Here is a 72,089-nt window from a genome sequence, read left to right as displayed (position 1 = left end):
TGTATCTAAAATAGAGAAAAGAAAAAGATACATGTAATCCTTACAACATCCCTCAGATATCAACACTCCCCCTAACAAAATGTCCTATACTAACTCTCCCCTTAAGAAAGACTACTCTCATATCCAAAACTACTCCCATTTTTTGTCACAAGCGACAAAGGGTAAGAGTGTCAAGTAGACATCTCATCACCATCGTCAAAGCATCATCGTCATCACCATCATCATCGTCATCATCCGAAGCATCATCGTCATCACCATCATCATCATCATCCTCAGACTCAGAAGCCACTGGAGGAGGTGGTGGAGGAGAAGCCTCAGGAGCAAAACCACCCATGGTTGCCTGTCGTCGTGCAATACGACCGACACGAACGTTCACCTGATACAACTCCGTTGAGAGTGTATTAAGTCGAGCATCCATGCGCTGCAGCTACGTCATGATGTCTCCTAGAGTCACATCGCCTGAAGAAGAAGAGGGAGCGGATGTGGATGGCGCAGAACGAGACGGAGCAGAATGGGAGGAAGGAGTTACTGATTCTAACTGCCGATACCGAAACTACGCCTTGCTACGTTTAATGGTAGCGTAGTTTATGGCACACATGACAAGAAAATGGTTGGAAGAGGGAAAATGAACAGAAAAATGGCATAAAATCCGCGTGATAGCCAAAGAGAAAATGAGCTTATCACGGGTAGCCGTATCCTTATACACATATAAGATAGAAAGAATGAAATGTGAAGGAAAATCTATAGTGAGGTGCTTTAATAGAGAAAGCAAAAATCAAGCACGAGGCTTTGTGATAGAGTTATAGTGAGATAGTGGGTGCAAAACAAAAGTTATCACCATCTTCATGAATCTAGAACCTTTAGCAAAAGGCCGACATGGTGTAAACTGACGATCACCCTAATCTGCGAGACGCTCACAGAAAGCAGAAATCATCTTGTCTTTGGACACAGTCTGCAAACGCTCATAACTGGGGTAGTCAGGATGCTTTACCCTTGGAACATGAAGCACATCTGCAACAAGCTGCAGTGTGACTACAATGCGCGTACCTCGAATGCGAGTAGAAAAGAGAGGTACTAAAAAATCGAAACCATGCATGTTGGAGTAAAACTCCTGGATCAGCATGGTCAGACAAGTGACCGGGACGTCACACAGTGACTCCCATCCCCGACTGTGAATGATAGTGGGAAGGTCAATGTCGGCGAAGTCTGCCAAAATGACTCGACGTTCCGAATGAACACCTCGTCGAGAAAATTTCTCCAAGAAGTCCTTTCGGGCATCCTCATCACGGAACCGAATATAAGAAGGAGTAGGATCAGAAGAAGACGATGTCCTATAATGCAAAGGGTTCTGGGACGGAGCTAACTTACGCTTAGGTGCCATAAACATGACTAACATAAATAGAAAGAGAGGGAGAGAAAGAGAGACAATCAGAAAAGTCCCAAAGCAGTTCAAATATAACAAGTATATTGAAAAGAGAGTACGTATGCATAGGGAATGCATGAACATGTGATATGCAACAAAAATTGCATCATGGGCTCAGCCTAATCCAATCCTACCAGCACACAATCAATTGCACACATCTAAGATGCATGATAATACTGTTATTATGCTAATGTAATGCAATGCATGAGATTTTAAACTCATTTAATCAAAAACTCATCCCAAAATTTTAACAATAACTCATCAATTTTGAAAAACCCCAAAAAATTTCAAAAACCCCAAAACCTAGGTCTAATTGCATGAAATGCATGAAGAATGAGAGAAAAAGAACATATACCAAGTGATTTGAAGCAAGGAAAGACCGAAAATCACGTGGGCTGAAGGTTTAGAGGGAGAAGAAAGTGTTTGGGAGGAGAATAGGAGCGGATAGATCGAGAAAATGAGAATTGGATCATGACAACCCAATATATAGAGCTTCAGTAATTCTCAACAGATAGAGATGTCAAGAGGTGTCGAGCCAGGTGTTGAGGATTTTGCCGTCGACAGATATAGGTGTTGAGAAAGTGTCGAGGTACAAAAACATTAGACACAGGAGATGAGGCTCGATCGATCCACCAGGTGTCAAGAAGCTATTGAGGATCCAGGAACTTTCTCGTTTGATCCACCAGCTGTTAAGGATTTGTTGAGATTGCGATAAGAAAAGACCTTAAGAGCTCGACAGATAGCCAAGTATCGAGGAGGTGTCGAGATTGCTTAAAAATCGTTTTTCAAGAAGGAAAAAACACAGATATGAATGCAATCAAACATACAACTCAACCAAAGATCCAAGCAACATTTTAAGCTCTCAAAATCATCTCTCAACAAAAATTTTAAGCACAATGATCCCAAAAACACACACACACTAAAACAAGTCTAACCAATTTTATATTTCAAAAATAAATTAAGACAGTTAGTGAGCATACATTAACATATGTAAAACCTTGTGATGGCCAAATCATATTGTACCTACACATGTATCAAAAGTTGCAAAGAATGTTGTGTGTTGTGTGTGAAAAATATCGCAAGATTGCATAAGTGTATACATGTTATGACGATTCGAGATATGAGAAAATCACTTTAACTTACACACAATCATAACTGTTTAATGGGGACTATCACCTTTGAGGTATATCCTATAACTCTCACATCTCCTAGAATACACGCTTGCAACCATATTTAAAGCATTTTGATCTTTTTGCTTTTCATTTTCTTTGCATATTTTATTTAAGTACATCATGCATAGGCATACAAGAGAGAGAAAAGAAATAACCAATGATGGTAAGCATTTGACATTCCAATTTTGTTATGCCGAAGCACACAAATGTCATTGACACTGCACTTTTGCTATGCTGAAACATACAAGTGTCATATTATGATTGGCGGGCAACAGTGGTAAGATGATTATTTATGCATTTCTCTTAGGATTTTCTAGTCCTTTCCGTCAAAAAGAGTGATACAAGTGTTAAGTACAAGAGATAACTTAATCTTACTCATCACAAATAAGAGTCACAAAGCTCACTTGCTTAGTTGTGCATAGAGATGCTCACTGAGCTACAAAGGATACAAAGTTTAGAAAACTTTATTTCAATGGCCATCCAAGGTACACAAGTACCAATGTACACATAACACACACTGTTTTTGTATTTTTCTGATTTTTCAAATTTTTTTTTATTTTTATATTAAAAACAAAATAATCAAAACTGAAAACAAATAAAAACATGTTAAACAATGCAAAGTATAAAAACTAGACTGACTCAAAACTTGAAAGCAAAACACACAAGTAATACACACACAAAAACAAGAAGAGAGAGAAAAAAAATGATAGAATTACTTGGAGCCCTTTTCCTTCTACACTCTGGAAGAACCTTTCTTTTGATTAAACCCTTGAACTGGCGGTGAGGGAGAAGAATTAAAACCATTCAAATTCGAAATAACATAAGGGCTTTGAGAAGATCTCCAAGGGGAGCAAGAAAGGATTGAAGCCGATTTTGGCTTTTAGATGCTATCATGCCGTTGCTTTATTGAGTGGCAAGCCACTTATAGCAATTTGGTTAAGTATGACCGGCAACTCCACAATGATGACAGAGATGTTGCTTCTATTGTTTAGGCTTTTGAGAGTTAGCGTTCTTAGCCCTAGGGTTCTTAACTTTCTTCTTATCTTACTTAGGGGGTGCTCCTAAGATAGATTTTCCCTTGTCTAAGTTCTCACTAGCTAAAACAGTTTTAACATTATTGTTCTCAATTTCAACATTATTTAGGAGGAACAAAAACAGTAGTACTAGTAGAAGTAGTATTAGAGGAAGAGAAACCATACCCTAAACCTATTCGACCAGAAGCAGATTTCTGAAGACTGAGCATCTCATCAAGCTTTGCACTTGAAGTCCTCTCCAATTGAGCTCTGACTTGAAACAGCTCACTTCAAGCTTCTTGGTCTTCTCAGCCAAGAAATTGTTCTCATACCTTAGTGCTCCAATAGTCTGATTAGCCTTATCAAACTTTATGGACAGCTTTTCACGATCAAGTTCCACATCACTGAACTTCTTGGTGGTTAGCCTGTAAAGTTTCTCATGTTTCTCAGAAAGCTTGTATAATTTCTCATAGGCTGTATGGATATCATCTTGGTCATCCATCTTCTCAAACTAGGATTCCACCAATTCCTCTTCTTCAACTACATCTTCAGCAATCCCATCAGTAGGATTAACAGTGGCAGCGAAGGCATTCAAGATTCCATCATCCTCATTGTTGGAATCATCCTCAGGCTCGGTGTCGCTCAAGGTAGCAGCAAGTGCCTTGCTCTTCCTAATTCTCTTGAGATATGTAGGACACTCTTGTTTCATGTGACCGAAGCCTTGACACCCAAAGCACTTAGGTCTTGCGGGAATAGTGTACTAACTGCCATCCCTTGCATCATTGTTCCCTTTGTCTTGGATCTTGAATTGAGAAGAACTGGATTGCCTACGGTCCTTGTTGAAGCCCTTTCCATTGGTATTCTTCATAAACTTCTTGAACTGCCTGGTGATGTAGGACTTCATCTTAGAATCTTCATCATCTGAAGACTCATCTGTCTCACTACTCTTGGCCTTCAGTGCCATGCTCTTGCCTTTACTCGTCTTGCTAATCCTAGTCAACCCTAGCTCGTAAGTCTGTAGATTTCCAACCAACTCTGTCAAAGGAATCTTGTCAATGTCCTTTGATTCCTCGATTGCCGTAATCTTAGCATGGAATCTCTCAGGTAAAGATCTGAGCACCTTTCTCACAATCTTGGGTTCAGGAATGGTTTCCCCAAGATTGAAAACTGAGTTCACTATGTCTTTGAGCTTGGCATAAAACTTATCGAACGACTCATCCTCTTCCATCTTAATCTCTTTAAAGCTTGTAGTGAGCCTCTGAAACTTTGAATCCTTAACAGCCTTTATTCCCTCATAGGTTGTCTGGAGGATGGTCCATGCTTCCTTAGCAGTTTTAGTGGAAGATATCTTCTTGAACTCCTCATTGGTGACCGCATTGAATAAGGCATTCAACGCTCTGCTGTTGAAGTTTTCCGCCTTGATCTTGGCATCATCCTAGTCGGCCGGTGCTTCCTTTAGCTTGGTCCAGCCTATCTCAACAGCTTGCCACACTTTCTCATCTAACGACTGCAAGAAAGCTCTCATGCATACTTTCCAGTATGCATAGTTAGTGCCATCAAATAAAGGAAGTATGATTAACGACTGTCCTCTATCCATGACAAACAGGGGTCAATGGATCAACACAGCAAAGGTTAAACCCTAATTAGAGTGTGTCCGCTTTGATACCACTTGATAGGCCAAAAACGAATTGACCCCTTGTGATAAATTAATTGATTAATTAGCCAAGTTTATTAATTAATCAAATTAACATGCAAAACGCGTGGTAGCACAAACAAATCACCAAAAAAACTAATTATGCAACGGAAAATAAATAACACGGTGATTTGTTTATGAATGGGGAAAATCTAACGGCAAAAACCCCACCGAGTGATTTTCAGGTTACCACTCCCGAAATTCCACTATTATTAAAACAAGTGGTTACAAGTAAAGGAATCCTATTACCTTATACCAACCTACAATTGAACCCTTATCCTAATACCCAATTGGACTTGTTTTATAGTGACAATTTTCTCTTTTGATGCACGGCTCCCAAGTACGTGACTAACCAATGCATGAATCCCAGTACGCGACTTCAATCACCAACTAAAGAAGGTTGCTGGCTACAAAGTTCTTCAGTTCATCCCAATAATGAAGATCAAGAAAATGCTTAGTCACAAAACCCTACGGTGCACATACACAGTAACTTCTTCACAAGAATGATGAACTAGGGAAAAACTTTGTCTCCGGTTACAAATTGCTTGAACAAACTTTGTTCAACACTTGTGCAACTTGTGTACACTTTGACGACCCTTAAAATAATCTTTTTATATGTCTAGGGTTAGAAGAAAAGAAGGCCCAAACACATAATCACGGATTAGAGTCAAAACAGAACTAAAATTCTGTTTTTCATAAAGCTCGACAGATAGCTGTCTGTCGAGGTGCTGTCGAACAGTTGTCGAGTCTTGGGGCTGGAACAGCTTCTTAAGCTTGATGGATAGCTAGCGAGCAAGCTTTAATGAACAACACTTCTTCAACTTGAATCTAGACAGACTTGCATGTCTTCAACATTTGATCTTGAAACACAGTTTCTTGAAGTATTAAACACTTCCTAAATCTACCCAAATACAAGTAAAGTGCGTTTTGTCAAAGGATAAGCCAATTACATAAAATAGCGACATATGTTCCTAACAAGTGAATTACATATTTTTAAACTCGATTTTCTAGAAATTGAGTTTCAATGAAAAACTTGATTTTTAGAAAATTGAGTTATAGCCAGAAAACTTAAAAAAAAAAAAAAAAAAAAAAAAAAAAAAAAAAAAAAAACCTCAAGTTCATGGAACTCGAGTTCCATGTAACATTTTGCAAGTAACTTGATTTTCATTAAATTGAGTTTTTCATTGAAACTTGATTTTTTAAAAATTGAGTTTCAAAATAGGGACAATTTGGTAAATAGTTTCAGAACAGGGGCATTTTGCTACTTGTTTTGGGTGAAAGGGGCAAATGCCCATTTTGGCTCAATTCCCATATCATTCATATATATATATATATATATTGAACTTCGCTTTTGAATTTTGAGATAAAAATGTTAGTTGAAATAACCAAATTAACGTGGGAGAGTTAGCAAGAAATGCTAATGGGTGCTTTAAGACAATTGTTAATAGTCATAAGTCATTTTAGGAAAATTACTTTTTCCTTTTCTCATAAAAAGTTTCTAAAAATATATCCTAAATGACTTATACCAATACCCTTAGGGCATTTGTTTTTTTTTCCATTCTCGCTATTGATTCTAGGCTTCTATGTATGTTGATGGAAATTCGTTGTGGTTGCATATACAAATTAATTGATTCTATTTGGATGGAAAGCATGAATGCATGATTGGCACGGTTAATGTTTCGTTGATTTTAGGCTTATATGCATATTGACACAAATCAGTGGCGGAGTCAGAATTTTAGTTTAGGGGGGGCAAGATTAAAAGATAGTATTAAAAAAATTAATACATTAATTGATTATAGTAACAAAATAAATAAACAATTGTAAACAAATTTAATAAAAAGTAAATGTTGCATATTGTTAAAAAAAAAAATATTAAATGGCATTTCACTGTTTATTTATGGGACAAGTCATTTATGAGATATGAACAAGAAAGACAAATGCCATGAATAATGTAATAGGTAAAAAATAAGAAAAATGCTATGTATACAACATTTTCTTAACGGTTTCTCAAAAAAAAAAAAACTAATTTTAGTGGTAAGTTCAAATTAAAACCAATTACATTTTATAAATATAATTTGTTATAAAAATATTGTAAATATATTACTTCTTTATATTTTTATCATTTTTTTTAACTTTAGCTTTTGAGGAAAACTTTTTTCCTTACTTTCCGGTCTGCTTCTTTAAGGGTGGAGTGGACCAGCTTTTTCTCCTTTTCATGTCAAAAGAGTGGGTCAAAGTGTCAAGCATCATAAATAAACAGTGTAATACCCCTCCCTACAAAACTAGTAGTTTGGGGAATTTTTTTACAAAGTCAAGGGGGGCAATTGCCCCCCCTCGCCCCATGCTGGCTCCGCCAGTGACACAAATTCATTATCGTATAGTAAAGTATAGTAAAGCATGATGGGGAGCTTAATAATTTGGGGGCATAGTTAATATTTCATTGATTTTAGGCCTTGTAGTTGTATATTGAATCATTGACACAAATTCATTGTCGTACAAGAATTTAAGGCATGATGGGCAAGTTAATAATTTGGTGATTCTAATGGATTGGCTTCCATGCATATATGTTGATACAAATTAACTGCCGAATCATATACATATATAATCATTTATAATTTATGTTCACCAAAAACCTTATAACTCAATTGGTATACTTTCTAGTGTTTTTAACGGAATTTATGGAAACGTCCGGTATTCAAATCCTTCACCCCTAATTATAATTTTTTTTTTAAAAAAAAAAAAATCTATAATATTAGAAAATTGGAAAATAAAATCCTTCGACTTTTACGTTCTATTTGTTTCAATGGAAAATCTTATATAAATATAGTTTTCTACATTTTCCTGTGTTTGGTAGTGTAGGGACACGATTTGCGTTGGACCACGGTAGGGTTGGGTTCGCACGTAAATGGACCCGTGCAATATCATTTGTAGAGAGTGGGGTCGAAAGGCTAAGTCATGTTTACTCGGCTGTGGTTTTGTTAAGTTTTTCCTGCATGATTTAGAGGTGTTCACCCCTTTTGTCCTCTCCTTTCTGGAAAAGCCCCCTTTTTAGGTTGCAAATTTTCCTTTTATATTAGCATGCATTCGATTTCCTTCGTCCACGTGTAGGGTCGAACTTTCCTAGCCTGACACTTGTCCCATCAGTTTAAGACCTGAGTTGTTGGGAGTGGTTGAGTAGGCTAAAGAGACACGACTCTGTGAGAGGCAAAGCTCCGTCTAGGGCAGGTAGTTTGGGCAGCCTTTCCTAGATATTTTAGATTTCTTACAAGATTATCCCTATGCCGCTTTTGCTCCTTTCCTTAGTGTAGCTTTGGGCTAGCCGAGGGCTGTACCCTCCTCGGCGGTTTCTATGGCCCATTGGTGCTTTGCGTTTATTGGGCTGGGACTATTATCCTCTTCGGCCTGGGCCTTAAGTATTCCTGTGAATAGGTGGATCTGGCCCATCTGTTGTCGGGCCCCACAATAGCCCCTCAAAACCCTGCTATCCAAATCCTCGGTTGGAAAGGTGGGTTTTGATGATACCGAGACTCTATTGCGGCTCATTAAGTTCGGCCCTTAATCAACGTCTGCGACTTTTCACCTCCCCAAGGAATGCGCCAGTCTACGAGGTATTTCCCTTGACTTACGCGTGATGCGTTTATTCCGTTTGGTTAGCCGTAGTGCGCTTTTAATGTCTTCCTTTTACGAGACCTCTTAAATCTAGAGGTTATGGATAGCTTGGAGAAACGAAACGGTTTTGCATTTACTAGCAGATTTCTTAGAGGATCGGAGCGTGTCACGTACCCTCGTCTTTTTCCCTATATAAAGAGAGAAGATAAGAAGGTGATTCTCTCATATGCGAATCCCTTAGACCCTTCTCAGAATCCACTTCTTCCCCCTGGTTATTCCTCAGTCGATAACACGTCCCCCATAGTGATCAACCATGAATGAATCCCTCCTTTCCAAGAAACACCATACCTTAACGAAACTTGAGATGGCTCGGTCGGGGCAAGGGTGGTGGAGACTCAAGGTTTGTCTCCCCATTCTTTTAGCCAAAATCCGAAGCAGGGGCTCGTCACACCCTATTTCCGGTGTGGCCGAGTCAAAAACCTCCCTTGTCATCTCCATCTGCTCTCTCATGAGCATACCTAATATGGCTCCCCTTTTCCCTCTTTTGCTCCTTTTACTTTCTTTTCATTGCTTCCCTCTTCTTCTCCTCCTTCCCGCTCATGTCTTCCATCTTCTTTTTCCCTTACTTTTTTCAGCAAGAAGAGCTTGCTGCAGTGCTTCCATGTGTTCCAATTCTTCTTCCTTGTCCTTCATTATTTTTGTATAAGGATCTTCTCCTGATGTGAACAGTACTGAGGCATAGATTTCAGAAAGACTTTGAAGGCGAATTCAGAAGACACCTGATGGTTTAATTATTTGTGTTATGGATGTTGTTACTGTTTTAGCAGTTCATTTTTTGTATTGGCTCATTTAAGCCCTTCCTTGTAGGTTGTAACAATTTTTCATATTAATAAAAGTGATTGTTACTCTATTTCGTATGTCTTGTTTATATACTTTAACAAATGTGAATGCGCTGCTCGGCATAATAGTATAGCATTTCAATTAATAATAAATAAGGCCAAAGTAATCGTTGATAAAAAGATGCCACGATGACTTTAATAAAATAATCATTCAACGTAGCAATCCGACCAATGTGGAATGAGACTTATCTTAAAATTAGCCGTGATGGGTATTAAATGCTCCGATTAGATATAAGAAGTAGATATCCGAGGACGTGTTACCCACCGGATGAATGGCCTCTTTAAGTTGACGATCATTAGGTTGTTCTGCCATCTCGATGATACGCGAGCCTTAACCTTTTCCAGTATTTAAGCCGAGAAGTTTCTTCATTTGGGCAGTTGATTTCCCGGGCAGCCTGAGTCCGAGGACTTTGCAAAACCTGGGTTTTGTTCAGGATTTATGCGTTTTACCTTATGTATTTGATTTTTCCTTTTAGTTTGAGCCCGAGGACCATGCAAGCCTTTAGTTCTGTCCGAGACCAATGTCCGCATTAGTACTTGGTTTTCCCTTTTAGCTTGAGTCCGAGGACCATGCAAGCCTTAGGTTCTGTCCGAGACCAATGTCCGCATTAGCACTTGGTTTTCCCTTTTAGCTTGAGTCCGAGGACCATGCAAGCCTTAGGTTCTGTCCGAGACCTTGAGTTCAAATTTTTCCTTCCTTTGAGCATTTCCCGAGGTGCTTAACAGTGGTTGTTCTCGGCCATGGTCATTGCTCGGCGTCGGCCAAAGTACTTGGGCCCTTACCCAAAGCGGGCCCGGGGCCACGAATCCACCTAGCCCCTGATTTAAGAGATATTTCTGCAACTTCTGGCCACGTGGTACTCTCTGATGTCATGGGGACCGAGGTGCACCTTTACGAGGCTCTTTAATCTTGTGGTTGCAGTTGATGTTGGAAGTTGAGCCAAGACTGTTTTGTCTGTAGCGTTTCTTGGGAAGCCACACGAATTGACTGCCATCACCTTGTCTTTTCCAATAAATGGGAAGGAGAGAAAGTTGCTTTATATACGCACAAATCCTTCAGATTTTCTCCCACACCACAGCTTCCATATTCGGAGTTCTCCCTTCTTGGCATTACATGTTGAAAGTGAGGGTTGGGAAGAAAGAAATGTCTCCGCCGCAGAAGCGCCGTGTCTTCATGAAGCTTATAACAGTAAGGTATGGACACAGGAAGCACAAGTTCAGGAGAGTTTTCCATCTCCACCGAGGGAGAACGGCGTCTCTCCCTCTTTTAGCCAAAATCCGAAGCAGTCTCTGTTCATGCCAACACTTTGGTATGGCAGAAGAAGGGTTTTCCTCCATCAGCGCCTCTGCTTTGCGGCAGGTGTATATTTAGAGAAAGCCCCATCACCTTCAACTCCCTGCACCTTTTCTTCAACGGTGTCAGGTTCAAGTTGGGTCTTTTTGGCTGCCTGAGTTATGGGCAGGTAAGGGTGCGGGGGAAGAATAAGGTCTTGGAGCTGTAGCCAACCTTTCCTCCGACATACCTCCTCGGCTTTCTACAGCTTTCTTGTATTTTTCTTTTTCTTGCTTATGTAGTACTCATGTAGTAAGCTTTGACGTAGGCTGATTCCAGCTTTTCATTGCACGATGTACTATTTCTTCATCGTAATAAAAATAGCAGTTCATATACTTGTTTTTGGGTATGGTTCTTTTGGCACATCACCTCGCGAATGAGTGTACTCCCCGTATGTGCTTTCTCTCAGCGCTACTTAGGGCAGGAGCCCCTTGAAACACGATTCAACTCGTTCTAATTCGTTCTAACTTACCTATACTACCAGGCATAATAATAATTGACAATAAGTTAAATTCAGGAAACTAACCTAAGTATCGGTTGAACGTCCCGTGATATGTGCGGGAATGCTGTCCGAGAAACGATGAACTCCAAATAATTCATTGAAGGGGGTGGCTGAGCATCGAGCGACTTTGATTATGTTTTTAGAAACATGTTACTCCATTTCATATCGGCCCTTTTGGTGTTGAGGGTCCGAGACTTGTATGCTTCCCTTTAAGTAGTTGGTTTCCCCAGAGGCTTGGGTCCGAGGACCATGCAAGGCCTTGGTTCTGTCCAAAACTTGTATTCTTCTTTTTAAGTAGTTGGTTTCCCCAGAGGCTTGAGTCCGAGGACCATGCAAGGCCTTGGTTCTGTCCAAAACTTGTACTCTTCTTTTTAAGTAGTTGGTTTCACCAGAGGCTTGAGTCCGAGGACCATGCAAGGCCTTGGTTCTGTCCAAAACTTGTATTCTTCTTTTTAAGTAGTTGGTTTCCCCAGAGGCTTGAGTCCGAGGACCATGCAAGGCCTTGGTTCTGTCCAAAACTTGTATTCTTCTTTTTAAGTAGTTGGTTTCCCCAGAGGCTTGAGTCCGAGGACCATGCAAGGCCTTGGTTCTGTCCAAAACTTGTATTCTTCTTTTTAAGTAGTTGGTTTCCCCAGAGGCTTGAGTCCGAGGACCATGCAAGGCCTTGGTTCTGTCCAAAACTTGTATTCTTCTTTTTAAGTAGTTGGTTTCCCCAGAGGCTTGAGTCCGAGGACCATGCAAGGCCTTGGTTCTGTCCAAAACTTGTATTCTTCTTTTTAAGTAGTTGGTTTCCCCAGAGGCTTGAGTCCGAGGACCATGCAAGGCCTTGGTTCTGTCCAAAACTTGTATTCTTCTTTTTAAGTAGTTGGTTTCCCCAGAGGCTTGAGTCCGAGGACCATGCAAGGCCTTGGTTCTGTCCAAAACTTGTATTCTTCTTTTTAAGTAGTTGGTTTCCCCAGAGGCTTGAGTCCGAGGACCATGCAAGGCCTTGGTTCTGTCCAAAACTTGTATTCTTCTTTTTAAGTAGTTGGTTTCCCCAGAGGCTTGAGTCCGAGGACCATGCAAGGCCTTGGTTCTGTCCAAAACTTGTATTCTTCTTTTTAAGTAGTTGGTTTCCCCAGAGGCTTGAGTCCGAGGACCATGCAAGGCCTTGGTTCTGTCCAAAACTTATATTCTTCTTTTTAAGTAGTTGGTTTCCTGAAGGTTTAGCTCCTTAAATAAGGTGGGGGGAGCTGGCTTGGTGTTTGAAGCCCCTAGGCTTGTCCATGTCGTTGACAACGTGGAACGTAGCCCCTAGCAAGAGCTTATGTTGGAGTATCAGCAATATGTCGCCGGTGATATAGGCACCTTCATAGCCCCTTGTTCGAGAGAAGCTCAACTTCGCCACCGCTCGAGCTAACATGCAAGCCTTCCCCACAGACGGCGCCAATTGTAGGGACATGATTTGCGTTGGACCACGGTAGGGTTGGGTTCGCACGTAAATGGACCCGTGCAATATCATTTGTAGAGAGTGGGGTCGAAAGGCTAAGTCATGTTTACTCGGCTGTGGTTTTGTTAAGTTTTTCCTGCATGATTTAGAGGTGTTCACCCCTTTTGTCCTCTCCTTTCTGGAAAAGCCCCCTTTTTAGGTTGCAAATTTTCCTTTTATATTAGCATGCATTCGATTTCCTTCGTCCACGTGTAGGGTCGAACTTTCCTAGCCTGACACTTGTCCCATCAGTTTAAGACCTGAGTTGTTGGGAGTGGTTGAGTAGGCTAAAGAGACACGACTCAATGAGAGGCAAAGCTCCGTCTAGGGCAGGTAGTTTGGGCAGCCTTTCCTAGGTATTTTAGATTTCTTACAAGATTATCCCTATGCCGCTTTTGCCCCTTTCCTTAGTGTAGCTTTGGGCTAGCCGAGGGCTGTACCCTCCTCGGCGGTTTCTATGGCCCATTGGTGCTTTGCGTTTATTGGGCTGGGACTATTATCCTCTTCGGCCTGGGCCTTAAGTATTCCTGTGAATAGGTGGATCTGGCCCATCTATTGTCGGGCCCCACAGGTAGTATTGGAGAAAAATTGATTAAAAGAAAACTATCTCTTAACTTTCCTTATTTAGCTTGGCACAAAATAGAATTGTTTCCCACTAAAATTTTCTAGAAAACAATTCTATCTCACGCAAATTTAATCAAAGGAAGTCAGATTTTAAGGTCACTACTAAATATAAGAAAGTAAGATAGTTTTCTAAAATTGCTCTTTGGAAAATGATTCATTTATTTTTGGTTATGTTTGGTAAATGTTTTTTATTTTTGTTTTCAAAAACTTATTTTTACAAATAAAATAAAAAAATAATTTTCATGTGTTTTCAAAATAAAAAACACATTTGGTTATTTTAAAAAATAAAACATATTTTCAACATAAAAAAAAAAAAAAAAATTGTTCGACAAATATGGTTCTATACTTTCATTAAAAAAAAAAAAAAGCCTCATGCAAATAAATTATTTGGTAGGAGTATGGTAATGTGGTTGTCACTTGCCAGCTATTAGCAAATGTTCAACTTAGATAAATGATAAGCCACAAATTAGATAAATCACAACCATTGATCAGATAAAATGATAAACTATAGGCCGCAGTTCATCCTTTAGGGTATATTTGGTTGGGGAGAAAATAGGGAGGATGGAAAATAAGGGGAGGAAAATAAAGTGGAAAATGATATTTTCCACTGTTTGGTTGAAAGGGGGAAGGGGAGAGAAAAGTGGTGGGGTCCATAAGTTTTCTCTCATCCCCCTTCAAAATAAAATCTCTCCAAATTGGAGTGAAAAGTGAGAAAAATATTTGGACAAAACTGCCCCCACCTCTAATTAACGTATTTTTTTTTTACTTTTCCTTTGTAACAGCGGCTTGCTCTTTCTTTTTCTTTTTTCTTTTGACTTTTCCTTTGTAACGTTGGTTTTTTGTTTTTGTTTTTGTTTTTTTCCTTTCTTTTGGTTTTGTCAAGTGGTGGGTTCTTCTTCTTTTCCTTCTTTTTCTTTCTTAATTTTTATTTTTATTATTATTTTTTTAAGAAAACACTTTTGGATGATTTCTTATGCTATTTTTTGAAATATCTACTTTTATCTATACACATTTTTTTTTTGAAAGTATAATGTAGAAGCATGTCTTCATTTTTCTTTGTATTTTGAGAATTGAAAACTTTTTTTTTTCTACTTGTTTTAGGTTACCAAACAAGTTTTTTGAGTTAGAAAATAGAAAATTGTTCTCAAAAACATAAAATTAACGCTCCGTTTGTTTCGATGGAAAATATTGTGTAAAGATAGTTTTCCATATTTTCCAGTGTTTGGTAGTATTAGAAAAAATGAGTCAAAGGAAAACTATTTTTAGTCAACATAAAAAGTATGGCTTATTTTTAGAGATTGTTTTCCACTAATTGTTTTTGCAAAATAACTTTATCTCACAATAAACTAATTAAGGGAAGTTAAAATATTGTTTTTTAACTTATTTAAGGTTACTACCAAACATAGGAAAATAAGATAGTTTTATAGAAAACAGTTTTTGGAAAATGACTCATTTTCTAGAAATCATTATTGTCAAAACAAATTCATATCGTCGTGTTCTTTATTTTCCGCATTGTTTACATGATATGATTTACTTGTGTTAACCTAGAATTGAATAATTTACCTAAGTAATCACTTGGCTAAATAACTAGATTAATCAACTTGTGTTTTAAGGGGTCTAAAAACGTACAACTCCCACTCTAATAGTCTGATGTTAACAAAAAAACACCATTTCTATTAACTTTACTCCGGTCCTTGGAAGGAGGAGGTCTAGGTGAGGAAATGATCAAAAGAATTGTCTAGTAGAGATGTTAATCTAATTTTGAAACAATCCTCGATAGTCCACCACGGATTATAGTATGCAAGCCAAATATTGAGTGCCTAGCTATAACCTATAGATATATCATCTCTAGCATCAGCAGTTCAGCACCAAATTTTTTATAAACCAATTCGTACTAGCCCGATCATGTTGGGCTAGAATCATAGAATGACATCGCTCAGCTTTAATTTTCTCCTAGGTTGCCTAACAAACCCTCTCTCCAAGTCCAACAGACCTCTCATTTGCAATTTGGGTAGATGGTATGATTCTCACTCTACAAAAGTTTTTGATTGAAACTCTAAAGAAGTACACTGATAGAACTATTGGGCCCGTATAAATGGGAACATCATGTTGGGTATGTTTTAAAACTAATTGGGTATGTTCAAAGCTTAAACTCATAATATTTTGTTGTAAAGCCCAAGCCCATGCTCTAGAATTTTCCTTGGCTGGCGTGGGAATTTTTGGTAGCAAACAAAACCCTCAATCATCTCATATTTCCTCAGAAAACTAGTCAGCCACATCTTCCCCTCTTTTGTAGAAAATACATAGCAATTTGCGGCATCAATGGGAGAGGAAACACTTTAATCATCTTTAGCTACTTCCTTTTTAAGAGCCTTAAGACTATTAAATTTTGCAGATATGAGATTAGTTGAAAATAATAAAAATAGATATTACTTTGATACTTTTGCTCCTCTGTCTTTTACTGAAATTTTTCTCTTGGGCATTTGTGACGAGTTCAAAACTCTGTTTGTGAATGCACATTAATAGAGTTGCCGTTATATACTGGAGAGCGACTGCTTGAGCCATTTGCATCGACAGATTCATTCTAGTGGGGGCAAAATCGCTTCTTAAGGACAGCAAATTTAGTTCCGTGCCTCGGCAATAAGTTTTACTCAATCCTTAATTTTATACGCTTTTACACTTGTCTATTTTGCTTATAAGTTATTCTAAGCATATCTTGTTTTACTGATATATTATTGATATTGCTTTGTAACTTTGTTAATCAATCTAAACAATTTTCAAACTATACTTCCAACACATCAATCAAGTCTCGTAACGTAATAAATAACGTTTGTTACACACATTGTGTATGTTTTTAGACCCCTTAAAACACAAGAAAATTAATCTAATTAATTAGCCAAGTGATTACTTAGTCAAATCATTCAGATCTAGGTTAACACAAAAATATCATATCATGTAAAGCAGTAGAAAATAAATAACACAAAGATATGATGACCCAGGAAAACCAAACCGGTAAAAAACTTGGGGAGGATTTAACCTAGCTATCCTCAAGGTAAAAAAGATCCACTATGAAAGAATTGAAGTTTACATAATAGTGATTTAGACCACTAACATCCTATTGCTATATCGAGTATGAAACTTATTACCACGACCACGTGACAGCTCCGAGTCCACAGATTACTTTTTTCTTGGATTCACAGCAACCACAAGTACTCCTACTTGTGTTTCTCTTTAAACTCTTTAAGCAGCAACTGAACCGATCATCAAGCTCTTAACATAATCTTGATTCTTGATAACCCTAAGTATATGTGAAGGCAAGCACCTTGAGATCTCACGAGAGATTCACATACATAGCATAAACAACAACCTAATAAACGTGGTTAGGGTTTTCCCTTTTATACTTAAGGTAAAACATAAAACCCTACACGTCAAACAAGTTTGGGCTGAGTTGGAAAATTCTGTAGAAAAACAATCTGCATGAGCTTCGACTGATCGAGTCTAATTCTTAATCAATCGAGCCAAGCAAATTTACACAATAACTCCTACAGTACACTCGATTCCAACTGTACACATAAACATACTTTGAGCAAGTCTAAAACAAGACTAAATGTTTTGATCATGGTTTGCCAACATTACAAAATAAAGTTCTAATACATTTAAACCTAAAGTCTTAGAACCCAACAAACTCCCCCTTTGACAATCTGTGACAAAACACAAATTGGACAAAGTGCTCAAAGTTACAAAAATAGCCCATTACAAAAACATTGCCCAACAAAAACAAATTCAACCTAACTACTATCTATAGTTGCAAGTGTAGACAGCAGTACGACTGAATCAACCTGTATATTCCTGAAACACTCAGCAAACACGTAAACGCATGTGTGAAAAATACAAGTAAAACAAAATATCTTCTTGATTTCACATAACATAAAATAAAGACATATATCATGAATAACCGCATACATATAAATCAATAGACAATGTAACACAATGTGAAACAAGAAATAAATATAAAAATCAGTGTATCTCCCCTTATCATAGACAACTCAAATAAAACAAAATACATCATGAGCCAAAAAAATAAAAACAAGATGAGGCATCTAGATACAATCTAAAGCTCCACAGCAGCTCCAAAACATAAAAATCTCCCCCTATCAACAAACTCTCCATCCATATGTACTCCCCCTTTTTGTGATGAATTGCCAAAGGGCAATCATGACTCATCATCAAAAGGAGGTGGTAGAGGTGATTGTCTAATACTCGCCAAATATGCTCTCAAGACTTGAAGCTCGGTAAGCACGTCCACCAAAAGCCAGTCATGAGCTGCCTGAACGGTCATGACAGTGTCCAACATAAGACGAATGCTTGAATCATCTGAAGTAGAAGGTGAAGGAGCAGCATCAGTAGTCGGATCAACGTACACCTCAGCTGTAGGATCACCTGGAGAAGAGGGAAGAGGAGGTGTGACACCAGAAGACGACTTAACTCTAGGGCATTTAGAGCTTGCTCTCATCTGAATAGCCTTCTGCCTAAGGTAGGTGGTACCTATAGGAGCTATAATATGAACAGGCTCAGACACAGGAAACTCATCTAATCCTAGATGTAACAAAATCCTATGTATGAAAACAGGGAAAAACAACCCATGCCCAGTAGAACTACTCCTATGAACCTCTACCAAGGATAGAATAAAAAGATGAGGAAAACTCAAAGGAGCATCCGTCATAAGAGCATACAAAAATGTACATCTATCCAAATGAATGGTGTGCAAGTGAGAAATGGGCCAGATAGAGTGGCACGAAATCTGAAAAAAGAGATAATGAATCTCAGTCAACTCGTGAGAGGTGATCCAAGGATTAGAACCCCACTGGATAGAAGACCCAGTAAGAAATGACATAATGTCATCTAAAGGAGGGGTCTTATCATAGGGATAAACAGACTGTCATACCAAAGGTACTCCTAGAGTAGAGGCCACTACTGAAGGAGTAATGGTGTACTTTACACCCCTTATCCAACTCATCACATACTGTGTGTTGGAATCATCGGAGTGGATTGAGAGGTTCGAGTAGAACTCTCTGATCAAGGCAGCTAGAGCGGGATGAGAAATGTCCATCAAAGGAAGCCAACCCCTATGCTCAAAGTTTCTCTGAATCTCACCATCTAACACTACCTTCCTCTCAGCCCAAACAGACCTAAATACATTCAGCTTATCATAGGTCTCTTGGTTTTTATCAAACCGAAACCAATCACTATCAAAGGTAAGGGCAGAAAAGGAGGCGGGTTTCCTATTGGCTCTAGTCTTCCTAGTCATGATGCTAAGGTTGGAAAGGATAGACAAAAAAGAACCAAAGAAAAAAAACAAGAAAACCCAATGGCAGACTGCATCAGACATAGTTAGAGAAAAAAAAAAAAAAAAAAAAACAATTTATATGATGCATGAACATTTTCAACACATGATGCATGCTCTAATGCAGTGAGAAAAGTTCAATTATACTTTAAAAATCACAGAATTGGCTTGAGCATAGAGTTTATATCAAAAACCCAAAATTTTGAAAACCCACTTTCAAAAATCCCAACAAATTGACCAATTGATCATTACACAAGTTAGATAATAGAATATAATGACCAAATCAATCAATCAAACAAGCCAATTTCATCAATTAATGCTCAATTGAACAAAAAATCCCAATTCGAGTAGTTTCAAGCCCTAGAAAATCCAATTTTTCCTAATTTATCAAATTGATCAAATTAAACCACAAAGATCAGTGTACGATCATCCAACAACAAAAACCCATTGATCAATTTTGAAAGAAATGATTGAAAACAACAAAAAAACAAAATTCTCATAGGTTCGAATTTCTCCCTAAAATGCATGAAAAATGAAAATAATTGAAAAATGAAGGGTAAAAGGGTCTTACTGGTGTATGAAGACAAAAACCCTTGAAAAAATTGAGGGAAAATGACAAAAATCTTGACTTTGAATCTGGATCGGTCGAAGAGAGAGAGAAAAGCTTTTTGAAAAAGTTGAAATAGTGATGAACACATGAAAAGCTTATGTTTTTAAAAAACTCTTTGAACGATTTTCGATTGATCGAAAAATAGATTCGATAGATCGAAAATTACATTCGTTTGATCCAGCAGCGATCGAGCATCAATCGAACCAGGCATATTCAAACCAAAATTTTAATCACAATTTCGATCAGTCGAGCAACAAGTTCGATCAATCGAAAATTTGGAAAAATCGAATTTTTGAAAAACCGAGCAATTTTATGCAGAAACTCTTTAAAGCATGGTATTTTATGAATAGAATGCATGAGAATGATATGAAATGTTTTTCAAAAACACTTGTATTGAACCCAGATCTCCCAAAAATAAGATTTTCAATCAATTTTTCCTTAAATCTCAAACTTCAAACACATTTAACATTAAAATCGAGGAATTTTCAATCTTAGATGACCACAACAAAATCACACACAATAACATGTACAAAGTTTAGCAAATAGTAACTTGGGTAGTGTGTGCAACTAGCAAAAACTTGAGATACATGTGAGGTGATATATGAATAGTAATCAAGCACAATTTCTACAAAATTCATCACATAAATTTGAAAGAGACTATCACCTAAAGAGTTACATTATATAGCTCTCACATCTCCTAGAAAACAAGCTTGCAATCATGTAAGTTTCTTGATTTGCCTCATAATGTACACACCAATTTTATTTGATCAGAAACTTATTAAAATAGCCAAGATAATGTACACACCAATTTTATTTGATTGAATTAATCATAGTCTAATAATGTACACACCAATTTTAGCAATTAAACTGAGGCTATACCTTATGTTCTTTTTGTGCATGTGCTACACCTTTTTGAGCACAAAATCTTATAATATGTATTAAAGTGTTTATGATTGGCTAGTAAACAGTGGTGATGTGGTTATTTATGCATTGCTCAATAAGTTCAAGTCCAACAAACAAAAGCATGTGACTTCAAAATCAAGACAAAGTGATCAAAAACTATAAACATCTTCCCACATAACATGCACTACAAAGCTCAAACTAGTAAAATGCAATAAATAAGCTCATCCAAGTTAAAAAAGGTACATAGACATGTTATTTAAATATAATATGGCCAACCTTGACTTCAAATCCGAGAAAAATAATGCAAAACACATTTTACTTCCCTTTTCCTCTTTTTTTGTTTTTTTTTTTGTTTTTTGTTTTGTTTTTTGTTTTTTTTTTTATTTTTTTTTATTTTTGAAAAGAAATAACAAAAAAAACCTAGACTGAAATGCATGAATGTTATGTAATGCAAATCCTAGAAAAATAAAGAGAACACAAACAACAAAGAAGAATGGTCACAAAGAGTAGAACGATGAAACATAAGGACCATGTCAGAAGGACTTAATTAGATCGAGCTTTTTGCATCCAAAACTTTTTAGATGCAATTCTAGCATTGGAGTTATTATTCACATTAGAATGATAACCAACTCCAGGATTGGAATAACGGTTTAAAGCATTTACCAACTCATTAATAAGTACCATAGGATCTTGTGCTTGAGACACAAGTACTTTTGGTTTATTTGCTCTCTTAGCAGCTTGCAACTTGAAACAGTTTGACGAATGTGCCCAGAATTTTCACAAAAATAACAAACCCAAGTAGGCCTATCATGCAACTTGTCCTTAGAAAGGATAGAATTCTTAGGCTTAGGCTCTTTAAGATCGACCCTAATCTTCCTAGGAGGTGTAACTTCTACAGGTCTGATAGCCTTATTTACGGGGGGCTCAGAAGAAGGAACAAAATTTGTGGAATGAGTTTCAGGCACAAAGATGCTTTCTACGAAACCTAAACCAGTTTTTTCTGAGGGAGACTTTTGAAAACTCAGCATGTGATCAAGTTTGGAATTAGCAGACCTATTTGTTTGTTCTCTAGCAACAAATAATTCAAGTTCCAAATTCTTAACTTTATCAAGCAAAAACATGTTGTGTGGTTGTTGGTAGTGGTATTGATGGTTGAAAACTTTTTCTTTTTGTGGGTGTACTGATGGTTGGATTTTTCTTTTGGTTGTTGAAATTTTTCTTTTCGTTGTGTGGCCGTTGGTGGTGTTGACGGTGGTGGGTTCTGAGTTTGGCATTGATGGTGGTGATGGACTTGGGTTTGGGTTTGTTGGGTTTCCTAGAATGTTTTACCGTTGGTGTGTGGGTTTTGCCTTCTTCATCCTCTAGGTTTCATTTCTATGAAGCGTGAGGGAGTGGGTTCCGGTCTATCACACAGGTTTTTAAGAGAAAGGCAATGACAGTTCTAACTTGAGGGCTCCACAAAATTGAGTTAAAATTGTTTTTTTCAAACTGAAAAGTGAAAACTAAGTAGAGTTTTGATGCCAAACACATTATAGAGTGAGTTAAGAGAAAATTGGGAATTAGAAATGAGATATGAGAATCAGATTTGAATTATGAGTATTTAGATATAAGAAGTGAGATATGAGTGATGTGAGAACCAAACAGACCCCAAATCTTTCAAAATTTCATTCAATATCGTTCAATATCGGATGTTATTGCACTGACCATCATTTCTTTATTTGGTTAAATTCTTCTTCTCTTTAGGATCTGACCGAAACTTTTTTTTCCTTTCATTTTCTAATTTTTTTGATAAGGCAAAAAACACACTTAAGAGCAAAAACACTTTTATTGGTTGTCAATAGGGGGAAAATCCAATATAGAGGAAAATGTTTTTCAAAAAATTACACACCAAATAAACTACCACATAAAATACATTTAGTGATAACTTCTCTCTCTTCACCCGGTCTCTCCACATATTGATCGTTGATATATTAATATTGACCAACAATCAAATTTTTTCCTAATGACATTTCTTGCTCATATCAGTCGTTTCCCACCTGTATTTTTACTTGGATTACGAATTTGGGATATATTTTCCGGTTTAATGCTCTTGAATGATAAAAAAATGTTATTTTTTTTTATATCATTATTTGTTAAGTAGGAAAAGGCAAGAATCATGCAGCTGAGGAACTTAGTATATTTTACAATAGCGGGTTGTCTAGAATGACTAATTAATAGTGTTATGTTTAATAGACTTTTGTTTTGTATTCAATTTAACAACGTGTGAGGTTGAGACGAAGTAACGGTAGTTTAGTTCACCCATGATTTAAGGTAACGTGCTCAGTGGCGGTTCCAATATTTTTTTTCTAGGCGGGTCAGTAAAAACTAAGAAGATGAATCTTGAGTAAGAGATTGATTTTACAGTTTATGTGATTTTCTTATTACAAATTTGTCCATAGTTTTGGAAAGAGAACAAAAGATAAACTATAAATTCATTTAATATATTGTTTCTTAATACAATAAAAATGTTAATTATTGTTACTAAGATTAAATGTTGAAAGATGATAAGCAAGTTTGGGTCTCATTCAAGTACGAGCGTTTGCCAAACATCTGTTATTGGTGTGGTCGACTTACGCATGATGACAGGGATTGCGAGCTTTGGATAGAAAGCGAGGGGACTTTAAGGAATGATCAAAAGGAGTTTGGTCCCAGCCTACGTGCTCCTCCATTCATGGTCTCCAAGAAGAATACTATTGTGGTGCCGGGTTATTATTCTACGAGGAAGGCGAGTGCGACGGCTGGACAAACATCACAGCCGATGGAAGAGGAGCAACCTGCCATGCAGAACCAGTCCGGTGGTAGCTCTGAAACGGAGTATGACTCAAATGGCAGTGACCGTTTCAAACAAGGAACCGTTACGCATTCAATGGAAATAATCCCACTGATCATGCAGGTCCGGTTTCTTCGCTGCCTTTTAATTCTAATTTAAATGGGCTGCCTAGCTATTTAAATGGAATTGATTCTGCCTTAAAAGAGACAATTAAGGAGTCATCTAAGTCAGAGAGGTCTGGGAAGAGTCCGGATACAGTTGAGCTTTCCATGTCACGTGCCTCTTTAAGTGGAACAACTCCAGGTCAGCCAAGTGAAGCACTTCTCCCTCACGTGCCAAGGCAGCCAAGTGCAGAAACACATCCTCACGTGCCTGATAGGGTTTCACAAAATACTGTTCAGGGACGTGTTCTTCCTTCTTGGACCCGTAGGAGCAGACCACAAACAACAAAGGAAATCACACCCACTCAATTTACCACAGGAAGAAAAAGGCCTATTCATCTTCAAGACTCAAGTGTTTTTTCTGAACTTCCATCAAAGCGGTTTCAGGCGTCTCAGATAGATGATGAAGGGTTACTTATATTGGCGGAGGCTGATTATCAGCCCTGCTAGGAGCAATGAGTTGCTTAGCATGGAACTGTCGTGGGCTTGGGAACCTACGTACAGGTAGAGAGCTTGTGGAAATTACGCGGGCAAAAGATCCCTCTATAGTGTTTTTGGCCGAGACACTCACAGATGATGCAAGGCTAGAAATTGTACAAAGAAGTATTGAGTTTGACCATCGATGGGTTGTCCCAAGGGAAGGGAGAGGTGGAGGATTGGCTTTATTTTGGAAGTCTTCAATCAATCTGACCGTAGTAGATTCTTCGAAGTATTATATTCATGCAGTCATCAATAAGGATTCAGAAAATGAATGGCGGTTGACAGGTTTTTATAGTGAACCAGAGAGAGCAAGGAGAATTGAAGCATGGGATCAACTTAGGTACCTCAACTCTCATTCTAATACTCCATGGTTGTGTGTTGGGGATTTTAATGAGATCATTAGGCAAGATGAGAAGGTGGGAGGTGGAATTAGGCCTCACAATCAAATGCAACTTTTTAGAGAAGTAATAGATGAGTGTGGGTTTATGGATTTGGGATATGTGGGTTCTAAATTCACTTGGGCTAGGCATTTTGAGAATGGAAGCTCGATATGGGAAAGATTAGATAGAGGTTTAGCCACAAACAGTTGGTTTTTGAAATTTCCCGGGACTAAGGTTCATCACTTGCGTTGTGATTCTTCTGATCATATCCCCCTTCACATTATTTTCTCGGGTTTGGAATCACACAGTAGAAAGAAGCCGTTTAGATTTGAGGAAATGTGGCTTTCCAATCCGGGTTGTAATGATATTGTTGAAGCAGTATGGCATAACTCTAGTACCATTGAGTCTAGTGTGGGTATTTTACATAGGGTGGAGAAGTGTGGTAGGGATCTAAGTTGGTGGAATAAGAATGTATTTGGGAATGTGCGGAGGGAGTTGGATAAATTGAGGAAATTACTCCTCAAGGCCGAAGGTGTGGCTGTCCTTAGTGGGGATAATACTAGGGTTAGGCAGTTGAAGAAGGAGATTGAAGTGTTGAGGGATAGGGAGGCAACTATGTGGGCCCAAAGGTCGAGGTTACTATGGGCAAGACAAGGGGATAAAAATACGAAATACTTTCATAGCTGTGCCACAAAGAGGTTTAGGAAAAATTTGAATGAGGGTGTTAGAGATGGAGATGGTATTTGGAAGGCCCATCCGGAGGAGATAGCACCTGTTTTTGTCAACTACTTTAACACACTTTTCTCTTCATCAGGATATAATGGGTTTGAAAGAGTGTTGGAGTTTGTACCTAATGTTATTACAGATGAGATGAATTCTTCACTTAGCCGTGCCTTTGATGCAAGTGAAGTTCAAGTGGCGTTGAATCAAATGGCTCCTTTAAAAGCTCCTGGACCGGATGGAATGCCCCCACTTTTCTACCAACATTTTTGGGGCACGGTAAACTATGATGTCACTTCTTCCATTTTGATGTGGTTAAATTCAGGTACTCTACCTACTCCCCTAAACCATACTTTTATTACACTTATCCCAAAAATTAATTCTCCCGAACATGTTCACCAATACCGTCCCATAAGCCTTTGCAACGTATTGTATAAAATCTTCTCCAAAGTTTTAGCCAACCGTTTGAAGAAAATACTACCTCTCATCATTTCTGAACACCAATCTGCTTTCACTAAGGATAGATTAATTTCTGATAACATTATGGTGGCATTTGAGACTTTACATTGCTTGCAAAGATATAACTCTAGTAGACATGGTTATATGGCCATTAAGCTAGACATGAGTAAAGCCTATGATAGGGTTGAGTGGCATTTCCTTGAGGGGATTATGAGGAAGATGGGTTTTAATGAAGGGTGGATTAATCTTATTATGGTGTGTGTGAGCACTGTCACTTACTCAGTTTTGGTTAATGGAGAGCCTAGTGGTTTGATTCGCCCAACAAGGGGTATAAGGCAAGGAGACCCATTATCTCCTTTCCTGTTTTTACTATGCACGGAGGGGCTGAATGGGTTGATTAAAAAGGCGGAGATGGATGGTGATATCCATGGTTTTTCCTTATGTAGGAGAGGCCCAAAACTAACACATCTGCTTTTTGCAGATGATTGTCTTCTCTTTTGCAGGGCAACCATGGAGGAGTGTGGGAGGGTGCTGGATATTTTGAATGCTTATGAAGAGGCATCAGGACAAAAAATTAACAAAGCCAAAACAGCCCTTTTCTTTAGCAAAGCAACTGATGATGCAATAAAGAATAATATCAAAGAAGCTTGGGGAGTTCCAGAAATTATGCAGTATGAGGAGTATTTGGGTCTACCATCCTTGGTTGGGAAAGGGAAAAAAGCAAGCTTCAACTACATTAGGGAGAGGATGTGGAGAAAAATTCAAGGTTGGGAAGGGAAGCTACTCTCACAAGCAGGTAGGGAGGTGTTGATAAAATCAGTCATCCAAGCCATCCCAACATACACAATGGGATGTTTCAAAATTCCCTTGGGATTATGCGATGAGATTGAAGCTATGATTAAAAATTTTTTTTGGGGACAACGAGGTGACCGGAGGAAAATTCATTGGGTTAAATGGGATGACCTAACTAAACCAAAAGTAGTGGGTGGTATGGGTTTTAAAGATCTTGCCATGTTCAACGATTCACTCCTAGCAAAACAAGCTTGGCGGCTTTTGCATGATCATAATACTCTCTTCTACAAGGTCTTTAAGGCAAGGTTTTTTCCCAATACAACGATCATGGAGGCTAAGGATTCAAGATTGGGCTCTTATGCATGGAAGAGCATTCTCATTGGGAGGGATGTGATTCAAAGGGGAGCGAGGTGGAGGGTTGGAAATGGGAAAAAAATTAGAGTTTGGCAGGATCAATGGCTGCCAAGGAAGCATCCTCCCTTGTTATCTAATTGTCCAATTGTAGACTTTGAAGACTCAACTGTGGATATCCTCATCGATCCACAAACTAGGCAATGGAACGTAGAGATGGTGGAGGGTTTATTCCATGAGGAAGAAGCTGATTTAATCAAGAATATTCCATTAGGCCGAACTGAGGCAGAGGACGTTCTGTTTTGGCCTTATTCAAGCAATGGGGTGTACAGCTGCAAATCAGGATACAAATTCCTAAAAACGGAGGAAGAATTGATGGAGAGAGCTTATGACTTGGCAACAACTGATGACACACAAGTATGGAAGCAGATTTGGTCCATGAATGTGCCACAAAAAGTGAAGACCTTACTGTGGAGGGCGTGCCGTGAAGCCATGCCAACAAAAATTGCTCTGTTTCGACGCAGAATTACAGAGGATGACTTGTGTGTGAGGTGCCGAGATGATACAGAAAATTCACTCCACGCACTGTGGTCGTGCTCTGAGCTTGATTTGGTTTGGGCAAATCCGGAACAGTGGAGTTTCAGAGGTGAAGTACATTTCTTAACCTTCAAAGAACTCTTATCTTGGATAATCAAACACACACAGCTGCTGGAATTATTTGCAGTCACGGTTTGGTCCATTTGGAACCAGCGAAACCGAGTGCGGCTTAACCAAACAGCAGATGCCATCCATTAGATTGCTCTTCTCTCAAAAAATTGGCTAGTTGAGTACCAATCAAGACAGATCAGTCCTAATCCAGTTCCCATGCGCACTCAACCAACGAGATGTAAGTGGAAGCCTCCACCATCAGGTACGTTCAAGATTAATTTCGATGGAGCGAACTTCCCAACGGAAAAGAAATCTGGTATAGGAGTGGTTATTAGAGATAGCAGAGGTCTTGTTATTGCCTCATGTTCGAAGGTGGTGCACCAGATGTTAGGCGCTTCTGAGGTAGAAGCTATGGCTGCGACATGGGCTCTTTCCTTTGCAGCTGAAGTAGGGGTGAACCGGGCTGTGTTAGAGGGAGATTCATTGGATGTTATTGCGGGTTTAAGGGAGGATAGGATGGTTTTGGTGCCATACGAATTACTGTTGGAGGAAGCAAGGTTTTTGTCCCAACAATTTGATGAGTTGCGTTACTCTCATACAAAGAGGGAAGGCAACAGGTTAGCACATAGTCTGGCTAGATATGCAGTTGGCATATCAGATTTTCTAGTTTGGATGGAGGATGTTCCTCCTCAATTTTATTCTGTATTCCAAACCGATTTATCGGGTTTTTCTTAATAAATTACATTGACTTCTTTCTCAAAAAAAAAAAAAAAAAAGATTAAATTTTAGAAATTATCTATTATTTCTAAATACAATAAACATATTAATCATTGTTGTTGTAAGTGAACTTTAATTATTATTGCTTAAAATGCTTTTATCTATTAGTTTATGTCTTTACTCATTACAATTAATTTATTTACCAATTAAACTCAACTTTGACAACTATTGGTCTTTATTATTGTATTGCGGAAAAAAAATTTTTGTGTAAACATTTGCATTTATCTTCACTCAATTGTTCCCCTATCCCATGCCCTATGCCCCTTGTCTATTTTATTTACTTATTTTTTTTTATGAATCACCCATGTCTAATTGTTTAATTTCTTTTTAGTGTAACATTTCCTATTTTAAAAAAAACTAAAATATTGTCAAGAGAATCATATTCAGGCTTATTTCATTGAACTTTAAAAAAAAACAAAAAAAGGGTTAGGGGTTCAAAATTTTATTTTGGGAAAAATGCTCACACACTCCTTGAACTTTGAAGTAGTGACTAAAACACCCCCTAAAATTTTAATTTGGCCAGTTTACTCCACAAACTTTATACACTTGCCAAATCAATACCTCTGTTAGTTTGGTGTTAAAAAACTAACAGAAACTCAAACTCACGTGAGCATAAAAATGACCAAGGGAGTATGAATTAGTTCAATTGAGAATTTGAGATGGAGAGAGAAAGCTTTAGAGAGAGAGAGAGACACTATAGAACCAGAAGTCCAGAACCATGTGTCTCTCTTATTCTTTTCTGTTGTTCTGTTCACTTCTATTTTGTTTGTTTCATTATATTGTTTTTGTTTGGCTATCGGCAAATACTTTTTTTCTCCATTTTTCTTTTCTTGGGAAAGTTTTTCTCTAATGGTGGTTATTGAATATATATATATATATATATATATACATTCACCAACAGAGAGGTTTTTGAGAGAAGCAATGGAAGGGAATAAGAAAACGGCGTCATCTTCTTCCTTGACTTCTGAACTTTTTAGGTCCAAAGAATCTTCTTCGTCATCTGGGATTTTTGGGTCTATCTTTGTGCCTTCAACCAAGGTATTGGTTTTATTCTCCATTCAACTATGTTTTTTTGAGCTAATGTTTAGAATCTATAAATATGTGATGTATTTTCTTCAATTGTTTCGATTTGATTTTCATTGCTTTTATTGTGTTATGTTTGCTTGTTTTCTGCATTTTATGGTATTGGTACCAATTTTGTTTTTAGTGCAGGAGCCTTCTGCAGTTTGTCTATCTCTTTAAGGCTTTCTCTCTCCATGTCAATTGAACTAATTCATACTCCCATGTCATTTTAATGTTCACGTGAGTTTTCGCTAAAACTTAAGGTATTGATTTGGCAAGTATATAAAGTTTGTGGAGTAAATTGACCAAATTAAAAGTTCAGGTACTATTTTGGCAACTATCTTAAAGTTCAAGAGATATGTGAGCATTTTTTCCTTTAAAATCAAAACAATATTATTTTAAAATAATTATACATAATTCTTTTTTTTTTCCAGCTCAGGGGGTTTATTTGAAACCCTAAGCTTCACTTGCCACCGCCCTTGCATGCTCAGATTTTTTACTAGGGAAATTGAAGACAACCCATATGCGAACTGTAAGTTATGCCATCACTAATTTGTCTGATTTCAACATGACTTTCTGTGTACGGTTTGAACTATGAACTTTGAACCTGGGGCGGTTGGAAATGTTTGTGAGAGTTCTACAGATGATTCCTACAGTAAAATATTTTTGTTGTTCATATATTGAATAACTATAAATTGATAATGTAATCTTAAATTTTAAACGACATAATACCCTATAAGACCTATACATTGTTAGACATAAGAAATAAATTCATAAACGTGACTTTTTCAATCTTTAATGTTGTACTTAGTAAAGAGTTTTTAACGAAGAACGTTGTAAACGTTGATATGGTGGTTAATTGTAAATATGATTCTCATGACTCCCACTCTAATATTAACAAAAAAAGCACCATTTCTATTAACTTTACACTAGTCCCTGGAAGGAAGAGGTTAGGGTCTGAGGGCTTCTTCTAATTGAGATTGAGAGGAAATGATCAAAAGAATTGTATAGTGGAGATGTTAATCTAATTTTGGAACAATCCTCGATAGTCCACCACGGATTACATTATGCAAGCCAAATATTGAGCACCTAGTTATAACCTCTATCATCTCCAATAGGGATGGCAATTTTGCCCTACCCTGCTTAACCCGCCCCTCCCTGCTTCGCCCTGCGCAGGTTTTCCCCGCCTGGTAGACATGATGGGGTAGGGATGGGGCAAGATTTTAGACCTGCACCACGGAGCAAGATGGGGATGGGTTTAGACTTTTTGGACCCACCAACCTTGCCCCGCGTTGCTAAGGGTTATAATTGTAAATTTTTCATACCCTAAAACCCTACTATTTAAACAAACATATCAATATTAGCTTATTTTATTCCACTAAATGTGGTTCTCTACCTGTATTTTGTTATGTGTTATACTATGAGAATTTTTTATTTTTATTTATTTTTTTTTGTGATTGTCTTGTTAAATGCTTGAATATATTATTCAATTTTTTTCTAAAAATTGATTTGATTTGATGGGATAAATTTAGTTGTAATTTAAATATATTTTTATTAATGAAATAAGTTTCATTAAAAAAATTGTATTAGTTGTAGAGCCAATTAACAAAAAGTAAAGTTTTACAGGGTGAGGCGGGGCTTCGTAGGGCCCCAAAGGGCAGGGATGGGGTGAGAAATTTTCCCCTTTCATGTGGGGCGGGGCGGAGATCGGGTAAGACAAAACCATGCAGGGTAGGGACGAAGACCCCATCCTTCGGCCCTGCCCCGTCCCGCCCCATTACCATCCCCAATCTCAAGCATCAGCACCAGATTTTTTTATTAACCAACCTGTACTAGCTTGATCATGTTGGGCTAGAACCATAGAATGGTATCACTTGGCTTTAATTTTCTCCTAGGTTGCCTAACAAACCCTCTCTCCAAGTCCAGCAGGCCTCTCATTTGCAATTTGGGCAAAAGGTTTGATTCTCACTCTAAAAAAGTTTTGATTGAGACTCTAAAGAAGTACACTGATGGAACTGGGCCCATATAAATGGGAACATCAGTCAAGCCTCATTACGTAATGAGTAATGTTGTTACCCACATTGTTATAAACCATTTTTTTGAACTGAAATCGTGTTTTCAAAACATGATTTTAGTTTAAACAATGTATTTAACAAGGTGTGTATAACAATTTTTATCTTAATCTAATTTGAAAATTCTCTTCTGCTTGGGTTAAATTAACCTAGATCTAGCAAATGTGTTGGATCAATAGATTTTAGGTTCACCCGACTCGAGTTTTAGTGAGAAACAAGTTGTCCTAAATTGATTGCAAAACCTATGAATCTTAACTGGCCTTTGTATGGTCTTGTCAGTTCGATATGCCATGTATTTTTTTACATGAAAAAATGATATAAAAATATAAATGAAACTTGATAATATTGCCTTTGCTCTCTTTCAAAACAACAAAAAAAAAAAGAGAACAATAAACAAGAACAATAAAAAATAAAAGCCAAAATAATACATAAATTCTTAAGTTTACACATTTACTAAACTAAAGCCTTCAAGCCTTGACTTCATTAATTAAGAAACTATGAATGTTTGTGAAAAGAAAAAAAAAAAAAAAACCTTGAAAAAGAAGGGAATAAAGAAAATGGTAAGAAGTGAAAGTAAGAAACATGTTTATAGAGAGTTAGAGGGCCAAAGGGGGAAGGGGGGCAAAAAAATTTACTTAGAAAGTAAAAAGGATTAAATTTTGTGATTGGGAAGTTAACCCAACCCAACATGACTCGACTTGACATTTCAACAGGTTGACTCGTTTTTTCACTGGTCTTAAAAATCTCTATCCATATTCATATTTTCCTTTCAATATGAGTCCAATTTTGTTTGGTTTAGACCATCTATTATAAATGATGCCTAGCTATTCCCTAATAATATATATATATATATATATATATATATATATATATATATTTTAAACTGATATTATTCTGAAATAATTATTTAGTACTTTGACAGTATAGTGATGCGATACTTCTTCATCTCACATAATAGTGAGTTCTATTAATTCAATTCATATTGGTTTACCATTCGTGTGAGAAGATAGGGTACCGCGTCATGATACTCTGAAAATATCTAATGATTTTTTGTAAGCTAGTCAATCACCAAACTCAGCTAACTTAGCTGTACTTTTTGAGAGAGACTTTGATTAAGAGATTGCATAATCAAATATTTCAAAATTTTCATTCCGTATTGTTCAATTTCGGTTGTTATTGCACTGACAATCATTTCTTTATTTGGTTAAATTCTTCTTCTATTTAGGATCCATTTGCTTGACCGGAACTTTTTTTTATCCCTTTCATTTTCTAATGCTTTTTGGTATGGTGAAAAACACACTTAAGCAAAAACAGTTTTATTTGTTGTCAATAGGGGGAATATTCCAAAAAAGAGGAAAATGTTTTTCAAAAAATTACAAACCAAATAAGCTACCACAAAAAATACATTTAGTGATAAATTCTATCTCTTCACTCGGTCTCTCCACATATTGATTGTTGGTCAAATATTGACCAACAATCAAATTTTTCCCTAATGACATTTCATGCTCATATCAGTCATTTCCCACCTATATTTTAATTTTCTTTCATTTAGGACATGTTTTCGTGAATAATTTTTTATATTATTATTTGTAATTACAAGAATAATTCATAATTTCATGCAAGCGAAATAACTAAACATATTTGTAGCTCATTTTCAAGGTCACAATACGCTGGAAAATGAACCTTTAAATGTACTTTTCCCTAATAAAAAAAGTGTTAATTAAATTTTCTAGAGAATAAATTCAAAATGCAAATGATGTACAATAACGGGCATGCAATGATGAATGTCCATCTGGTAAATGTTAAAATGGGAGTTGGAAGGGCGAACAACATAAATGTAAGGATGATAGAAGCCTCCTGTGGGATCGTGAATTCGTGATACAAGGCCAACCCAGTTTGTTAGTATGGTATTACACAAGGACTGTTTATTGCTTGTTTTATTTTTTTACCTACTCTTACTGCATCATTGCTCATTAATTTGCTCCTAATATATATTAAGCTTAACAGCTTAGACACTGGCTGTTAAAGATTCAGACTATTTTAAACAATGGTGGAGTTGGGATTTGACTTGAAGGAGGGGAGGGGGGGAAATTACATTTGACATCACATTTACGCATGTGCAAGCAAACACACACACACAGTATTTGAGATCAATTTGCAAAATAATAATTCATTCATGGGTATATTAAGCAATATTTGAATACAAGAAAATTCAAAATAAAATAACATATTCATTATATTATTTATCTATTAGGGGTTTATTTACATAAAAAAAAAAATCATTTTAGAATTGTAATTATAAAAAATGTTATATCAGGAGGGTATTGGTTTTGGTTTAAAAACCATCCTATTTATTAACCATTTATTTATATAATTTTTAAATGCATTTACTGTGTATATATATAATATAATATAATAGAATAAATGCCTTTAAAAAGTCACCAAAGAAAGAGAGGAGAAAAATCGAACAATATTAGATTATAAGTTAGATATGTGTTATGGTATCCATTTGTTTTATTTTATTTTTATTTTTTAATTAATAGAACTGGGCTATTTTGAGATGGCATAAGTGGGCTATGCTCTCAATCCTCCCATGAAAGGAGCTGCTTGTATTGTGCAAACGATTTTATAGCTTTTCATCATTAATAATAATTTTACATTTTTACCTAAAATATGTCTAGACTAGTTAGTAAGTAAATATTAATAGATTTTTTGAGTTGGGCCAGGGGGGCAATTGCCCCCCTCGACTTCCCTGACTTCGCCCCTGATTTTAAATGTCTCGGTACAACATGAAAAAGCTAGTGAACGAGGATTCTTTTGTAGTATCCATTTGTTATGTATTATTCAAATAATTATTTCGTTGACACATACATACATGTGTCAGTACATGAAACTGATCAGCTTCTTATTACTATTTAGAGAGAAGGGAACACATAATTCCTCTTCTTAATTCATGGACAGAAAGTGATAACATAGTTGGGTGCACCAGAGCAAGTAAATGTGCTGTTCTGATCATCATAAGCATAGCTATAAGCTTGAGGGCATTGGTTCTCAAAGATCCGAGAATAGTCTGTGGGTGGGCAAGTTTGTGGAGTGTTATTTGCACCAGTGCAACAATACTGTGGCTGATTGAAAGCAGTACAAGCACTCTTGCAAGCAATAACGCTTCCATCAGACCCTTTCACTTGCAGCTCTGCTGGGCAAGCTGCATTCACATTGGCCGGACAGCTTGAGGCCTTGCATTCACCAGTTCCACCTTGTGTGGCTACTGAAACAGGCAAGTTGAACCCATCTACAAGACTAACATCATAAAAGTCCATTCCACCATCGGCGGCTATGTTGATTTCTACCAAAGAAGCTGGCGGAACTGCACCGTTACCATTGCATGAAACTTGACCAGAGCTACATTCTGCAGTAGCACAGCTGAACTTTCCGGAGCTGTCTGTGGAGCATAGAGTTCGGGCCCAGAATCGGCCTTTCCATGGAGCTTGGACATCTATTGCTGAGGATGCTGTAGATGCTAACTCAAACCCAGTAGTTGATAATTGAGGTTTTTGATCTGAAGTTAAGGTTCCTGGCCAGACGGTATATGGACAGTTGTTTGTGAAAGTTATTCTAGCAGAGTGAGCACCTGCATGCAACATATATAAACCAAAATCCTTGTCATCATTTTGAAAATGAAAACAAAACCTGTATTGTAAGCAGCAAATATATGTAGCAGATGCAACATTAATTCTAACGTGTAGATACACGTACGTATCATGATGATGCATGGTTATGATTCAACGGTTTGCAATTATTTTTAATTATCAAAAGTAAATAAATAAGACTCGTGATGAAAAGAATGTGCATGAACTATATTCCTTCGCGGGGTTTCATGACTTTATTGCGTTGCCAATGATGATGAATGAGGCAAAAAAACCGCATGTTTTTTGATCTTTTCGAGAAAATGAATCATCACAAACAAGAATTTTGTAATTATTTTGGGTGTATATCAAGCACTTCTAGAGGATGAGGGATAGAGTTTTGGACGATGCAATGTGGGATAGTGATTAGTGAGGAGGCATACCAGATAGGAAAAAGAAGGCCAAGGTAAGGCTGTAGAGTGCCATGGTTTTCATCATTGTATGATATCGTTGCTTTAAATTGGTGGTATATAAGAACTAACAAGTATGATGAACTTTAATGTGGTATGGTAATAATAATTTGAAGAACTTGGTTGGGTATATATAGAAGCTTATACGTGGTTGCGGATATCAATGCGGTCCATGCGGGGAAACTTGGCTTGGAAATTTTTTTTTTTGTCATTTTCTTTTAGTGAAGGCTTGGACTTTTCAGTAGGAATACTTATTGTCCTGGTGATCGTTAGAGTCTTTTATACGGCACCAAGGTCGCTATTTCGTTGGAGAAACATAACGATCGAGGAATTTGGTATATTTACAACAACGGGTTCTCTGGAATGACTGTAATTGTATTATGTTGAATAGACTTTTGTTTTGTATTCAATTTAAGAACGTGTGAGGCTGAGATGAAGTAACCAGTCTAGTTCGCCCATGACTTAAGGTAGCGTCCATAGGTTTTCACTAGGGAAATTGAAGACAAACCTATGCAATCTGTAAGTCATGCCGACTCTAATTTATATGATTTCAACGTGAATTTTTGCGCATTGGTTGAACTTTGAACCCGGGCGGCTTGAGATGTTTTTGTGAGTTTTGCGGATGAATTTGGGGTGAAAAAAAAATATTCTTTCACATTTGTTCATATAACACATAAAAGTAACTATGAAAAAAAGGAGGTGAAATAGTGGATGTGTAACAACCAAAACCCTTTGGAGTTAACCAATTCGTAAGGCTTCTAATCCTAGCTCGGATCTAGTAGGTTCCTTTTTTAATTCCTTTTTCACCAAAATTATCTTGTCATAATTCAAAGAGTAAAACTAAACCATCGATATAGTTGCGATCAAAGACTTTTTTAATACATCCACATCCTAGAATATAGTAAAAATTCTGCAGATATGAGATTAGTTGAAAACAATAAAAACAGATATTACTTTGATACTTTTGCTCCTCTGTCTTTTATTGAATTTTTTTTTTTGGGGAATTTGTGATGAGTTCGAAACTCTGTTTGTGAGTGCATATTAACAAAGTTGTTGTTGTATCCTGAAGAGCAACCGCTTGCGCCATTTGCACCGACAGATTCATTCCAATGGAGGCGAAATCGCTTCTTAAGGATAGCGAATTTAGTTCCGTGTCTCGGCGATAAGTTTTACTTAATCCTTAATTTTATACATTTTTTCACTTGTCTATTTTACTTATAAGTTAATCTGAGCATATCTTGTTTTACTGATATATTATTGATATTGCTTTGTAACTTTGTTAACAACCTGGACAATTTTTAAACTATACTTCCAACACATGAATCAAGTCTCATAACGTAATAAGTAATGTTTGTTAAACACATTGTTATAAACCCATTTTTTGAATTGAAATCGTGTTTTCAACTTAGAATTTTAGTTCAAACAGTGTGTACGTGTAACAAAACAGAGAGTAAGAAGAAGAAAAATACTTACCAAACTTACCCTTAATGTTCAAAACAAACAGGAGTTCTTTTGAAAGATCACATTTTACCCGGTCATTATTCTTATATAAATTGAGTTTAAATCTTATATGGATTTCCTATTAAACCTTCTATGTTTACACAATCAGAATCTTATCACATTATATTTTCTTTAAATGCTAATAACTCTTTATAGAGAGTTATTAGCATTTAAATCTTGTAACTTATTTTTTTAATTATAAATCTTGTAACTTTTTCTTTATAGAGAGTTTCAACTTATAATATCTGCTCTTGATAATAACTCTTTATTATCACCACTGCGTACCCTCAATGAGGTGGTCACTCCACTAATATAAGTGTGGTTACTTCACAAGTATAGTAGAATTTCTATCTTGTATATATATATATATATATATATAAACATTTTATCGTCAGACCAAGACATCAATCGGTTTTTGGTATAGGCGGAAATTAAACTCCAAATATTTTATTTAACCATTAAGGACTTTACCAACTGTTATTGACATTACTTTCTCTCTTTCCTATGAAGAACTAAGGTTCAAAATTCAAATCCCCCTTTGAATTATAGAATAATATTTTTATTTTTGTTGGATTAGGTCTTATCCCACTCCTTGCTCTTAAAATAAACACTTCTATTGTCAAATGAATAGGTTTATCTTTCCACTTTATGTTTTACCAAATAGTAATAATTAAATAATGCAAATTTGTGTACACTTGGTTTTAACATGTTGTTATACAGGAATAAGTGAAAAGAACAATCGTATTTGGAGTTTATTTGGTTTATTTTAAACACAATATAAATCATATATTTTTTTTACATGAAAATCTATATGTATACTCTTAGTTGGAATATAATTATTTCTAGTATTAATTAGCTAGGCAAGTGAAAAATATAATTCACATTTAGTTTATGTAATATTATATCTGACCAATTACACAGGATAAAGATAACTATCTAACAATATTTATATGTAGGCAAGTGAGTAATCAAAAGAGAGAAAAATACCCAAACACCTCCTAAACTTTCAGCTACTAACCAAAACATTCTTTCAATTATTATATTGGTCAATTTACTCCTTAAACTATACGTATCTGTCAAATCAACACACCAGTTACTCTCCGTTAAAAACACAAACAGAATATGCATGTGTATCCCACGTGAACTTTAAAATAACATATTACCAAGGATTGAATTGGGTGAGAGGAGAGAGAAACCTATAGCATAATAGAGAAAGAGAGACACGATCAAACCAAAAGAACCACGGTTGTCGGCTGCCTCACCGTCGACAGCTACCATGGTTTCTGCTGTTGTTTTTCCAGTCACCCATGACCTGCAAGAGAGGGAGACATTGTTCAGTACATTTATTTTGGTTTCAATGGAAATTTGTTATTTTTCCCCTATTTGCTGGTTTGTTCTCTCTCTCTCTCTCTCTCTCTCTGTGTTGGGATTTGGTTGATTTCAAACTTGGTGGTTTGATATTGAGTTCTCTTCTTGCTAGTTGTATACTGGGCTTTCATCAAAGATCTTGTGCGCACGATATGTTTGCCAATATTGCTCTGCGAAATAGTGTGCACTACATTGAATATCATTTTGATTTTTACTTTATTTTCACAATATTTCTTACGGGTCTGGCATGGATTGATTGAGTGAAGTGGGTTTTCATTGTTTCTTTATTTTTAATAGCAATATTATTATTAAGCAATACAGATGATTAAATTTGTTTTGTAAGTGGGAACACGTGCATCTCATATGCTTTTTCTGTTAGTGTTTTAATGTTAGATTAACTGAAGTATTGATTTGACAGTTATATAAGTATAGTTTAAGGAGTAAATTGACTAATATAATAGTTCTAGTGGTGTTTTGGCCAATAATTGAAAGTTTAGGAGGTGTATGGACATTTTTCTCAGAAAAAGATTCAAAACTATTTTTCTCCCTGAAAAATAAAAAAAAAATAAAAAACTTTTTTTTTTTTAATTAATGCCCATGAGAAGGCTAGCATATCTAACAATATTTCAGTTTCTCGGAAGTAGTGCTCGCACTAAAGTGCTAAATTATATCTATCTTGTGATCATTTCACGTTCACAATATTATCTAAATCAAACCGTAACAAGTTCTTATATTGAGTCTTAACATGGGCAACACCAGTTTATTAGAATCCCCTATTCATTGACTATTGTTTAGAAATTTTACCTCAGTTTATGCATGTGTGGGTGTGGGCATTAGAGAGAAAGATGGGGCATAGAGTTGTGAGATATTGATGTTTCTATCTCTGCCAAAGATTAAAATCTTTTTAGTGCTTGCGCAAATCTCATCAAACTATATTTTTAAATTTTTAGTGGTAGTGGTAGTGCTTGGGATAAACTATGTTTGTTCGTTTAGACCTATTTAAACTAGATTGTTTAACCTAATATATTAACTAAGTGATTATTAGGTTTATTATTCAGATCTAGGTTAAACAAGCATATATCATATCATGCAAAACAGCGGAAAATAAATAACACTACGATATGATGACCTAGGAAAACCGATGAAATGAACCGTTTTAAAGTAAAAACCTGTGAATGATTTGACCTACCTATCCTCAAGATAAAATAAATCCACTATAAGATAATCGAAGTTTTTACAAAAGATTTAACCCTAAATCTATTGCTACCTCATATAGTAATTTATTGACATGACCACATGAAAGTTTCGAATCCATAGGCTCTTTCTCTTCTTGGATTTACACCAACCTAAGTACCCTTGTTTGTGACTTTGAGATCCCACTAAAAGGTTTCAGATCACCATTAGTAATGATCTTGATGCAATAACTATGTTCTACTAACGCTTGATTGTATATCTTACTCTAGTAAATTCTTATGTAGTTAGAAGGTACAAAACATCTCAAATCTCATAAAAAGTAACACACAAGTCTTCCAAAAGTCTGAAAAACGTAGCTAGGGTTTCCCTTTTATACGTGGAGAAGTTAGAGTGAAACTGTAAACGTTTTCGCAGGCTTGGGCCTGATTTAAAAATCTGCAGAATTTCTATTCCTGCAATTTTCGATTAGTCGAGCCTAATTTCTCAATCGGTCGAACCTAATTTCTCGGTCGGTCGAGCAAGGCAGAAACTCATTTCCTTTTTCTGAATTTTTTGTAGTCAGCTGGACTTGAACCTTGAAACCAACACTTTTAAGCATTGCCTAACACTTACACTAGACATGTTTTGTTCTCGGTTTGCCAACACAATAAAAATATGATTCTAAACATTTAAACCTAAATCTTTAGAACCTAACAAACTATATCATGTTGAGAACATTATTTAAATTTTAAAAAACAATTATATTTTTTAAGAACTTTATAACTCACCTAGTTGAGAGTTGCACCTCCTAATGTTTTCAAGATAAACCCAATCCACGATGCATGTAGTGGGTGCTTGGTTCTTGAAAGGAAATATGGGCATGTAAAATATAAGGAAATGGCCTGATTATCACTCGGATAGGTGTGGGCAAGATTGCATATTTTCTTGAAGCTAGTTGAGTACTCATTAGACTGGCAAGCTTGTGGACTACTATAATCCCCAGTGCAACAATATTTTGGATCCTTTAACGCATCACATGCACTATAACAACCAATATATACATGGACAAAATTTAACTATAAAATTAGTTGAAATTTAAGGCTATAACCTTACTCAATAAAATAAACTTTACTACATATTTTGAAAATCTAGCCATTAAATTGCATGTTTTTTACACTCTTAATACATATGTCAAATTTTGTGTCAATCATATATTATTTACTATATAGTCTATAAGCTTATACCTTATGCATAATTTTAAACTATAAAAACTTGCAATTTAAACAATTTATTGATAACATAGCTATTAATCTTTAATTTTCTAGAAATTTTGCAAGCATGGAGGATATAAGAAGAAAAGGTAATCCAATGGTGAATTTGTCAATATTCACATCCAATAAAAAGATATTAAGTAAAATTGTAGTTTAAGGTTACAACCAATTTTGTAGGTAAATTTTATCCTATATATGTTGCCCATACTTGTTTGTGGCCAATAGGTTAGATTGACACACGTTGCTTATATCTTGAACACATTCCACAATAGGGCATGGCCCTGATCCATTGACTAGAGTCCCACCAATGGGTTCGATCCGGATTTCCACATTATGCCCATGGTTCAAGTTCACTTCATAGGACACCAAAGATTGGTTTATATTGAAATTGAGTAGGGTCACTGGTTAAGTCATAAGTGGGTGGTGGAGATTGGCAACTCTTTGTGCCTAATATCCAGAGTCTCCAGTTTCACATGAAAAATAGAATGATTCATTGTGCTGGTGCACTTGGTCCTAGCCCAAATGCTACCTTGTTATTCATCAGGGGTGAAGAATATGTATAAATTCTTAATCCTACCTAGTCTCAACCTAAATTCCATATGTTATTATCATGTTGAAGTGGTCAAAGTTGTCACTTACCAAATCTAGGCCCAATCACTCTTTCTTTAGTTCTTGTTTAGGAGAGCTTATGTGTATTGACTTACCTTACAACTTCAAAAGTTGCACATAAATTAAAATAAGTTGAGAAAGTTGGCAAAAAAATTCTACCAAATGATTTTTCAACTCTTTGAGAATTGAATCAGTTAAAATATGTTAAGTTGTCACTTAACAAACACATTTGAACGGTATTAACAAAGAGATTGACCCCCTGATATTAGGAGAGTGGATTTAGATTTTGAAACATTTGAAGACAAAATCAAAATGACCCCTTGAAATGTGTGATTTGCAATTTACTTTTTAATTTAAATTTATATACTTACCCTCAAGAATAAAAATCCCCAACTTTAGTACAACATGAATAACAAGTGATAGAGAGTAGCACGAAAAACACTTTATTCTCATAACTCATGAGCACAACCTCAAACTTTGTACATGTTTTATTCAAATAACTATTTCTTTGACACATACATACATGTGCCTAGTACTTGAAACATATCAGTTTCATATTACAAATTTAGGAATACATGATTCCTTTCTATAATTCATGGACAAAAAGTGATAAAATAGTCGGGTGCACCAGAGCAGGTAAAGGTGCTAGTTTGATCATCATAAGCATAGCTATAAGCTTGAGGACATTGTTGCTTAAAGATACCAGAATATTTTGTGGGTGGACATGTTAGCGGGGTGCTAAATGCACCAGTGCAACAGTACTGTGGTTGATTGAAAGCAGTACAAGCACTCTTGCAGGCAAGCACGCTCCCATCAGACCCTGTCACTTGCAATTCCCCTGGGCAAACTGCGTTCACGTCGGCTGGACAGCTTGAGTTCTTGCAATCACCAGTGCCACCTCTGGTGGCTACAGAAACAGGCAAGTTGAAGCCATCTACAAGGCTAACATCGTAATAGTCCATCCCACGATTATCTGCTATGTTGATTTCTACTAAAGAAGCTGGCGGGATTGCACCAGTACCGTTGCATGCAACCTTACCAGTGCCACAATCAGCAGTCTCGCAAGTGAAATTTGTTGAGTTGGTGGAGCATTGGGTTCGGGCCCAGAACCGGCCTTTCCATGGAGCTTGAACATCCAGTGTTAAGGAAGCTTTGGATAATAACTCAAATCCAGTATTTGATAGTTGAGGTTTTTGATCCGAAGTTAGGGTTCCGGGCCAAATGGTTTTTGGACAGTTGTTGGTGAAAGTTATTTTAGCAGAGTGAGCACCTGCATGCAAGTAAACCAAACGCTTTTGAAGATGAAAAACAAAACCTATCTTGTAGCCGGGTTGTATTAATTATGAACCACTACATTATTTTATTCTGTTTGTAAGTGTTACATAGTCCAAGAACTGACTCAGGTTTATAACTGTAAGTATCAATCATATTTTGAGCAATTGAAATAGAAGTGTACATGTCTATATAAAAAAATTAAAAAAAGAAAAAGAAAAAGAATCATCGATGCTATAAATATGCATGAAATCTAGCACTTGCCCTCAATGTGACCTGTTCATTAATTAGAGCACGTTCCTCTATGGACTATTAGAAGAGATCAATAGAGAAAGAACAAGTATCAAGTACATAAAATCTAAAATGTGTTTCAAGTGAAAGATTAGCGAATATAATAATGAAAGCTTAATCCGTGGGGTTCATGACTTTATTGTATAGCCGATATGATGATTGTCGCAACCTAAAATTTTGTGATTAAAAAAAAAAAAATTACTGACAAAAGCAATGTGTTAAAGCATATCAGAAGTAGATAGCATACCAGATAAGAGAAAGAAGGCCAAGATAAGGCCGTAGAGTGTCAGGGTTTTCATCATTGTTGCTTACTTTGATGGTAACAAGTAACTAGTATATATGATGAATGACGAACTTTGGTGTGGTATTGCTTAGGCTAATCCAATGAACTTTGCATGGTATATATAGAGGTTTATACACCGATTCAAAGGAGAAACATGCCGAAAATTGGACTTGGATTTTCCAGGAATTCTTTATTGACCCACTTGGTAGTTATCTTCCAAACAGTATCGGGTAGCTACTGCAACTGTGAAGGAAAGAGACTGATACATGCATGTGGTTTTTTTTATTTTTTATTTACTTATTTTTTTGAATGATTGTGTTTAATTTTTTAAGCTGTATTATTGATAATTTTTGTTGTTGGGTTAATTTTATTACTAATTTTTGTTGTTGGGTTATTTTTTTTGGGCTTGTATTTTTCTTTTTTATAGATTTAATCTATTAATTTTTTACGGCCTTTAAAAGGTAAAAAATGCTAAAACTACAAAATTTTTACAAATTACTAATGTGCTGAGTGATTATTAGTAAGTAAAAAATGATGCAAATCATGTGCGAACTAATAAGAATTTGCTATTTCAATAGTTTGTAAAAAAGTTTGCGCTTATAACATTACTCTTAAAAGAATTAATAACATTGTTAAGGGAGCCGGGCAAAGTGTAATTTTTTTAAATATAATTGCTAAAATTAGTACATATTAATATACTAATATTTTTTTGTAAGGACTCAATTTGTAACGATCCCAAATTGGAGTATTGGGTTCGAACGTTAAAGGCCCAAACAATAAAATTTGTAGAGAGTGGGCTAAAAGGCTAGGCCTTTGTGAACGGACAACCGTTAGTCATGGTATTCGTGATGATTGCACAGAGGTGAACCTAGCGTATCTAAGAAGACTTTCTTCTCGGCATGGCCTGAGTGGCTCCGGTCCTTGGACCTCGTCCGAGGAGCTTAATGTTCTTATTATTCTTTTTGGGTTAGGGTTCACTGGCCCTGGAGACGATCTGCCTCCCTTTGTTTTGGCTGCTTCCTTCTCCTTTTATACTAGCTTTTCCCCACTCTCATACGTCCACGTGTAGGTTTCACTTTTTAGGGCTGATACTTGTCTTGTCAGCCCATACCCAAAGTGGTTGGGGGTGGCTGTAAAAGCTAAAGAGCATGGCCCTGTCAGGCGCAGAGTACTTAATTGCAGTATTGACAGCCTTTCCCTTGAACTGCTCCTACACTGTACTCGCATTTTTTTTTGGGAGCGCTATGGGGGCTGCCTTTGATAACATGTCATTCTTTCCTTCTAAGTTTTAGAATGCCGAGGATAGGATCGTCCTCGGCTACATCTCTAGGCCATTTGGACTTTCGTCGTACGTCCTCGGCAATGTCTCTCCTCGGCTCGGACCTTGGGCCCTAATGTAAAGTGGGCCGGAGTCACAAATTCTCTGGCCCCATAATAGCCCCTCAAAATCCTGTTGTCCGGCCCCTTGGACGGAGATGAGGGTTTTGGTGACGTCAGGCCTATGTCACGGCTTGACAAGTCTTGTCCTTCATCAATGCCGGTGCCTCTTCACTTGCCTGAGACATGCTCTTGGTTATGAGACACTCCTTTAGTTTTACTCACGTCGCGTTCCTGCCGTTTCAGTGCACGAGGCGCGTCTTTAATAAGTTCTCTTTACGAGGCGACGCAAATCCGACGGTTGAAGACGGCTTTGGGAGTTGAGCGGGACTTATCTCGTTTGTAGTTTTTCTTGGAGATTTGTACAGATTAGATGCCACCAGGCTTGCCTCCCATATAAGAAGCACGATGGGGGGGGGGGGTCATTTTCTTTATACGCAGACCCTTTAAGCCTTTTAAATCCCTAACCCTCCAGTTGTGCCCATAGTCCTCATTACCAGTGTGACTAAGCCTTCGGGGGTGATATGGTTAAGGCCAGGATGGGGGAGAAAAGACCATACCCTCTCCAGAAGCCTTGGGTTTCTTCAAGACTCAAGATGGCCTGGTCAGGGTAAGGGAGACAAAGACTCAAGACACTTCTTCCCCTTGATAAGGCAAGAAAGGAGCCTCTTCTTCTTTCAGCCAAATTTCGAAGCAGGTGGAGGTCGCATCAGATTTTTGGTGCGACAGCACTGAGGTTTCTCATTGTTGGTACCATCCGCTCTCTCTCAAGTGCTACTAATATGATACTTGCTCGATTGCAGTCAGAGCTGGTATGGGGATTAGGCATCCCCGCTTCTTCCTCTCTTCCATCACTGGAGCCACCTAGGTGCCTCCGCTTCTTCTTCTCTTCCATCACTGGTGCCATCCAGGTGCCTATACTTCTTCTTCTCTTCCATCACTAGTGCCATCCTGACATGCTTAGTCCTTGCTAGACCAAAATTTGAAAGATTTATCGTTCCCCTGTATCTTTTTCTTTTTGTTTTTCTTTTTGCTTCTGTATTTAGCTTCTGGTATAGGCTTGTTTAAGCCCCTTATTGTACGCTGTACTACTTCTTTGTCTAATAAAAGATGACTTTATCCCATTTTGCGTTCTTTCTTTTCTGCAATAATTATTTGGTGAGTGGATGTGCTGGTGTCCTTTTCTTTTGAACAATACTTAGGGCCGAAACCCTTGTTAACAAAGAGCTATCACTTTGAACTTATTAAAACTGACGGGCACAATAATGCCGATTTGAAGTAGGTTAACCATATGAGACTAACCGAGATAATATCTGAATGCTTTGTATTGCATATGGGGTGATCACCCGAGGACGTGTAACCTAAAATGAACTGTCCGAGGGGGTCACCAGGCACTGGGGTACTTTGCCATGTTTCAGACGATATTCATAGTCTTAAGTTGTTTTGGGCATCTGGTCCGAGGATCGAGGTATGACTATACCAGATCTAAACACTCGGTTGCGATAGTTTCCTTAGAGCTGGGGGTCCAAGGACCGCACAGGATTTCCATTCTGTCTAGGATTTAAGCCATTTTCTAGGGGTTAGTTTCCCCATAGGTTTGAGTCCGAGGACCATACAAGACTTTGGTTCTGCCCAAACTTATATATTTTTGAAGTAGTTGGTTTCCCCATAGGTTTGAGTCCGAGGACCATACAAGACCTTGGTTTTGTCCAAAACTTATATATTTTGGAAGTAGTTGGTTTCCCCATAGGTTTGAGTCCGAGGACCATGCAAGACCTTGGTTCTGTCCAAAACTTAAATTTTTTGAAATAGTTGGTTTCCCCATAAGTTTGAGTTCGAGGACCATGCAAGATCTTGGTTCTGTCCAAAACTTATATATTTTTGAAGTAGTTGGTTTCCCCATAGGTTTGAGTCCGAGGACCATGCAAGACCTTGGTTCTGTCCAAAACTTAAATTTTTTGAAATAGTTGGTTTCCCCATAAGTTTGAGTTCGAGGACCATGCAAGATCTTGGTTCTGTCCAAAACTTATATATTTTTGAAGTAGTTGGTTTCCCCATAGGTTTGAGTCCGAGGACCATGCAAGACCTTGGTTCTGTCCAAAACTTGTATTTTTTGAAGTAGTTGGTTTCCCCATAGGTTTGAGTCCGAGGACTATACAAGACCTTGGTTCTGTCCAAAACTTGGATTTTCTTAATGACTCGAGGGTTAGCCCCTTGACAAAGGTGCAGGGCATTGACTTAATGTTGGAAGCCCCTAGAACTACCCGTGCCACTGGCACTTCGAAGGGTAGCCTTAAGTGGGAACTGAGTTAGAGCAACAACCACGTGCTGCTGGAAATGATGGAGAGGCTTTTGCATAGCTTGCCCCACCGTCAAAACTATTTCTTTTGAGGGACCCTTGTCGACAAGGGCTTGATCTCACCATGACTAACTGCCGCCTATGCCAACGCACAAGCCTCCCCACAGACGGCGCCAATTGTAAGGACTCAATTTATAACGATCCCAAATTAGAGTATTGGGTTCGAACGTGAAAGGCCCAAACAATAAAATTTGTAGAGAGTGGGCTAAAAGGTTAGGCCTTTGTGAACGGACAGCCGTTAGTCATGGTGTTCGTGATGATTGCACAAAGGTGAACCTAGCGTATCTAAGAAGACTTTCTCCTCAGCATGGCCTGAGTGGCTCCGGTCCTTGGACCTCGTCCGAGGAGCTTAATGTTCTTATTATTCTTTTTGGGTTAGGGTTCACTGTCCCTGGAGACGATCTGCCTCCCTTTGTTTTGGCTGCTTTCTTCTCCTTTTATACTAGGTTTTCCCCTCTCTTATACGTCCACGTGTAGGTTTCGCTTTTTAGGGCTGATACTTGTCTTGTCAGCCCATACCCAAAGTGGTTGGGGGTGGCTGTAAAAGCTAAAGAGCATGGCCCTGTCAAGCGCAGAGTACTTAATTGCAGTATTGACAACCTTTCCCTTGATCTGCTCCTACACTGTACTCGCCCTTTCTTTTGGGAGAGCTATGGGGGCTGCCTTTGATGACGTGTCATTCTTTCCTTCTAAGTTTTAGAATGCCGAGGACAGGATCGTCCTCGGCTACATCTCTAGGCCATTTGGACTTTCGTCGTACATCCTCGGCAATGTCTCTCCTCGGCTCGAGCCTTGGGCCCTAATGTAAAGTGGGCTGGGGTCACAAATTCTCTGGCCCCACAATAGCCCCTCAAAATCCTACTATTCGGCCCCTCGGACGGAGATGAGGGTTTTGGTGACGTCGGGCCTATGTCACGGCTTGACAAGTCTTGTCCTTCATCAATGCCGGTGCCTCTTCACTTGCCTGGGACATGCTCTTGGTTATGAGACATTCCTTTAGTTTTACTCACGCCGCGTTCTTGCCGTTTCAGTGCACGAGGTGCGTCTTTAATAAGTTCTCTTTACAAGGCGACGCAAATCCGACGATTGAAGACGGTTTTGGGAGTTGAGCGGGACTTATCTCGTTTGTAGTTTTTCTTGGAGATTTGTACAGATTAAATACCACTAGGCTTGCCTCCTATATAAGAAGCACGGTGGGGCGTCATTTTCTTTATACACAGACCCTTTAAGCCTTTTAAATCCCTAACCCTCCAGTTGTGCCCGTGGTCCCTATTACCAGTGTGACTGAGCCTTCGGGGGTGATATGGTCAAGGCCAGGATGGGGGAGAAAAGACCATACCCTCTCTAGAAGTCTTGGGTTTCTTCGAGACTCAAGATGGCCCGGTCAGGGCAAGGGAGACAAAGACTCAAGACACTTCTTCCCCTTGATAAGGCAAGAAAGGAGCATCTTCTTCCTTCAGCCAAAATCCGAAGCAGGTGGAGGTCGCATCAAATTTTTGGTGCGACAGCACTGAGGTTTCTCATCGTTGGTACCATCCGCTCTCTCTCGAGTGCTGCTAATATGATACTTGCTCGATTGCAGTCAGAACTGGTACGAGGATTAGGCATCCCCGCTTCTTCCTCTCTTCCATCATTGGAGCCACCTAGGTGCCTCCGCTTCTTCTTCTCTTCCATCACTGGTGCCACCCAGGTGCCTCTGCTTCTTCTTCTCTTCCATCACTAGTGCCATCCTAACGTGCTTAGTCCTTACTAGAGCAAAATTTGAAGGATTTATCGTTCCCCTGTATCTTTTTCTTTTTGTTTTTCTTTTTGCTTATGTATTTAGCTTTTGGTATAGGCTTGTTTAAGCCCCTTATTGTACGCTGTACTATTTCTTTGTCTAATAAAAGATGACTTTATCCCATTTTGCGTTCTTTCTTTTCTGCAATAATTATTTGGTGAATGGATGTGGTGGTGTCCTTTTCTTTTGAATAATACTTAGAGCCGAAACCCTTGTTAACAAAGAGCTATCACTTTGAACTTATTAAAACTGACGGGCACAATAATGCCGATTTGAAGTAGGTTAACCATATGAGACTAACCGAGATAACAGCTGAATACTCTGTATTGCATATGGGGTGATCACCCGAGGACGTGTAACCTAAAATGAACTGTCCGAGGGGGTCACCAGGCACTGGGGTACTTTGCCATGTTTCAGACGATATTCATAGTCTTAAGTTGTTTTGGGCATCTAGTCCGAGGACCGAGGTATGACTATACCAGATCTAAACACTCGGTTGCGTTAGTTTCCTTAGAGCTGGGGGTCCAAGGACCGCGCAGGATTTCCATTCTGTCTAGGATTTAAGCCATTTTCTAGTGGCTAGTTTCCCCATAGGTTTGAGTCCGAGGACCATACAAGACCTTGGTTCTGCCCAAAACTTATATATTTTTGAAGTAGTTGGTTTCCCATAGGTTTGAGTCCGAGGACCATACAAGACCTTGTTTCAGTCCAAAACTTGTATTTTTTGAAGTAGTTGGTTTCCCCATAGGTTTGAGTCCGAGGACCATGCAGGACCTTGGTTCTGTCCAAAACTTATATATTTTTGAAGTAGTTGGTTTCCCTATAGGTTTGAGTCCGAGGACCATGCAAGACCTTGGTTCTGTCCAAAACTTATATTTTTCGAAGTAGTTGGTTTCCTTATAGGTTTGAGTCCGAGTACCATGCAAGACCTTGGTTCTGTCCAAAACTTATATATTTTTGAAGTAATTGGTTTGCCCATAGGTTGAGTCTGAGGACCATGTAAGACCTTGGTTCTGTCCAAAACTTGAATTTTTTGAAGTAGTTGGTTTCCCCATAGGTTTGAATCCGAGGACCATGCAAGACCTTGGTTCTGTCCAAAACTTGGATTTTCTTAATGACTCGAGGGTTAGCCCCTTGACAAAGGTGCGGGGCATTGACTTGATGTTGGAAGCCCCTAGAACTACCCGTGCCACTAGCACTTCGAAGGGTAGCCCTGAGTGGGAACTGAGTTAGAGTAACAACCACGTGCTGCTGGAAATGATGGAGAGGCTTTTGCATAGCTTGCCCTACCGCCAAAACTATTTCTTTTGAAGGACCCTTGTCGACAAGGGCTTGATCTCACCATGACTAACTACTGCCTATGCCAACGCACAAGCCTCCCCACAGACGGCGCCAATTGTAAGGATTCAATTTGTAACGATCCCAAATTGGAGTATTGGGTTCGAACGTTAAAGGCCCAAACAATAAAATTTGTAGAGAGTGGGCTAAAAGGCTAGGCCTTTGTGAACGGATAGCTGTTAGTCATGGTATTCGTGATGATTGCACAGAGGTGAACCTAGCGTATCTAAGAAGAGTTTCTCCTCGGCACGGCCTGAGTGGCTTCGGTCCTTGGATCTCGTCCAAGGAGTTTAATGTTCTTATTATTCTTTTTGGGTTAGGGTTCACTGGCCTTGGAGACGATCTGCCTCCCTTTGTTTTGGCTGCTTCCTTCTCCTTTTATACTAGCTTTTCCCCTCTCTCATAAGTCCACATGTAGGTTTCGCTTTTTAAGGCTGATACTTGTCTTGTCAGCCCATACCCAAAGTGGTTGGGGGTGGCTGTAAAAGTTAAAGAGCATGGCCCTATTAGGCGCAGAGTACTTAATTGCAGTATTGACAGCCTTTCCCTTGAACTGCTCCTACACTGTACTCGCCCTTTCTTTTAGGAGCGCTATGGGGGCTGCCTTTGATGACGTGTCATTCTTTACTTCTAAGTTTTAGAATGCCAAGGACAGGATCGTCCTCGGCTACATCTCTAGGCCATTTGGACTTTCGTCGTACGTCCTCGGCAATGTCTCTCCTCGGCTCGGGCCTTGGGCCCTAATGTAAAGTGGGCCGGGGTCACAAATTCTCTGGCCCCACATTTTTTATATAAAAAAAAAAAAAAAAAATTAGGAGAGGGCCATTGCTCCCTTAGTCAATATATAGCTCCGCCCATGGTTGAGACAAAACATCCTGTCTAAGGTTACGTTACGTATAGATTTTTCACCTTGGAAATTTGAGGACAACCCTCAAGTTGTGCCAAAACTAATTTGTCTGATTTCATCAATTTGAAGAATTTGATGGCATTGTTAAGGGGGTAAAGTGGAATTTTATATTAAACAAAATTGCTAAAATTAGTACCTATTAATATACTAATATTTTTTATAAAAATAAAAAATTTAGGAGGGGGCCATTGCTCCCCTAGTCCATATAGCCCGCCCATGGTTGAGATGAAGCATCATTTGAGGACAACCCTCAAGTTGTGCCAAAACTAATTTGTCTGATTTCATCAATTTGAAGATAACGACAAAACTAATTTGTCTGATTTCATCAATTTGAAGGTAACCCTGGCCAAACTGTTATACGTTGTGCCAAAACTAATTTGTCTAATTTCATCATTTGAAGATAACCTTGGCCAAAGGCCAAACTATTATAAGTTGTGCCAAAACTAATTTGTCTGATTTCATCAATTGAGTATAACCCTGGCCAAACTGTTATAAGTTGTGCCAAACTAATTTGTCTAATTTCAACATGGGAATAGATTGATATATTGAACTTGAGGAGGCTGGAGTTTTTTAAGGGCCGTGGGGCTGCAAATGTTGCCAATTCGTTGGGCGCGCATCTTTTTTTTTGCTGAATCGTTGGGCGCGCATCTAATCCCGGTGTATGAGAATAATAATATATAATATATTGTCATAATTATTACTTTATTAGAAGAGATATTGTCATAATTTAAAAGTAAAATTTAACTAGGGAAGAATTAACCGATTAAGACCTAGAGTTCTTAGAGTAATTTTATGGAATAGTTTCTAAATTCTTATTCATAAATTTTGAACATGTAGATTAGATTTTACCACATCATCATTTAAAAAAGGAAAAAGAAAATGTTAATTATCATCATTTTTGTACCCGTTTAAATTAGAGAAGTGTTACGTCCACAACATTTTTACAATACTTTCACAACAAATCTTAAATGACAGATTGTTACAAGTTGTAACTGGTAAACAAGAAAGTAAATATGTTGTAAAAATATTGTGAACATGGTATTTTTCTTTAAAATATTATCATTCACTCAAAAAAGGAAAATGATCATATTAAAGATTTGATTCTTGCCAGTGCCAACTCGATGGGTGAGGTAAATAGGCAACCGCCTAATGCTCTTGATGAAAAAAAGGCCCTCAAATTTTTACTAATAGAGATATACATGTACTAATGGAAGTACTAATTAAGCACCAAATATTCACCAATAAATAAAAAGTAGTTTTTAATTTTTAATTTTTTATATCAATCGTAGGGGCATCTAATCCTAGTATCTAATAGCTAGGTTCTATTTCTTCTCCTTTGACAAAAAATAGTAATAATTTAAAAAAGTAAAGTTTTGAAAGGTCAATAGTGTAAAACACTATAGCTTTTAAACTTACGGCCAAATTGCTTTTAAACTACTTAACTAGGTGCGGAATAAGAGTAAGTGAAACACCATTAACCGGATCTACTCTCTAGTGCATAGACATACAAGATAAACAAGTAAATGTAAAGCATAAAGAGTAAGGGAAAAGATATGCAAACTCAGATAACACCGAGATGTGTTATCGAAGAAGAAACTAAAGAACTCGGCTAAAAATATCTCCGCAGCCCTCTAAGCCGAAATGATCGACTAGTGAATAAAGTTGGAGTACAAAGATATAAAAAGGACCCTCCAAGTCTAATCTACCCAATGTACTTGAACCATTTGTGTTCCAGCTCCCAACAGACTTCACCGAGTATTTTCTTCACTAGTTATCCGGATCTCGCAATTAGCTCCAAATTGCATCCGTCAAACAATGGCTTTTTCCAATACTTCCCACATGCATAAAAAAAAACTCTCAACACTCAGATTGGGTGTGGTAAGTGTTTGTGGTAAGAACCTCTCAAAGATTTGTAATTAGAGAGGTAGGAGTAGAGGAAAACTAAGAGAAATGTGTAGATGATTGTCGGTTTACAATCTCTAACTCTCAAGTGTATTTCTATGGTTTTCTCTCTAAGATTGTTCTTACAACTTCATGGATAATGTGGGCATTTATATTTTTCATCTAAAAAAGTTTTTAGATGGCTAAAAACTTTTTTTTTTCTTTATATTTTTAGGAAATTTTCTTTATTTTTACTACTTCTTCTTTAGGTTTTTGCTTTGTATTTTTCTCAGCTTTAATATATATATATATATATATATATATATATTCTAGTTTTAGGTGTTATGATTAGAAGCATGTTTAGGCCAGAATAGGGGTTTCTACCTCAGGGCATGTTATGCAGCCTCGACCTTAGATACGCACCCTAGGAGGCCTGTGTACACAACCTTAGTCATTCTTAAGTAGGCTCTTTTAGAATCTTAATTATGAGATCAAGACATTCTGGTGAGTATAAATGGTGTTATTTATAATGTTGTTTGTTTGTCATTTATCTTTCAATAACTTATATTAGAAACTTGCTTAGAATGTTTAAATCTTGTTAGAAATATGCTTAGGATGATTGAATCTTGTTAGAAGCATGCTAAGGATTTGGGTGTGTTGAGAACGGGGTAGCTTTCAAAACCCTAGGGATTGAATATTTGTTTTTTAATTCGTCAATGATGTGTTCAGAATGTGTGCTTTTGTTTGTGCCTTACTTTCAATTCATGCATGCATAGGAAAGGTTCATCTTAGGGGATCCTTATTGAAATATGACTATGAGGTAAATAAATGGAGGTTAGCCCACTCAACAGAGGTTTGGGTGCCCTATACGAATATACCTTCTTAAATTTGTGCCCTAATTTTGAACCCATTTTTGGTTTGTTAGAGCTCTATATAAAGATTCAAACCGAGCTCTGGACAAAAACCAAATGGAGACTTCCCACCCATCAGGCTAGTGGCATGCTCATATGCCAATTAGGATGGACCCACAATTGCACCTTTTACACATGAGGGTGCCCACAAGGCCTTAAAATCCAACTTAGTATGTCATAGGGGAATGACATGCATGGTGGTGTTAGCAAACCCAAAACCACCAAATGAAAGCCAAGACATTGTGGTGATGGGAGCTTTAATATACGTTATTGTTTAGTGTTGCTGTGTTTGGTTTAAGTATATTTTGTTAAAATTTAGTTGTGGTTTCTATGATTGGAAAATGAAATTATATAGGACTAGAATTTTGGTTTCTTACTAGTTCTATTGGAAATAGATTTTGTTAAAATTTAGTTGTGGTTAGTTTTGTGATTGGGGAAATGAATTTATTATTTTGTGATAATTTTTTTGTTTTTCATCAAGTTTTTTATTTTTATTATTTATTATTTTAGTTTTATAGAAAAATGTCAAGCATTGTCATTAGAAAAGAGATTAGCCAAAATTAGCTATGAGTACATTATTGATGTGTGGAGACATCCTCCGTTTACACAGATAAACCACTAAAATGTTTAGAGTTATAAGTTATAAAATTACCTTATATACGAATATGAGAAAAACTAAGAGCACAAAAGGTAAGTGTAAATAATTTAGCCTCAACGATATGAGGTGACCATAGGATTGGAGGAGAAGGATTCATCTTCATTACTAAGAACTTTAATGATAACTTCGGAGTCATCCTCTAAAATAATGGATGAAAGACGGAGATCTTGAGCGAAACTTAAAAGCCCTCACTACTACCATGAATTCTACATCAGAAACTGAGTGGAGTATGAGTATTTTCTCTTTCATAGACACCAAAAACAAGCCTTGAGAATTTCGTACAACCACCCCAATCCCTGCTTCTCTAGATTCCTTAAACACTGCACCATCAAAATTTAACTTTGACTAAAGGGTTTATCAAAGGAGACCAACGAACCGGATCTGGATTTAAGGCAGTGGGAGAAGAAGATTTTACTGGGATGGCCCAAATAAAATCAGAGAGGAATTGTTTTGCCATCAGGATCACATAATTAATAGGAAAATATTTGTCCTCTACTTGAAAGTCTATTTCTACAGAACCAATTGCAAAAACATCCAAATCCTTTTTTTTTCCTCAATTATGTGTTGCACCAAATCAAAAAACTAGGACTTTCTCAAAAAAAAAAGAAAAAAAAAAAAAAAACTTGGAGAAGTGGTTAACTTGGCGAAAACCTCACGTTGGATCAGAGTCCCATACAACCAAAACTCCAGGACGGTAGCCATAATGCGTGAATCACATTCACGGGAAGTTGCTTATAATGTTCACAAACATCTTTAGCTAACATATTCCTTCGGACTAAATTAGTTTTCATTTTTTTTATAGCGTAATTAAGAGTGATAGTATTGTAATTTTTTTTGTAAGACAACGTAATTCAAATAGTATTGCAATTTTTTTTGTAAGACAATGTAATTCAAATTTCATTTGAATAATCAAGTATTTTATTAAATTGTGGTTTTCTTGAGTTGATCCTTAAATAATCAAGGGTGATTTTAAATTGTAAAAGCCTAGATGTATGGATAAAATATTGTCAATTGAGTATTCATTTTGGGATACACATGCATTTGACCTAACATTTTCTTTGGTCATGGTTATCACACCCACGTTGACGTCTATTGAGCCCAACCAAGCTTCCCAATACGAACAAGTTGTAAAGTTTTAAAAGATTTCAATACTATTGATCATTCACATTAATGTGACCTCATTCATCTCATTAGAAGTATAGAAATTGCACAATTCACACCATTGTAACATTTGAATCTACCCAATATTCCTTTTCAAGAATTTTTTACTTTGTCAAGACTCAAGATACAAAACAGCCGCATTGTTCTATTCTACCAAATTAAAAGACCCCCCCCCCCCCCCCCCCAAACCAAAAAAAAAAAAAAAAAAAAAAAAACCAAACATGGCTAATTTATGCGGGACAAAAGGTGATACTGAAACTCGCTGCCCCACTGCAACTATAAATTGGAGGTTGATTATCACCAGGAAAAGTGTGGGCTAGACCACGTGCTTTCTTGAAGACTTGAGTACTCATTAGGCTGGCAAGTCTGTGGATTAGCAAAATTTCCAAAGCAACAATGTTTTGGATCCTTTAAAGCATCACAAGCACCATGACGTGAATTGGTGCTATAATCTCTAAAATTTGAAGGGGAAATCCTACTACATGAAGACGTGAGACGAAAGGGTTCGACTAATTCAATGCCTCCCTGATTCCAACAAGGGATTAAACAAGGATTTCCTTATCGTCTCCGGTGAATGGCATGATGGCGTTCCGTGCCCCATAGTAGAAGGAGAACCAGGTGGGGTATAGGGAATGGAAGGTCGCCGACCCTTTGCGCCATTCTAATCTGATGTGGTTCGATAACTAACCATGCATATGTGTTTTTCTTTTGCAGATCCACACGCTTTTCAACGGCATTTTCACTTAGTTAACCGGGTGGACTTGGAGACTGTTCTACAAGCGGCAGTTTTCGTAAATGACTATCCTTGCCCTTGGCCACTAAGTTAGGCGGGCACACATTGCTAAAATCTTGAGCACAATCCACCACGGAGCATGGTCCAGAACCACCAACTAGAGACTCACCAATGGGTTGGATCCGGACCAGCACGTTATGCCCGTGGTTCAAGTTCAGTTCATAGGAGACCACAAGGGGATTGGTTTGTACTGGCTGGTTAATAGTGAAATTAAGCATGGTCACTAGGGAATTGGGTACTAGCCATTGGCAAATTTTGTTGCCACCACAATCTCCAGTTTCACATGAAAAATAATTTGAGGCATTGAGGCTGCACTTGGTCCTCCCCCAAATGAAAACCTTCCATTGATCAGGCATTTGGAGTGATTTTGAAGTTCCTGAAGTGAACTCAGATCACTATTGCCAATTATTGATGGGGTGGCTATTAGTTTTTAGATCCCTGTAAATTAGATTGTTTAACCTAATTAGTTAACTAAGTGAATACTTAGGTTTATTATTCAGATCTAGGTTAAAACAATAAAATCATATCATGTAAAGCAGTGGAAATATAAAGAACAAAACGATATGATGACCTAGGAAAACCAAACCGGTAAAAAACTTAGGGAGGATTTAACCTAACTATTCTTAAGGTAAAAAGCAAATCCACTATAGAGAATCGAAGTTTACAATAAGACTTAGACCACTAACATTCTATTACTACCACATGTAGAACTTACTGATACGACCACGTGTAAGCTTCGAATCTACGAACTCTTTCTCTATTAGGCCTTTGCAACACAAGCATCCACACTTGTGATAAAAAGTACAAACTCTTCTGTTTGTGATTCCAAGACCACCCTTGAAGGTTTAGATCATCAACACCTTTGATGACTAGAGAAGGCAGTAACTTCTACGACATCGGATCTTTAGATACTTCAAGGAATAACACCGGTAGAAGATATGAGAGAGTTTTTTGGGTACAAAACTCTAGATACAAAAGAGGCACACTCTTCTCTCTCTGAAAAGCCTTAAAAACCCTCTCTAGGGTTAGCTTATAATGTCCTTTAAATACTGGAAAAAATGGCTTGTGATTTGGGTTTCAAATGGCCAAGTTATAGGCTTTTTATGTTTGCTAATTTTTTATTGATATGTGACTTTCAATCGATCGAGTACCAATCAAATGACTTTCGATTGATCAAGTACCAATCGAACGAAATAGATTGTAACTCTTTTTTTTTTTCATCCCGAACTTAAGTTTTTTGTCTTGGACTTTAATGTAGATCATTCTAAACCAATAAGACTTAGTTTTTATCATGGTTTGCCAACATTACAAACTCAAAACCTAACAGTGGCACCAAACCATATTGACTGAGTGCATTGTGTTAAAGACATTTTTATGTAATTGACATATCTTTTGATAAAACGCACTTTACTTGTATTTGGGTAAATCTAAGTAGGTTCAAGATGATCATTACAAGTGGTTAAATTGAAGACATGAAGATTACTCAAGAGCTGCTCAAGAAAAGTGCAATTTACAGGTCTCGATATCTCCTCGATAGAAGCTCGATTTGTCGAGATTCATTAAAGCTCGACACATGTCTCGATTTATCGAGCTTATTGGATTCAGACTATAGCTTGCAACATTTTTATTCTAAAAGACTATTTATTTATGGGTTTGTATAATCCTTATAGGACTAGGAAAACCCAAGGTTTGTGGGTTTGTATAATTCTTATTGGATTAGGAAAGCCCAAGGTTTGTGTCAACCTATTTGGAATAGGAGAGCCTATTAAGCTCCTATTTAAAGGAGGTGCAAAAAGAAAAACCTAACCCTAGAGAGCTTCATAAGGTTTTCTTTTTGAAACCTTAGCCTCTTCCTACAGAAGAAAGAGTTATTGTTGCGTTTCTTGTACGCCTTTGGATTCTGTAACCAAGCAAAGTCTCTTGTACCAACATTAAAGATCTTATTGGTGTTTCTATGTGAAGCTGCTGCGAATCAACTACAATAATCAAAGGGTTGTCGTGGAGTTAGTCACGTACTTTGATTCGTGCAAAGAAGTAAGCCGCGTACTAGGATCCACACATCATATTGGTTAGTCACGTACTAGAAGCCTTGCATTGAAAAGGAGAGATTGTCACTACAGAACAAGTCCAATTGAGTATTGGAGTAAGGGTTCAACTGTAGGTTGGAATAACGTACTGAGATTCCTTTACTTGTAACCGCTTGTTGTGATAATTGTGGATTCTCGGGAGTGACGACCTTAAAATCACCTAGTGGGGTTTTGTCTTGGTGATTTTTTCCATTCGTAAACAAATCACCTGTGTCAAATTTAATATCCGCTGCATTTAGTTATTTGGTGATTTGTTTGTACTACCACACTCATTGCATGTAATTAAATCTAATTAATTTCACTTGGCTAAATTAATTGGTTAATTTATCACAAAAGGTCAATACATTCTTGGCCTATCACATTAGTTCTCATAGTTGAAGGTTACTGTTGACTGTCCACCTGAAAAATATTGTTTCAAACTTAGAAAGTATATATTACTTTTGAAAAATAGTGTTTCAAATTTCAAGTATACATCTTCATATCCACAATTAAAACGAGAAATAAATAATGTGCATGGAATTTGTACACTAAATGAGTGTGCAAAATTACTACTTTACTCGATCCCCTCATACCTTCTTTTTTTTTTTTGGTTAAAACATTAAAACCTCACCCCATACTTGAACTTGATACGTTCAAGAACTTTGTACGTGATAAGTTGATATCACTTTGCCAGTTTGCCTAAACCACTTTAGATAGTGTGATCTTGATAAAAGTCAATACATTGTCTCCTCATAAATATCAATATTAAGGTGCATTTAAAATTTACACATATCTGTGATATACTACCATTTAGAAAAAGAAAAGAGAAGGGCGTATCAATCAGTTACCTGTAATGAGTAAGAGAAGAAGGATGGTGAAGAAAGCTTCGCCAGGCATTGAACCTTCGCTTTTGAGTAAAAAATATAAGTTGGAATTACCAAATAAGTTAAGAAAGGGGGAATTTATATATAGGAAAGGTAGGGTTTGTATTTTGAAGGAAAGCCAAGCGTGATTGGCAAGTTAAAAATTTATTGATTCCATCAAAAAATTGACTTTGATACAAATCAATTCCTGTATCATTCATTCATATGTATATATTTGAACCTTTGCTTTTGACTTTTGAGTTGAAAATGTAAATTGGAATAACCAAATTAGTAAGGGATTGTTTACAAGAAAGGCACTGGATGCATGATTGGCGAAGTTAATATTTGATTGATTTTAGGCTTCCATCCCATTTATTTTGTTTTGACTAAAATTCACTCGAGGATTGAGATTCAGTGCAATAGTCAAATTAAAAGTTTCAAAAGTCACTTTTAATCTCAGCTCTTAAATTCAAAATAAATAAGTAAATAACGTTCAACTTTTTTACAGTTACACACACACACATAAAGCTGAAGCGTAATATTTATTATTATTATGCTCCTATTAAGCCACATTAACGACCACATCATCCACCTATTTCCAACATTCTTTTTAATTTTTTTTCTTATTAATTTCTCAACTTATTGTTATACTTTCTCTAACTTTTCCTCTTCCTTTTACCTTTTCATCTCCCCACTACTATCTACCTTAATATCACTTTTCTTCTATCTTTTTATCTTCCTCTATTTTTTACTTTTCTTATCCCCCTCCTCTTATTATAAATTTACAATTCTCTTTTTTATTCCATTCATAGGTTTTTCACATAGAAAATGTTATTCTCGTGGACTGAATAGGACCAAAGTGGACATAATGGACTGAATGGGACCATATTGGATAGAAATAGGACCGAAGCGAACATACTGGACCAAAGCGGACTGAATAGGAACGAAGTAGACAGAATAAACTAAATAAAAGCAAAGTGGACTGAATGGTCCGAATAGGACTAAAGTGAATCAAAGTGGACAGAATGGACCGAATAGGACCAAAATGAACAGAATAGGGCCAATGTGGACTGAATAGACCAAATTGGACATAAGTGGACTGAATAAGACTATATTGACTTAATTGGACCAAATAGAACTTTAGTCGACAAAATGGACTAAACAAAACCGAATAGAATCAAATTGGACCAAAGAGGATAGAATGGACCAAATAGAACCAATGTGGACTGAATTTGACTTTTAAATATTTATCATTTTTATTGCATTTAAGGCTCATATTTCTTATTTCTAGTGTCTATTTTACTATTTTCTTTGTATTTTTTTTTAACTCAAAACTAAAGAATTTAGCCCAAATATAATAAAATTTCATACTTTTCAACCCAAAAATTAAGAAAAAAAAAACAAATTTTGAGCTAAACTTAAAAAGAAAACCTACAAAAATAATCAATTTGAGGCCCAATTAGTCTAAAATGGACTTAAGGGGAATAAAAAATTGACCGAGTGGATTGAATTGAACTGAGTGGATCAAATTAAACCGAATGGGACTGAAGTAGACCTAATTGGACTGAATATAAATTGTTTAATTTTTAGGGAAAACAAATTATCATAAAAAAATTTTAGAGAAAAATTATACATTATATTATAATAAAAAATAATTATTTATTCCCACACATCATGTGGGTCTGTGACTGGTTTTTTTAATTTCTCTCTCATAACTAAGAGTTAATTGCATGGTGCAATAGCAATATTTTATCGGGTCTTAATCCAATGTTGTCACATATACAAATTAATAGATTCTATTTGGAAGGATTAATTTCAATGATTTTATGCTTCTACATATAATTGAAACAAATTCTTTAATTTTAGAAAATAATGTGTTAGGTTCTAAAGATTTAGAATTTAATATTTAGAATCATTGTTGTATTGTGTTGGTAAACCGAGAACAAAACATGTCTAGTCTAGGTGTCTAGGCAATGCTTAAAAAAGGAAGTTTCAAGTTTTGAAATCCAGCTAATTACAGAAAAGGAAGTGAAGTTTTGCCTTTCTTGACCAATCGAGAATTAGGCTCGACTGATTGAAAATCTCAGGTATAGTTTTTTTGTAGAATTTTTAAACAGGCTCAAAGCCTGCAAAAATGATTAGGGTTTCATCTAAACTTCTCCACATATAAAATGGAAAACCTAGCCACGTTTTGAGGGTGCTGAAGAAGACTTGTGTGTTACTCTTTGTGAGATTTGAGAGGTTTCATACCTTCTAATTACACAAGAATTTACCAGAGCCAAAACTACAATCAAACATTGGTAGAACATAGTTGCTACATCAAGATCAACAAGTGAAGGTGATATGAAACCTTTGAGTGGGATCTCAAAGTCACAAGCAAGGGTGCTTGTGTTGGTGTAAATCCAAGGAGAGAAAGAGTACATGAATTCGGAGCTTGCACGTGGTTGTCTCAGTAAGTTACTACATGAGTTAGCAATAGATTTAGGGTTAAATTTGATTGTAAAAACTTCAATTCTCTTATAGTGGATTTACTTTATCTTGAGGATAGGTAGGTCAAATCCTCCCCAAGTTTTTACATTGAAATGGTTAGTTTCATTGGTTTTCCAAGGTTATTATATTGTAGTGTTATTTACTTTTTAACATTTTTGCATGATATGATTTATTTGTGTTTAACCTAGATCTGAAAATTAATCTAAGTAATCACTTCAGTAAGTTACTACATGAGTTAGCAATAGATTTAGGGTTAAATTTGATTGTAAAAACTTCAATTCTCTTATAGTGGATTTACTTTATCTTGAGGATAGGTAGGTCAAATCCTCCCTAAGTTTTTACATTGAAATGGTTAGTTTCATTGGTTTTCCAAGGTCATTATATTGTAGTGTTATTACTTTTTAACATCTTTGCATGATATGATTTATTTGTGTTTAACCTAAATCTGAAAATTAATCTAAGTAATCACTTGGTTAATAAATTAGGTTAAACAATCTGTTTAAGGGGTCTAAATGAATATACAAGTGGTATCAGAGTAGGTTAGTTCTTGTTTATGGGTTCTTAACCTAGAGTTGATCCTTGACCCTTGTTGTCATGGAATACGGTCACTCTCTTGTGATCCCCCCACACTTTGATGGAAATAATTATGCTTATTGGAAAGTAAGGATGAAAGCCTTCTTGAAATCCGTTGATGATAGAGTGTGGATGTCTGTTGAGAACAGTTGGTAAAGACCAAACCACTACTACTGGTGAATGGTCTACTGCCCAAAAGGAAGCAACAAGCTTCAATAACAAGGCTATGAATGCGATATTCAATGCTATGTTTATGGAAGAATTTAAGAGAATCTCAAATGTGGAGATTGCTCACACTACATGGAACATCTTGCAAACAGTGCATGAAGGCACTAAGGCAATAAAAATTAATAAACTGCAGCAGTTGACATCTAGATTTGAAAGTATTAGAATGTCTGATGATGAGTCTTTTAATGAATTCTATGCTAAGTTGAACGATATTGTCAATTCTAATTTTAATTTGGGTGAAGTTTATGATTAACCTAAAATTGTTTGAAAAAATCATAGATCTTTGACTAAGGATTTTAGACCCAAAGTGACTGTCATAATTGAAAATAAATATGTTGACTTTATCCCTGTAGATGAACTTATAAGATCTCTTCAGTCATATGAATCTGATTTACCAAAGACTAATAAATCCAAATCTATGGCTTTGAAATTTGTTGATGATGTTGATGATTGTGGATTTGATGATGAACTCTTATCTACTGAGATTGCTTATCTTTCCTAGAACTTTAGAAATTTTCTGAGAAATAATAATAGGAGGGCAAGAAATAGAAACAATGTTAATATTAAGAATGTGAAGAAGAATGACACTGCCAAAAACAATAATGCTGAAAAATTAAAAGAAAAAGTAGGTCAATCTTCAAATAATTCTTTAGGACAACAGTGTTATGGCTGTCAGGGTTACGATCATTTGAAATCTAAGTGTCCAACTTTCTTGAGATCAAAAGGTAAGGCTATGGCTGTTACTTTGAGTGATGATGAAGTTTCTGATTAAGAGTCTGAAAGTGATCAAGAAGGAAACTTCATGGCTTTCACTGCTACTGTTATAGTAAGTGAAATTGAGACTGTTGATGAGAACCCTTCTGATGGGGAACTCTTTGAGAATGCAGATTTGCAGGAAGCTTACAACAAGCTTTGCAAGATAGCAGCTAAAGATGCTATGACTGTTGAATTAGGGTTGAAAAAGATAAACACTCTTGAACAAGAAAAGAAAAATTTGCTGCTAAAGTTGTTTGATGCTAATGAACTCTTGAACTCTGTTAAGATTGAGAACATGTCTTTGCTTTAAAATGTTAAAAGTTAAAAGTTTAGAATTAGAATTATCTGTTGCTAGAGAACAAATAGATAGAGCTTATACCTCTAAACTAGGTTTTGTTGAGAATGGATCTACTACTGTAGTGAATCATCCTAATTTTTCACTTGCTACATCATCTTCTGGTGTTCATCAAACTCTTTTTGAAGTTAAGGTTCATAAGGAAGTAGTTCATGCTTCTAGAAGAACTAGGGTAGATCTGAGTGAGTCTAAAACTAAAAATTCTAATCAATCTGAAAGTAAGAAAAACCACAAACCTCAATGGTTTTGTCACTTTTGTGGTAGAGCTGGGCGTACTAGACCAAATTACTTTAAGTTGCAAGCTTTAAAGAAATCTCCTAAAAAAAAGTGTATGTGCCAAAAGCACAAGATCCTATTGCAATTATTCATGAGTTGGTGAAAGTTCTTAACCTTTATACTAATCCTGGAACTAAAATTAGGACAAATCCCAACTCCAAGTTTGCATCTAAAAGTGTCTAGATGCAAAAGATTCAATCTTAGTGAGTCTGTCTGACATGGTCATTGTGTAAATTCTTTCTATCTCTTGTGACCAAAACTGTTTTTCTTTAGGATTGCATTTGCATAACATTCATACATTGCATTCTAAGTTTGTTTTGTTTTATGTTTTTCATTTTTTTTAACAATATATAAAAAAAAATAGAAAATCAGATATATATATATTTTTTTGGTATTATGCATCTTTAAGAGGTGTAATTAAGGTTAGCTTATGAAATTTACATTTCATGATTGTGTACCTTGTTTAGCTTTGATGAGTTTTATTTTTCTGCACTTTGCTAGTTTGTGCTATGTAGTGCTTATATTGTGTGAGTTGTTTATGGTTTTAAATTACATGCTCTTGATTTGAAGTCACATGCTTTTGATTGTAAGGACTAAAAAATCTTTAGGAGAAATGCATAAATAACCATCTCATCACTGTTACTCGCCAATCATGAACACCCATGTGCAAATCATAAAAGCTGTGTTCGGTAAGGTGTAGCACTTGCATAGCAAAATTCTTAAGGTGTTATTGTACATTAGTTAAAAGAAACAAAATGAAAAACAAAAAGAAAAATATGGTTCAAAAGAAAAAAAAAATTGCATGGTTGCAAGCGTGTTTTCTAGAAGATGTGAGAGTTATATGATGTAACTCTTTAGGTGATAGTCACTTTCAAACTTATGTGATGAAGAGTTTTTAAAGCTCGATAGCTACTTGACACCTTTCAACAGCTAGGCTATCTATCAAGCCTCTTAAGGTGTTTCTTATCGCAATCTCGACACCTTCTCGATAGCTGGTCGATCAATCGAGAAAGTTTCTATCTCCTCGATAGCTTCTCGACACCTGGTGGATCGATCGAGATGTTTCTCGACACTTGGCTCGACACCTTATCTGTCAAGCTTTACCAAATTTAGTTTTTCAGATCTGATTTTCAGCCCATAATGACATGTATGTGTAGGGTTTCTTTTCTCACAACCCTAGACCTATATAAGACTTATTTTAGAGGCCGTCACATAAGAGAATACAAGGAGAATATATGCAAAAGGTGACCAATGCCTTATTCTCTCTAAAAGAAGCTACTGTGTCTTTTGCACTTTAGGGTTTTGTAACCAAGTGCTTCTTAATCTTCATTGTTCATGAAGTGAAGAACTTTGCAGCCAACAACCTTCTCTAGTTGGTGATTGAAGTCGCGTACTAGGATCCGCGCAATTGGTTAGTCACGTATTGGGATTTGTGCATCAAAAGGTGGCGTTTATATATTAAAGAGTTCAGAGGTTCTGAAGCGGTAGAAGATTTCTGCTGTGAGTTCATCTACGGGGATTGTAGAGTCTAGGGACAAAGATTTTGTACTAGATCTGAAACTTCTCTTTTCTATAGTGGATTGCTTTTTCGGAAAGTTTCCCTCCAGGTTTTTTACTGTGAAACTAGTTTGTTTCATTGGTTTTCTTGGGTTATCATATCTTGTCTTATTTATTTTTCCGCTGCATGATTTTGACATGATATTGATGTTTGTTTGTTTTAACACGTTTTATTCATAATAAATCTAATTAACAACTTGGGTTTAAAACTTGTTAATTCTATCAACTGAGGTCTAAATTTCCCAACACAAATTTAAATTTCTTGATGCGTTTAATGCATTTTTTCTTGGGTGTGAGTAAAGAAATGAGTGAGGAAATTTGATCAAGTTGAATCTTTCTTTGAAAATTTTGGTTTTGAAGATCATTTGAAGTCATGAACATTCATGCCATATCATAAAAACAGTTTTTCAAATGATTTTGCAGAAAATTTTTCTAGGATTTTTTCAAAATTTTTGTTTCTTTGTAATTTGACTGATCGAGCTTGTTTTTCGACCGATCGAAATGTAAAGGAGAAAAATAGCTTCTTCTTTTAAAAGTTTCGGGTTCCTTGGATTCCTGCCCGATTCCTTTCAATCAGTTGAGCCTATTTTCATGTGTATTTCAATTCCTCTTGATCGATCGGATTTCGAATTTTAAAAACATATAGAAATCAGATCCGACTTTTTTAAAGAAATTTTTTTTGTCTATCTCTTCAATTCCTCTCTTGATCCCTCTTCTCAATTTTTTTTTTTTTTTTTTTTGGTCAAAGATTCAAAGGTTTTCTTCATACACTTAAGGTAAGACACTTTTAACCTTTCTTTTTCATCTTTTTACACAATTACATGCATTTTACATGAAATTTTTAGGAATTTTATTATGTTTTAAATTTTGGGGTTTTTGATGATTGTTTTTTATCAAATTTGAACCATGGGTTTTTGTTCATGCATCGTTTAAACATGTTTCACATACTTTAATTTCAAAATTTTTGTGTTTAATTGGAAATTTCGAAATTAGGGTTCTAAGTTCTTGAGAAATTGGGGATTTTGTGAAATTGGCTTTTGATATTGATGGATTGAGTGATTATAACTTGTTTTATGCTTGTTGTGTTGTTTAATTAGTCAATATAACGATTTTTGAGAATTAGGTTTTTTCAAAATTGGGGATTTTCTAAAAATTCTTAAATTTCCTTTGTCAATTTTCAAAATTGTGATGAATTTGGACTGTTTAAAAGCATTAGATCATGCATCATATGAGTTTAACTATCATGCATCATATAGTTTTTCAAATTGTATGTTATCTTGTCTCTAATCCCTCTTATGCTGTCTACCCTTGGTTTTTGTTTTGTTTTGTTTTTTATTGGTTTTTTTGGTTTTGTTTTTTTTTGTTTTTGTTTTTTTTTTTTGTTTTTTTTTTTTGTTTTGTTTTGTTTTTGTTTTTGTTTTTTTTTTTGCTTTTTGTTTTTTTTTTTTTTTTTTTTTTTTTTTTGTTTTTTTTTTTTTTTTTTTTTTTTTTTTTTGGTTTTTTTTTGTTGTTTTTTTTTTGTTTTTTTTTTTTTTTTTGTTTTTTTTTTTTTTGATTCTTAGTCATGGCTTCTAAGGTTAGTAGGAAATTCAAAACTAGAGCCAATAGGAACCCTGTGTCTTCCACTTCAGGTTCAGCACTAGGTGATAGAGATCTTTTTCTGTCTGCTAAGTGTGAGGAAACGTATGAGACCTTAACAAAATATAGGTCTATTTGGGGTGAGAGGGAGATAGTGTTGAGTGAACTAGATCCTTCTATTCGTAGGAACTTTGTGTCTAGGAATTGGGTTTCCTTGTGTGAGGTGTTTGATCCTCCTCCTGTAGTCTTGATTAGAGAGTTTTACTCTAACCTCTCTATCTATTCTGAGGTCACGGGTGGTCATTATTTGACTTCCTGGATCCGTGGTCAAGAGTTTACCATCACTAAACAAACTATTTTTGAGGCTTTAGGAGTGCCTTTAGTCCGTAAACCCACATACCCATACACTGAGTTTCCTGTAGTTGATGATATGATGTCCCTTCTTTGTGGTCGTCTTGTTTCTTGGGGTTCTGAACCAAGAATCAATTCTTTTGAGTTCACCGAGCTTAATTCTTAATACTTAAGGATCATATGTCATAACATCTATCCCATTTCACATGTTCATACTGTTCCCATAGAGAGATGTGCTTTCCTTTATGCTTTTATTACTGATGGTTTTATGTATTTTCCATCCATGTTTATACAAACCATTGTTGATATCGATAGGAGTAAGAGTAAGAGTTAGAAGTTATTCTTTCGTATGTTCATTTTTAGGATTTTGAGGTTCTTAGGTTTGTTAGATTTTCCTCCCCTAGAGTTAATGCATATTACTGCCCCTATAGGAGCCACCTACCTTAGACAGAGGCAAGCACAAATGAAGAGTGCTGAGCAAAGCATTGAGACTTCTAAAAGACCATGAGGAGATGCTACTACTACCTCTGGTACTATGCCTGCTATTGAGGAGACATTTGTGGATTCGACTGCTGTTGTGGATCCTGCTGGTGATGTTGAGGATGTTGATCCGACTGTTGCTCCTTCTCTTTCACTCCATGCTATGATGCAATCCTTCATTACTACTAAGGCTTCTCATGGATAGTTTCTTGATGAGTTGTTGACGAAGGTTGCATCTTTGAGAGCTGATTTTACAGACTATAGGAGTGCTTTTCCACCTCATCCACCCTTTGAGGACTAAGTTTGCCTTTGGTAATACGTAACAAAAAGGGGGAGTAGATTTTAGATTTTTTGTACATAGGGGGAGTAAACTTATTGTATTTAGGGGGAGTTTTGATGTATTTGCATATCAGTTTAATGTATTTGGATATTCTTTTTGGTATTTGTGTTTATTTGTATATCTTTATCTTTGTTGTGTATGTCTTGGATTCACAAACATTGATGTGATGTGTTTATTGATTGTGATAGTTGATGATGATGAGGTTATTCATATTGATGTGTTCACTATCTATTTATATGTTTTGTGAATTCAAATTTCAAATTTTGATTTAGATTGTTATACTACATTTTCCACACATGCATTTATGGTTTGTTTTTAGTGTTTCAGGAAATTACAGGTTAATTCTTTCTATAGTTGTTGTCTATACTAGCAACTAATAGTTAGTAGTTGTGTAAGAATTGTATTACGGCAATAATTTGTATTTGATTTAAGCATTACATGTTGTATGTGTGTTTTGTCACGGATTCCCAAAGGTGGAAATTGTTAGGTTCTAAAGATTTATAATTAAATATTTAGAATCATTGTTGTATTGTGTTGGCAAACCGAGAACAAAACAAGTCTAGTCTAGATGTTTAGGCAATGCTTAAATAAGGTTGTTTCAAGTTTTGAAGTCTAGTTGATTGCAGGAAAGGAAGTGAAGTTCTGCCTTTCTCGACCGATTGAGAATTAGACTAGACTGATCGAAAATCACAGGCACAATTTTCTGTAGAATTTTTAAACAGGCCCAAAGCCCGCGAAAATGTTTAGGGTTTCATCTAAACTTCTCTACATATAAAAGGGAAACCCTAGCCACATTTTGAGGGTGCTGAAGAAGACTTTGTGTGTTACTCTTTGTGAGATTTGAGAGGTTTTGAACCTTTTAACTACACAAGAATCTACTAGAGCCAAAACTACAATCAAACATTGGTAGAACATAGTTGCTACATCAAGATCAACAACTGAAGGTGATATGAAACCTTTGAGTGGGATCTCAAAGTCACAAGGGTGCTTGTGTTGGTGTAAATCCAAGGAGAGAAGGAGTCCGTGGATTCGGAACTTGCACGTGGTCGTGTCAGTAAGTTACTACATGAGGTAGCAATAGATTTAGGATTAAATCTGATTGTAAAAACTTCAATTCTCATATAGTGAATTTACTTTACCTTGAGGATAGTAAGGTCAAATCCTCCCCCGGTTTTTACCTTAAACGGTTAGTTTCATTAGTTTTACTAGGTTATCATATCGTGGTGTTATTAACTTTTTTGCATATTTGCATAATATGATTTATTTGTATTTAACCTAAATCTGAAAATTAATTTAAGTAATCACTTAGTTAATAAATTAGGTTAAACAATCTGTTTAAAGGGTCTAAACGAATATACAGAATGATGGGACTACCACGCATCTTTGGCGTGATGGTGTCTCTACAAGTACATAGTTCTTGTGGGAAGGGGGGGGGGGTGGCGGGGGGCAAGGGCCGGAGTAGAAGTCTTTATGAGGGAGTTTTACATATATATACACTTAGATTATATTAAAGTAGAATTTCTATCTTGTATTAAAAAAAAAAAAATGATGGGCACGTTAATAATTTGTTGATTCTATTAAATTACATGTTGATACAAATCAATTTCCGAATCATACCACAAGCAACTTATAAATTGGAGGGACAATTTCCAAATCAATTTCCAAATCAAGTTTTCGTGCCAATTATCAACTTATATATCCGGAAATTATTAACTTTATCATCGCAATGACAAGGCAAATTTATGAGGGACAGGTCATACTGTAACTCATTGCCCCATTGCAACTATAAATTGGAGGTTGATTATCACCTGGGGATGGGTGTGAGCAAGATTGCATATTTTCTTGAAGCTAGTTGAGTACTCATCATTAGGCTGGCAAGCCAGTGGACTACCGTAATCCCCAGTGCAACAATATTTTGGATCCTTTAACGCATCACATGCACTATAACAGCCAATATATTGCCCATTCTTGTTTGTTGCCACTAAGTTAGATGGACACACATTGCTTTTAGCTAGAAAACAATCCACAATAGGGCATGGCCCTGACCCATCTAGAGTCCCACCAATGGGTTCGATCCGGACTACTCTAACCATTGCCTAACAAAATCCAAGAATATGCATAAATTAAATGTATATTTAATACAGAAATAATTAATTTTTTATCTATAACAAATAAAGTCAATTTGTTCATAAATATTGCAAGATAACACAAACAAAACACTCATATTAAATTTATGCATACCAACCAATATATCATTAAAAAAAATTTGACACATATATTATATAGTTCGTAACCATAACTTAATATCTACTTATTACTACCAAGGAAGAGTTGGCTTAGTGAGTTTCAGTTAGCTCAACTTGTAAAATCTATGATAGTTGAATAAGAAATTTGAGATTCAATCTCTGTCTACACCAAAAACCGATTAGTGTCTTAGTTTAATGATAAAGAGTTATCATTAGAAGCAGACGTCATAAATTGAAACTCTATATATATATATATATAAAGAATTGGCTTAAAATTCTTTAGAGTTTTTAAGATAATTCCTCCATAAAGTTCCTAAAACACTACTTATTGAAGATTTCTATAAAAACACTAGCTCTTCAATTATGACTCATTCACCACACGAAACTTGCACTTTTATCATTTAATTTAACAAATTAATTTATTAAATATTTTATTATTAAAATGTTCCAACAAAAGGAATCTTGACTATTCCAGTTTTTTTATTTGTTAAATTATTGATGAGGTTGTAAAATCTAATTCACGCATTTCAAAATTGATAATTTTTTCTAAAAAAAAATTTTCCTAATAGAATTACCTAGAAAATTTGAAAAACTAATTGGTAACCCATACAATGCACATGAAAGTATTATATAATACGATTTTGTTTTTCAAAATATGAATTATGATAATCATGATAGTTATTAATAGGCATTTTATTATTATTATTAATTTTTTTGGGAGAATCAATAGGCATTTTATTTTAAATTTTTTTATGTAAAATTATATATTCTACCATTAAGTATTTATTATGATTTTATTTGCATATGGAACCACATATTCTACTATTCAAAGAAAATATGATGCATTAAAATTCTAGTGGAGCTTTAAATATAAAATAGCTTTTGAAGCCTTGCAATTTACACATCATTGCTATAATATATATATATATATATATATATATAGAGAGAGAGAGAGAGAGAGAGAGAGAGAGAGAGAGAGAGAGAGAGAGAGAGAGAGAGAGAGAGAGAGAGAGAGAGAGAGAGAGAGAGAGTTTGATTCAAGTTACACCTGGTGTAACTCTAAATAATGTTACACCACCCAATAACTTGTTATTAAATTCATATTTTAGGAATCCCACCGTTGAATTATATGTTCTATATGTGCTTAATATGCATGCCAATTTTCATACCAATCAGATGCTATTTACCATGTGATCCATGAACTCATCTTTTATGTATTATTTTAAACTACAAAAACTTGAATTTAAACAATTAATTGATAACATGACTATTGATCTTTAATCACTGTGAAATTTTGCAAACACGGAGAGTATGTGAATATAATGTAATCCAACAGTAAATTTGTCAAAATTCGCATCTAATAATAAGTTATTAAGTGGTGTAATATCGCTAAGAGTTACATCAGGTATAACTTGAATCAAACTCATATATATTTATATTCTTAATCCTACCTAATCTTAACCTAAATTCCACATATTATTAAGATGAAGCAGTCAAAGTTGTCACTTACCATATCTAAGCCCAAGCATGCTTTCTTTAGTGCTTGTTAAGGAGAGCTTATTTGTATTGGGTTACCTTACAACTTCAAAAGTTGTACA

The 72,089-nt window shown here is 36.4% G+C and overlaps 4 protein-coding genes and 2 pseudogenes across 4 annotated transcripts; 2 read left to right on the top strand and 4 right to left on the bottom strand.

Moving 5' to 3' along the window:
- Nucleotides 1-418, bottom strand: part of LOC126690966 (thaumatin-like protein 1b) — a 4,744-nt pseudogene extending 4,326 nt beyond the window's left edge.
- A 23,600-nt stretch (nt 419-24,018) lies between these two features.
- On the top strand, nt 24,019-27,540 carry LOC126690965 (uncharacterized). The gene is made up of 2 exons (XM_050386059.1): nt 24,019-25,468; nt 26,084-27,540. Exons 1-2 carry the CDS (start codon nt 24,019-24,021, stop codon nt 27,538-27,540), a joined length of 2,907 nt encoding a protein of 968 aa, XP_050242016.1.
- A 69-nt stretch (nt 27,541-27,609) lies between these two features.
- On the top strand, nt 27,610-28,128 carry LOC126690964 (uncharacterized). Its single transcript, XM_050386058.1, has one exon. The coding sequence runs from the start codon at nt 27,610-27,612 to the stop codon at nt 28,126-28,128; it is 519 nt and encodes a 172-aa protein (XP_050242015.1).
- Nucleotides 28,129-34,094: 5,966 nt separating this feature from the next.
- On the bottom strand, nt 34,095-35,514 carry LOC126691973 (thaumatin-like protein 1). The gene is made up of 2 exons (XM_050387307.1): nt 35,374-35,514; nt 34,095-34,935 (listed from the first exon to the last, which is right to left on the bottom strand). Exons 1-2 carry the CDS (start codon nt 35,426-35,428, stop codon nt 34,256-34,258), a joined length of 735 nt encoding a protein of 244 aa, XP_050243264.1. The 5' UTR covers nt 35,429-35,514; the 3' UTR covers nt 34,095-34,255.
- Nucleotides 35,515-40,229: 4,715 nt separating this feature from the next.
- On the bottom strand, nt 40,230-41,311 carry LOC126690963 (pathogenesis-related thaumatin-like protein 3.5; annotated as a pseudogene).
- A 437-nt stretch (nt 41,312-41,748) lies between these two features.
- On the bottom strand, nt 41,749-43,268 carry LOC126691972 (thaumatin-like protein 1). Its single transcript, XM_050387305.1, has 2 exons — nt 43,132-43,268; nt 41,749-42,591 (listed from the first exon to the last, which is right to left on the bottom strand). Exons 1-2 carry the CDS (start codon nt 43,184-43,186, stop codon nt 41,915-41,917), a joined length of 732 nt encoding a protein of 243 aa, XP_050243262.1. The 5' UTR covers nt 43,187-43,268; the 3' UTR covers nt 41,749-41,914.
- Between the last annotated feature and the right edge of the window lie 28,821 nt (nt 43,269-72,089).

Source organism: Quercus robur, chromosome 7 (assembly GCF_932294415.1).
Source record: "Quercus robur chromosome 7, dhQueRobu3.1, whole genome shotgun sequence".
In the NCBI taxonomy this organism is placed as follows: domain Eukaryota; kingdom Viridiplantae; phylum Streptophyta; class Magnoliopsida; order Fagales; family Fagaceae; genus Quercus; species Quercus robur.
This window is presented reverse-complemented; position numbering and strand designations above follow the sequence as displayed.

Bases quoted from the DNA above. Each gene is read 5' to 3' on its own strand.
- LOC126690965 (XM_050386059.1), top strand. From the start codon at position 24,019: ATGAGTTGCTTAGCATGGAACTGTCGTGGGCTTGGGAACCTACGTACA. The intron at 25,469-26,083 runs GTACTCTACCTA...TGCTTTTTGCAG, and splicing joins TTTGATGTGGTTAAATTCAG to ATGATTGTCTTCTCTTTTGC.
- LOC126690964 (XM_050386058.1), top strand. From the start codon at position 27,610: ATGCGCACTCAACCAACGAGATGTAAGTGGAAGCCTCCACCATCAGGT.
- LOC126691973 (XM_050387307.1), bottom strand. From the start codon at position 35,428: ATGATGAAAACCATGGCACTCTACAGCCTTACCTTGGCCTTCTTTTTC. The intron at 34,936-35,373 runs GTATGCCTCCTC...TGTTGCATGCAG, and splicing joins GGCCTTCTTTTTCCTATCTG to GTGCTCACTCTGCTAGAATA.
- LOC126691972 (XM_050387305.1), bottom strand. From the start codon at position 43,186: ATGATGAAAACCCTGACACTCTACGGCCTTATCTTGGCCTTCTTTCTC. The intron at 42,592-43,131 runs GTATGCTATCTA...ACTTGCATGCAG, and splicing joins GGCCTTCTTTCTCTTATCTG to GTGCTCACTCTGCTAAAATA.